This window comes from Papaver somniferum, chromosome 5, assembly GCF_003573695.1.
Source record: "Papaver somniferum cultivar HN1 chromosome 5, ASM357369v1, whole genome shotgun sequence".
Lineage (NCBI taxonomy): Eukaryota > Viridiplantae > Streptophyta > Magnoliopsida > Ranunculales > Papaveraceae > Papaver > Papaver somniferum.
The window spans coordinates 114,233,560-114,305,648 of NC_039362.1; the positions used below are offsets into that span (position 1 = coordinate 114,233,560).

General features: G+C 36.6%; 1 protein-coding gene and 1 long non-coding RNA gene across 2 annotated transcripts; one reads left to right on the forward strand and one right to left on the reverse strand.

Annotated features, from left to right (window-relative positions):
* Nucleotides 1-33,357: 33,357 nt before the first annotated feature.
* LOC113279480 lies at nucleotides 33,358-37,374 on the reverse strand. The gene is made up of 4 exons (XM_026528174.1): nucleotides 36,982-37,374; nucleotides 36,280-36,870; nucleotides 34,387-36,150; nucleotides 33,358-33,528 (listed from the first exon to the last, which is right to left on the reverse strand). Exons 1-4 carry the CDS (start codon nucleotides 37,372-37,374, stop codon nucleotides 33,358-33,360), a joined length of 2,919 nt encoding a protein of 972 aa, XP_026383959.1.
* A 30,698-nt stretch (nucleotides 37,375-68,072) lies between these two features.
* On the forward strand, nucleotides 68,073-69,840 carry LOC113277720. Its single transcript, XR_003325095.1, has 3 exons — nucleotides 68,073-68,234; nucleotides 69,207-69,273; nucleotides 69,502-69,840. It is a non-coding gene; the product is annotated as an uncharacterized LOC113277720 (long non-coding RNA).
* The last annotated feature ends 2,249 nt before the right edge of the window (nucleotides 69,841-72,089 follow it).

Below are 72,089 nucleotides of genomic sequence, written 5' to 3' on the forward strand. Positions count from 1 at the left end.
TTTCGAGAAATAGATAGGCGAGATAAACTCGGCTCGAAATACCAAATGTGTATAATCAAAGTCTATATAGCAAAACGACTTTTGTCTCAAGATAAGAGATAAATAGACTTTTGAGTGATAAATAAGTTCAAGTCTCCACATACCTTTTAGTCGATGAAGATCCACCAGTTCCTTGAGTAGTCCTTCGTCTTGTATGATGATTGCCATGGAATTCTTGAGCTCAACTACACTTTCTATCCTAGTCCGAGACCTTAGCTATAGTAGACTAGAAATCAAGACTTATAGTTTTGATCACTAACATTGACAAACATGCTTGAGATAGCAACGCATGCGAGTTCAACCGAGCATGCTCTAACAATCTCCCCCTTGGTCAATTTTAGTGACAAAACTATCAATACATATGGAATACAAAAAATAAATAAATTAACTTTTGTAGCTCCTATTCCACATGTCTATTCTTCAACATTACTCGAAATCTTCGTCACTTCCAAGTACTCCAATGATCCCAAAGGTTGTAAGTTCAGCATCATCGTTGTTGAAAATCCGTAGCTATAACAACGAAAAAACAAGAGTTCTCAATCATTGTTATACTGTGTCATAGTATCATTATACAGCGTCAAAGTTCAATTGTATCACAACTTTAACAACAATACTATGGTGATATGTATCACTCCCCCTTAGTCAATACTCCATCTCACATGGAAACCGCTCCCCCTTATATAATGATCTGAAAACCATATGTATTTGTAGTGTGAACTACATATTAATTCTCCCCCTTTTTGTCAATAAAATTGGCCAAGGTAGAAGAACGGGATCCTAATGAAATTTCCGAAAGAGACATTTCTTGACCAAAAGAAAGTAAATATCAACTTATTCAGATGAAATCATAAAGCCGAAGATAAATGCATTTATCAAGGAGTATAAAGATACAAGATAACCCCTATAATATTCCACAACCGCACTCCCCACAAAGATTTGGCAACTAAGCACAAGTTCAATTTGGAACTATCCCCCCATAAAATGTCATTCCCGAAAGAACAACAAGAGCGACCTTAATTTCGAAAGAACAGAAGGATTTATTTGGACATAACAAATCACATACAAGTATGAATTTGAATCCAAAATACTCAATTAAATCAACCACAAGAGAACGCATGATTAATTAACCGAAAATGCTCAACATAAAGTGAACTTATGGAGACTCAAAAAATCAATTAGATTAATCACAAGAGAACCCATAATTAATCTAATCGGAATACACAACCAAACTAATTAGAAAGAGTAATCAATTTAATTGTTCATGCTCGTCATAAGAAAACTTACGGAGCAACAACTAAATAACCAAACAAGATGATTAATTTAGTTGAATTTGCTCGACATAAAGTACCTCACGGAGTAACAACTAAGCCAAAACAATGACTCAGTCGATAGAGCTCAACATAAGACACCTTATGGAACAACACAGTATATACACAAAAATTGTGGATCGGAGATCGACCTAATACCGTGGAATAAATAAGGACTCATTCTATTTTCCATCACCATTTTGAGAATGACATACAATAGACATAATTCTTGAAAACAAAAGATTTTAACCTATCTTCCATCAATAATTGACATAATAGGCTTAACCTTTGTATTTGTCAAAAGTCCATTCATTCTTTTATCAATATGTGCATGTCGACATACGAAAGATTTTACTTTTGACAAGATATGGGACATTCAAGTTCACGGACGCAAACACACATATCCCGTAAAAAATTGCAATATATAAAACCATAAAAATTAATACTGCAAAAATCATCTTCCAAACAATTTAGAATTTAAACAAATAAAACTAAAAACATGAAGATGAAAATATTGGACATAGCTATGTGTAATCACAATAATGGATATTCCAAACTCTAGTTATTCTTCTAAAAAAAACAAGAAAACAGAAAATTTACTAGGAAAACTATCTCTAAGAGAACATGATTTTGAAAAACACTAAGCCCGGTCAGCAAAAAGAGATTGAACAAGGACGAGCTCATTAGTTGCTTTCTTCAGTTCGTTTTTCAGGAAATCAAGATTCCTTGTTGCAAGTCCGAGTTGTTCACGTACGACCTCAAAATCTCGAAGAAGATTTCCTACCAGTTGTGACGACATCTGAACTGGTAGTTTGTTTTCATGATCAATACCATGATAGCATGTTATGAAAACAGGATTCTTGTGAAACTCGATAGTCTTGCCCTTCTTGATTTCATCAACTTTGTTGCTTCCATCCATTGTGCACGCAGAAACAATTTAGTAGAATCTTCCGACCTTATGGAACAATGTATCAACCTACGACACATATATATAAAGAAGTTCCATAAACACCCTAGGAAAATTGACGTCTGTGTGGGTCAGGAGTTCGTGCACTTGTTTTCACACCACTTTCGTGGCCAAGGGAAGTGGAGGAGCAAAACAGAACAAATGATGAACTACACAATTCCAAGAGACTAATTGTGGAGGAAGGAAAATTAACCAAGGAATTTTTCTCAAAAGAGAATGATCATAATTTCTTTCAAGAAGGAAAAAACTGGAGCGAAACTCAACAATTTTTAATATCATCAATTACATAAAAAGATAGTATACAACCTTGACAGCATTCTCAAGACACACTTCTTGAGAACTATGAGCATCCTTCTTTATCTACCAGAAGGATGCTACATTGAGCAGTCATGGCGTATTAAGATGAGCATTTTGCTCATCATTATTGACTTCTTCATTCTCTCCTTCAAGGGGATTTAGACAAAAATCACATGACATAGTTGAAGAAGTTTTATCAAGAGGGGAACTAGGAGTACCTGAGCTAGCTGCTTTCCATGTTTTTTTGACGCCCCGTTTGAGTCTGTTTATGCTAACCTTAAGTTCTGAGACTCGATTATTGATATGTATGAAATCTGGAGCAGGAGTCTTGGATCCGCATCCTTTTTCAGGAAGAAGGAAGGAACTCAACCTTTCTTTCTTTCTTTCTCCTATGCCTTTTTCTATTTTCAGAGTTTTTCAAGAAGTCAGTTGCTCTACTGCCGCTCTTCCTTCTACTAGTGTTGGCATTTTTTGTTTTAAAAGCACAATTAAGAAAAGACTTATCACAGTATTTTTCTTGATTGTTGACAATGCCTTTTATTCCAACAATATGAGAGACAGATTTAATAACTTCTTTAGACACCCATGCAAGAATGTTGTGAAGTTTTTCATTCCTTAAACGAAAATGACATTTTCGCTCAGAATGTCCTTTATTTCCGTAGTAATAGTAGTTAAAGGAATTATACTTAGTTGTTCTCATGTGAGTAGATTTAGAAGGAGCACAATCCTTGTCCTTAGGCACATTACAAGCTGCGAACGGTTTTTCACATGAAGAATTATCAATAGCTTTAACAAAATTGAGCTTACTAGTTTTTGGAGCGTCTATTACTTTATAGCCCATACCACGTGTATCACGATGTTCTTTACATGCTCCAATCATAGAAGACAATTTTGTAGAGCTAGAATTGAACCTTCTCAGACTTTCTTCTAGTGAATTTACTTTATCAAGAGCAGTTGCAAGGTCAGTCTCCAAGGATTTTTCATAGGCAAGAAAACTGAGTTCTTTGTCATTAGAACATTTTTGTTGAGAGTCATATCTTGCTTCAGCTTCTGCAAGTCTTTCTTTCAACACAAAGAGATTTCGGAGAAGATCATCACATTCAGACCTTTTTGTGCGAACATCTTCTTCATGATCTTTAACGATAGATTGTAAGAGTCTATACCCACCATCATATCCTTTAAAGAGTTTTCTCAATTTTATGTTTTCTTGACAAAGAGGAGCCATGTATTTACTCAAGCAAGTTGTTGACTTATTTTCTTTCAAAGCTCGGTCAAACAGCCTGATATATTGAGCAACTTCCTCATCAATACTCTGTCCTTCTTCTGAATCACTGTCATTCGAAAGATCATCCAACTGTTCATCAAGAGATTTTTCCCAGTTGAATGCAGATTCAGTTAAGGGACAAGAGACAGAGTTTTTCTCAGAGGCTTCAGGACTTTGAAACTCACATGAGTGACCCTGAACTGATGTTGCCTTATCAGAGATAATATCTTCCATCCTCGGATCGCTACAAACACAGACTTGTAAGGTCTTAAAACGTGTTTACCTGCTCTGATACCAATTGAAAAAGCGGGGGTCTAACAACCACACCCAATATTTCGATTAGCAATCTGTATGGAGAAACTCCAATATACTTTCTAGAGAATCAACTAGACAGTCAGACTCAATCTAGATAAAAAAATATATCAAAGAGTTTATATCTCAATCTCTCGATTTGATTTATACTCAAGGAAATAGAAATCTGCAAGTCTTTATCAAATACTAGAGAGATAACTTGGATGGTACCAAAGACCAATATCCAAGTGTCAATCAATTTAAATCAACAACCAAAAGGTCAGATATTCTAATTGATTGAACAACGCACAACCTGTGATATTTCAATTATATAACAAAATATAATGGGGAAAAGAAATTACACAGACACCATAATTTTGTTAACGAGGAAACCGCAAATGCAGAAAAACCCCGGGACCTAGTCCAGATTGAACACACACTGTATTAAGCCGCTACAGACACTAGCCTACTCGAAAGTAACTTCGGTTTGGAATGTAGTTGAACCCCAATCAATCTCACACTGATCCAAGGTACAGTTATGCTCCTACGTCTCTGATCCCAGCAGGATACTACGCACTTGATTCCCTTAGATGATCTCACCCACAACTAAGAGTTGCTACGACCCAAAGTCGAAGACTTTAATAAACAAATCTGTATCACACAGAAAAGTCTACGGTAATAGATAAATCCGTCTCCCACGAATATACCTACGAGTTTTGTTCCGTATTTTGATAAATCAAGGTGAACAGGAACCAATTGATAAAACCAGACTTATATTCTCGAAGAACATCTCAGTATTATCAATCACCTCAGAATAGTCTTAGTCGACGCAGCGAAAAAGATATTGTGGAACCACAAACGATGAGACGAAGATGTTTGTGACTACTTTTCTATCTTGCCTATCGGAGATATAAATCTCAATCCAATCGTTACGATTGTACTCAACACGATAGAATCAACAAGATCAGATCACACAACTACGAGAAAGTAGTATCGTTCTGGCTTCACAATCCCAGTGAAGTCTTTAAGTCGTTAACCTAGTTTAGAGAAGAAACCAAAGGTTAAAGGGGAATCGACTCTAGCTTATGCAACTAGTATCGCACGTAAGGTGTGGGGATTAGGTTTCCCAGTTGCTAGATTTCTCTCATATATAGTCTTTCAAATCAGGGTTTGCAATCAATGTTAGCTTGGTAACAGAGCATTCAATATTCACCGTTAGATGAAAACCTGATTAGATTCAAGCTAATATTTCTCAACCGTTAGATCGAAAACTTAGCTTGTTATACACAAATAAAATGCACGTTTCTAGGCTTGTGTAACCGTACCCAAACATGTACATTTGTTGGTTCAACAATAGTTAACCAAATGGTTAGCCATATGAGCAATTTCATATCAACCATATTCTTCTTCACCATAACTAGTTCAAATGACTCAAATGAACTAGTTATAGAGTTGTTCAATTGCTTAGATCATATGTAACTACACAAGACACAATCGAAGTAAAAACGGTCTCGAATCGGTTCATGAACTTTATAGCCACGGTTTGCAAAAGCATTCCTTAGTTTATATAAACATTAGTTCAAGAAAAATCATCTTTAGATATAACCAACTCAAGTTCGCGGACTTGGTTAGCGGACTTAAGTTCCCGGAAGGAGTTCACAAACTCCATAAGTTTTTGTCGCGTCGAGAACTACCGCCAGTTCGCGGACTGAGTTCACGCCACTATTCCGGTTCTCTTGATCAAGAAAGTTCGCAAACTTCGGTTCAAGGAATAAGGACTTATACATATATGTCTTTCCACAACAATGCTTATATCCACCGATGGTTATATAATCCAAACTCTCATTTCAATCATTGAAACATTCTCAGAGGACGTTATATAGTTGTTATTCACAAACCATTTTTCGTCAGAGCAATTTTCAAAGTGATTGAAACATAACATGACTTTCGTCACTAGGTAAAGATGAATTTGGTTAAAGCGAAAGCTTACCAACACAGATTTCGAGAAATAGATAGGCGAGATAAACTCGGCTCGAAATACCAAATGTGTATAATCAAAGTCTATATAGCAAAACGACTTTTATCTCAAGATAGGTGATAAATAGACTTTTGAGTGATAGATAAGTTCAAGCCTCCACATACCTTTTAGTCGATGAAGATCCACAGTTCCTTGAGTAGTCCTTCATCTTGTATGATGATTGCCATGGAGTTCTTGAGCTCAACTACACTTTCTATCCTAGTCTGAGACCTTAGCTATAGTAGACTAGAAATCAAGACTTATAGTTTTGATCACTAACATTGAAAAACATTCTTGAGATAGCAACGCATGCGAGTTCGACCGAGCAATGCTCTAACAAGTATCACTTGTTTACTCCATATATTTCGCCCCTTTTTTGTCACAAAATGACAAAGAAACGAAAAAATAAAGGACGAACCGAAAAGAATCTTACAAATCTCAAAATATACTTGCAACCTATAGAGTTAAGCACGAGGGTTCGACACACCATTTCTGATAACCAATATCAAAACCGAAACTACAAAGTAATTTGTTTTGATATGTTATCAAGGAAACAATTGCCCGAAGCAATTTTCCCTAATAGTTTAGCAAACCAAAAATCAATTAAGCACCTTAGTTCCTTTGCTAAGCCGATTGCACAAATACAACCGCTTCGTTCGATAAGACCAAAATAAAGATAACTCTATTTTTCTCATCAGGCTCTATTTATCCATATAACTTAGACCTTACACTTTTAAACAAGACAAGTACTAGTATTTCTTGTTAAGGCATTCGATTAGACTTGAATAACCGAAACCTCCACTTTGATAAGTCTAACTAAGATAAACTTAGTTTCTCTTATCCGGAATCGAATTGGACTAAACTATCCACCCCGTAAACGTTTTCTTTCGTTTAGCCATAAATAATTCATACAAACCAAATAAATCAACTTGCATAATTATTCACCTCAACCGGAAGCAATTGAAACAACATAGACACTATAGCACTGCAATTGCACCGAAATTTTGTAAGCCTAAACAATTGATACCACACAATAAAGCTAGATAACAATAATTTTTCTTAACCGGAACCAAATGAATCACACACACATCCATACACACATCATGGAATAAAACATCAATTGTACCGACATTTTGTTAAGCAAAAGCAATAAATATATGAAATAAAAATCAGGCTTTTCTTAAACAGGAAAACAATTAACTAACAAGATTGTTACCTCAAATTTCGCATCCACTTCTCCAATATGTTTGCATCTTCTTCCAGGGATAATTGATATCGAAATATCATTATGTTGTCATCCTTATAAAAAACAAAAGAATAACAACAACCAACCTTTACTAGAGAAAGGTTGAAAACCTATTTTTAACTATTGCAAGAAAAAGTTGAAAACCACCGAAACACATATGTTTTTATGCTAAACCAAAACCGATTCAACATATTGTGAGTTTTTCACATATTGTTTCTATCAGAACCCCTCATGATCCTTTCACAAAACCTACCAACATGGGCTAGAACTTAATCCTGATAAATCAAAAAGTCACCCAAACCATAAGGGTTCACAACATTATGAGATCGAATATCAAGGTAATAAAAACGAAATCAAACATCCCATAAACATCCATAGCAATAATAAAGCATTCAAGCAAAGGCTATGTAAATCAAAAACCATCACAAGAAAAATTATAAATCAAATAATTTTATTCATAATAGTCGTATTCAGAATAAACTTAATACAATCATTGAAAGAAATCAAAAATTGATGTCTATTTTCTTTGATTAAGTATTACAACATATAACTTAATCTCTAGTGGTGCTCTTGTTGTTCACTGAGGTTTCTTCAGTGTTCAACCTTTTAAAGCATGTCTCAAGGATTTTGTTGGCAACCACTTTCTGTTTTCCAAGATTTTCAATTTGAAGCTTCAAATCAGCTAGCTCGCTTCTTGCTTCTTCCAGTCTATCTTTCAGACTGTCTCGATCTTGTAACAAAGAAAAGAGACTTCCTATGAGTTCTTCAAACCCATGCATAACTTCATGGATACCATCTGTGGGAAACCACTTGGTAGAATCTGAATCATCGATCGCAAAGAGACTTATTCCATCTTGAGATCTATCAGAGTTGTGAAAATCTTCCTGATTCTTCGTTTTGAGAGAAAACCAGGACAGTTTCTAACAATTCGGGCTTCCCTTTTATTACTCCTTGTAACACTTCGAGTTATATGAGACATGATTTTTAGTTCAAGACTTTTTCCAGGAAAGATTTAACTCTTTAAGAGAAGATTTTTCTTATAAAGATAAGAATATATTCGATTCACGAAAACAGGGTTTCCGAGAATAGGTTATTTTACCGAACTTCTCTTTTTATTAAAGGACACTATCCCCTATTACCGTTAAACGAAACAGTACCCACTTGTGCTCTTGTTTTTGTGTGCTTCTCTCATCCAGGGTTACGAGCACAAAGAAAAATGGATGAGTTTGCACAGTATCCCTACAACTAGGTTGTACTGGAGTAAGCCTTTTCTGGCTTACAGTGAGTATCAGAAACATAGTTCATGTTTCTCTTCGGGAATTTCTGCCCAAAATATTTTCTCCCAAGACGATGACCTTTTCTAACTCTAGAGATATGATCATGTGGAGAAATTATACTGACGTGATAATTTTCAGAGATAGATAAATCTCTCTTAATTCTATCAATGAGATTTTTATAAAATTTTCACATTCTAAGGACTTCCTTATGATTCACATCAGTGTGATTATCTGAAACAATTATCGGAAACTCCTGATTGTTTCTTTTGGCAGAGATTCTCTCTTTCCCTTTCTTATAGAGTCGTTCTTTATCAAAACAAGGATTGTTTCGATATGGGAGAGGAGGAACCTTTTTCCAGAAGCGATTATCAACTCTTTCCTCTGATTCTTTTGAGTTGATCTTATCGGGTAGTGGTATGATCTGTCTTTCTACTGAGGAATGGTCTTTCAGTTTTTTAAGACAAGAAACTTCCTTCAATATTTTTACCACCGTATGTTGAAGAAGTATAAGTTTCCTGTCAAGTGACTGAAAGTTGTATTCCTTAAGATCACGCTCATGGAATCGGTTCAAAGTTTCCTTTGCACAAGATTTCGTTTGATCATCAGTAGATCTAGATGCTGGTTTTTCATCCTCTTATGACTTGATGTAGTTAGGAAAACTACCATCATCTTGATCTGTTCCAGATGTGACTAAACCGGTTTTATCACAGTCTGAAAAAGTTGAGCAAGGACTTTTAGTTCCTCAGCATCAGAAGAAATCACAACAATATCATTAGCCAGAGTCATAGGATGTGTCTCTTTAACAAAAGTAAGAGATTTACTAAGAACTTCTAGTTTGACAGTGAGATCCATATTCTCTTTAGCTAGAATATTCAGTTGAATGTATTTATCTCTGATCTCCTGTTTAAGAAGATTTGTCTGTCTTTAATATCACTACTTTAGTAGACAGAGATTTTATAGGCTTTAGGAGTTTTACCAACTCTTTATCAGCATCTTCTTTTCCATCAGAGATGGACACAGATGTTTTGGAAACTCCTGGATCATGAGTCAAAGAAGTAGTAACATCTTCAACTTTTGAGTATTCATACTCATGCATAACGTTAACTGAATCAGACATAGATTCAGTTCTTATAGGTTGGATTGCACCAAACAAAGATTGTTAGATATTTTCGTGTTTTCCTGCTCTGATACCATATGAAAAGGCGAGGGTACCCAAATATACCTCAAGCTAAAACTTTTCCTACCTATAAGTCCTTTCTCCGAGAGTGATTGTCTAGGACTGAGTCGAGAAAATGCAACTAATCGGTTCACACTTCGTTTGATTGTCTATGGATACGAAATCGAGACAATACACTAACGAAGTATGTTTACTTGATAAAAAGGTTCGGACTTAGCCAAACACAATAGGATTGCTTATCAAGTAAATATGAATTAACGTTTGTGTAATTTACTTTAATTGTAATAAAACAATAGTAATGCGGAAAATAAAAGTAAATGACATAGCAAGATGTTTGTTAACGAGGAAACCGCAAATGCAGAAAAACCCGGGGACCTTGTCCAGAATTGAATACTCTCAGGATTAATCCGCTACACAAAATTAAACCAACTTCGTATAGTTGAGACCAAGCAACTAAACCTATAGTTCACCTAGTTCCGTCTGTATTCCCACACCTCCAACTTATGAATAAGTCACGTACTTGAAACAATTCCTTTGGTTCGTATTCCAAACAGTAAAGGAACAACAAATCTGTTTGGTACCAACTCTCTTCAACCAAGTGATGTGAGTTCGACAAAGGCTCTTCTGTTTATCTCAATAAACTCCTTCGTCGGGTTCTTAGATCTATCTTATGTTCAACTACCAAAGGTAATTGTTAAGATTTTGCAATCAATACTTTTAATCACAAAGAATTGTATTGATGCCGATCTACACAACTAACCAATCCAATCTACCACAAGGATAAACCGATTATAGTTGGATCCTCTATACCGAAACAAGTATTGTACACACTAAAGATTATGAACCCCATATCAGAAATCTTCAATGTCTTCTTGATCTTCAAATCTTCTTAGATCTTCAATAAACACCTGCACACGACAACTTGAATCTCTTGTGATCAATCACGCACAGAACGGAGTTTGTTAACAATGGATTATCGCAAGCTCATCTTTAGAACTAAAAACAGTCTAAAGATCCCTTTCGAAACTTCGATCTATTTTGAGTGAATCTTATATCATAAGAGAAGATTCTCAAGCATAAAAAAACTAGGTGCAGTCAAAGTTCAACCACCGTTAGTCAATCAAATCAACCGAAAACATAAAATAAACCGCAATTATCTAGTTTCCCACCAACGGTACTAATAGAGCTTCTCACTTCCAAAGAATACTTTAAACTGAGCGGACGTAAGAGATTTCGCCTAATTAGGCTCCTCTCCGAATAGGCGGCTTCACCAGTAACAACACAACCGAGGAAGTTTTCTGTTACGAAGGATTAGTTTGCTAGAAATACAAACTTCGAGTATTTATAGACAGGCAAGTTTGGACACCAAGGAATTCCCAAAACCGAAAATATTCTCAAGATATGCAATATATTCCAAATTCGGTTTCCAGAATTCCTGGAAATGCTCTATCCAAAATATTGACCGAAAATCTCTTTGGAAAAATTTTAACTAGTAAATGCACATTACTAATTCTCATTTTCCTAAAATAAAATTAACAACCTTAAATAAAATATTCTTAACTTATTTATCTTTCGATCCTGGGATTTTCTTCCTTTAGCTATTAAGGAATAACTTTGAACAATAAAAGATAAACATTACAACACATGTTCAAAGTATGTCGCCATCCTTACTTTGTAAGTCCTCTTTCATACTTACAACCTTAAAACAGATTTTCCACACTTCCAAACAAGTTTAGAATTGGTTCATCTCACTTTGAAGAACTATGTGATTGGTCAAGAACACTCAATCACAAATCATGGGTTTAACGGTTCTACCAAAACAAGTTTCGGTTCTACCTTCATGTGAGTACTGTGCATAGTCACACTAGCTTTCCAAAATTCGGTTGACTAGGTACTAGGATCGGTTACCCACATATATATGGTATCTAACTTATATGTGTTGCACATGTCCATAGGATCGGTTCCCCTTTTCCTAAAAACGTGTTGCACATGTACATAGGATCGGTTCCCCTTTCTTCTAAAAACTTGTTGCACCTCATACAAGGATTGATTCCCCTTTGTGATGTGTTGCACCTCTTACTAGGATCAGTTCCCCTTTACCCAGAGTCGGTCATACACAAATCACAAACTCGATCATACCATCTCATGTGATTACTTAAGATCTGTTTCACTAATAAAAGTCATACCAATACATAAGTGAGGCCTTTGTGAATAGTTTTACAAAGAACACAAACAAGTCATGAGCGGTTATACTAAATCACACATAGTGGTTGTTCACAAGATATGCAATGAATAACAATACCAATAACGCCTGGCGATTTCCTTTTTGATTCATAAACAAGTTTATGAACTTACTTCCTTAAAACACATGTAAAACATTGTTTCCTAGGATGAAATCCTCACCTCATACCCATACATGATCACAATAGCATTTAAACGATTATTTCGATGTCTTATCTACAAAGTTTAATGGTTAAGCAATAAACCTCGTATTGTATTCCTTAATACTATGTCTATCTAGAGTATTCATGCTTCCCAGTTTTGTTTTCAATATGCACGACTTGAAAGATACGTTAGGGAATGAAAAAGTTCAAGTCAAATATCACTAGCCTCAAGTGGAAGGATGATTTTGTCATTGTAGCTTCTTACTTCTTCACTTCTTCAAGTCTTCACAATACTTGTAATGTCTCATATCCTAATACTTTCAAGCTAACCTATACGAAGTTGACTCTAGTACATAATCAAGCGACTCTTAAAATGAGTTTTGATTCACGAAAATATGACAACCAAACTTGGCATACCAACGCTTGGTGGGTTCAAACGAGCAATGCTATAACAAATATAATTATCATCCAACCTTAATTTGCACTTCGGTTGAACATGTACCTTTGTGTCACAATAGAGACACCGTTTCTGATCACCCGGAGTGACTAAAGTGAGTAGGTTTAACATAATCGTTAGAAGTTTCTTCCTTCCATGAAATGCAGTAATTCCTTGATCAATGGAAGTTGTAAGCACATCTTTAGTAATAGGAAGGGATTGCAATTTAGCTTCTCAAACTGATTTCGTTAGAGAAACATGATTATAAGTACTCACGTTTTTTAACATCTCAGTTTTATCAGAGGCAATAGGTATAGTAGACTCTTCAGAACTACCCTTGCATTGAATAAAGCGCTTACTCAATAGACGTTTAATTTCTAAAGCATTCTCCTCAAGTTTGGCCTCGAGTAAATTTCTTGACAAACTTAATTTGGCTTTTTCTTCACGAAGAATCTTTAATTGAGACTCACGATCATTTACCATACCAATAAGCATATTGACTTTGTGCTTCAGCCTAATAACTTCATAGGACTGAATTATAGCTTGTCTTAGAATTACTGCATTTTCTTTGGTTGTTTCCCTTTCTACTTCAAATTCAGACTCATGAGTAAAATAAAAGGGATAACACTTATTAATATTTGCATGTTTCACGGGAACAGAATGTCCATCTATATGCAAGACAGACAAGTCTTTCTCTTTAATAGATATTATAGAAACAATACTTTTATTCCTGGTGATGTGTGTATCAGAGATAGAACTTCTTTCCATAGAGTCAAATTGCTACAAACACAGACTTATAAGGTCTTAGCATGTTTTCCTGCTCTGATACCAATTGAAAACGCGGGGGTACAAAAACCACGCCCAATATTCCGTTCGGCAATCTGTATGGAGAGTACCAACTTAAAAGCGAGACTACCAACTTAAAAGCGAGACTCAATCAAGAAATGTATCAATGGGCTTTATCTATTTCTCAATTCAATCATTAAATTAACTATATAGAAATCCATGAGACTGATTGATATGAGAATAACTCGGATGGTACCAAAGACCAATGGTCGAGTGTCAATCAAGTCATATCCAACAAACAAGGTCGAATTTATAAACTGTGATTGAATTACTCACAACCTGTGATATTTCAATTATATAAAAAAATAAAATACGGAGAAGAAATAACACAGGCACCAGAAATTTTGTTAACGAAGAAACCGCAGATGTAGAGACACCCCAAGACCTAGTCCAGATTTGAACACCACACTGTATTAAGACGATAAAGACTCTAGCCTACTACAATTTAACTTCGGAATGGAATGTAGTTGATCCCTAACCAAGTCTCACACCGATTAAGGTATAATAGCGTTCCATACGCTTCTTGAATCCCAGCAGAACTCTGCGCACTTGATTCCCTTAGATGATCCCACCCATAACTAAGAGTTTCTACGACCCAAAGTCGAAGACTTATAAACAAATATGTCTCTCACAGATATGCCTATTATGGTTTTGTTTCCCTCTTTAGATAAATCAAGGTGAACATGAAACTCAAGTAATAATACGGTCTTATACTCCCGAAGAGCAGCCTATAAATATTAGTCACCTCACAATAACCTAACTGATTAACATAAGAAATCATTGCGGAATCACAAGAGTCTGAGACGAACAACTGTTGTGATTACTTTTTACATCTTACCTATCGGACATAAATCTCGAGTAAATCTTAGAGAAGATAAAACTCAATACTATAGAAAAAGTAAGATCAGAATACACATCTATAAATAAAATAGTTAGATCTGGCTTCACGAATCTCAAATGAAGTCTTCAAGTCGTTAACCTAATAATGGTTTTGGAAAACCTAGGTTAATGAAGAACCGACTCTAGTTTGCAGCTAGGACACACGAGAGTATCGGGATTAGGTTTCCTGGATGCTAGAGTTCTCCCTTATATAGTCTTTCAAATCATGGTTGGTTACAATCAAAGCCAAGATAGCTTAGTAACAAAGCAATTTATATTCACTGTTAGATGAACTCCTGATTTAAGGTTCAAGCTAAGTCTGCTTAGAAATTAAGCAATCAATCTCCATCGTTAGATGATATTAGCTTGATGCACACAAATTAAATATACACATATTTAGATATGGATTAACCATACCTAAACATGTATAACCTGTTGGCTCAATAACAGTTAACCGAAGTTAGCCACATGAACACTTATAGTCTAGCCATATTCATCTAACACTTCTAGATCAAATATGATGATCAATTGATCATGATACATAATCAAATGAATCTTAACGTGTTTCAAGAGAGTTGTTCAAATATTCATCATCTCATAGATATATATATATATGAACTATTTGAAACATATTCGGTTTGGTTTATAACTATACAAATTACTTATACAAGAACCAATTCATGAACATAATGCCACGGTTTTCAAAACAAGTTCGCATACCTTATTTCATTAAAGTTGTTAGAGCACTGCTCGGTCGAACTCGCATGCGTTGCTATCTCAAGCATGTTTGTCAATGTTAGTGATCAAAACCATAAGTCTTGATTTCTAGTCTATTTATAGATGTCTCGGACTAGGACATAGATTGTGTAGTTGAGCCTTAGACTTCACGACGTTCATCATTTGAAGACGAAGAACTACTAAGGGGAGCTTGTGGAACTTCATCAACAAAAGGTATGTGGAGACTGAAACTCATCTATCACTTGGAAAGTCTATTTCTACTATATCTCCTATATTGAGATATAACTCGTATTACGATATAGTTTTCTATTATATACATTTGAGATTCGAGCTGAGTTTAACTCGCTTATATATTTTTCGGAATATGTGTTGGAAAGCTTTCGCTTCGCCCAAGTTCATTTTATATTCTTGATGCAAGTCAAAAGATGATCATGTGAAAATTGCGGAGTAACATCTTACATGGTTTGTGTGATACAATCATTTGGTGTAGACTTGGAATGTTTCGTTATGATTATTTCAATAACTTGAAAATTGCCTCGATGCTAATAGTGTGTGGGCTATTGTCATCCTCTAAGAAAGTTTCAATGATTGAAACAAGAGTTTAAAACACTTAACCATTATTGGATATGTCATGTTGTGTACTCTTGCACATACGTAATCCATGTCCGGGAACTATAGTATGCGTACCCGTACGCGCACCTATTGGCTTGAGAAATCCGGGAACCTAAGTATGCGTACCCGTTCGCGTACTGGCGTAAGCTTCATGTCCGAATATTTCAGCTGGAATTGGAAGTTCGCGTACCTATTTTCGTACTGGCGCAAACCAATTTTGGTCCGAGTATTTCAAGTATGCGTACCCGTTTGCATACTTAAAGCTTAAAGTTCTAAAATCGGTTATGTTCATGAACTTAAACATTTATAAAATAAGGAATGCAATCTTTGCAAACCATGGCTATGATGTTTATGAATTGATTCGAGTGAATCAAACCGATTTTGCTTTAATTTTGTTCTTGTATAATTCTATGAGAATATAGAAATTGAACAACTCTTTAACTAGTTTCATTTGAGTCATTTGAACTAGTTATGGTTAAGATGAACAACGTCGATATGAGAGTGGTCATATGGCTAGCTTCGGTTAACTATTGTTGAGCCAACATGGTGTACACGTTTACGGTGACATAAACCTAAATCAGGGTACATTTCATTTGTATGTAACAATCTAAGTTCGATCTAACGGTTGAAAGATATTAGCTTGGTTGAATCAGGTTTTTCATCTAACATTGAATATTGAATGCTTTGTTACCAAGGTAACTTGGATTGCAAACCCTGATTTTAAAACTATATAAAGGAGAACTCTAGCAACTGGGAACCTAATCCCCAGACTTGTGTGTGTTACTAGTTACATAACTAGAGTCGATTCTCCTTTAACCTTAGGTTTCTCTCGAGACACCGTAGGTTAACGACTTGAAGTCTTCATTGGGATTGTGAAGCCAGACGCAACTATTTTCTATGTAGCTGCATGATCTGATCTTGTTGTTTCTATCGTGTTGAGTACAATTGGAATAATTGGCTCGAGATTAATATCTCTGATAGGAAAGATAAAAAGTAATCACAAACATCTTCGTCTCATCGTTTGTGATTCCACAGTATCTTGTTTCGCTAGTCGATTAATATTATTGTGAGGTTATTGATAATACTAGGCTGTTCTTCGGGAATATAAGACCGGTTTATCAATTGGTTCTTGTTCACCTTGATTTATCAAAAGACGGAACAAAAACTCTGGGTTTTTCTGTGGGAGACAGATTTATTCATTCTATAGACTTTTCTGTATGAGACAGATTTATTTATCAAGTCTTCGACTTTCGATCGTAGCAACTCTTGGTTGTGGGTGAGATCAGCTAAGGGAATCAAGTGCATAGTATCTTGCTGGGATCAGAGACGTAAGGAACGCAACTATACCTTGAATCAATGTGAGATTGATTAGGGTTCAACTACAGTCCAGTCTGAAGTTCATTGGTAGTAGGCTAGTGTTTGTAGCGGCTTAATACAGTGTGGTGTTCAAAGCTGGACTAGGTCCCGGGGTTTTTCTGCATTTGCGGTTTCCTCGTTAACAAAATTCTGGTGTCTGTGTTATTTATTTTCCGCATTATATTTTTTTTTATATAATTGAAATATCACAGGTTGTGCGTTGAGATTGATTGATCCTTAAACATTGGTCTTTGGTACAGTTCAAGTTTACTCCTCCTATATTCAATCGGGCTCGCAAATTTCTATTTGCTGATTGCATATTGAATTGAGTGTTAGAGATATAAAATGTCGTATATACTTTTCTCTAGAGTGAGTCTGACTGTCTAGTTAATTCTCTAGAAAGTATATTTCAGTAAGTCCTCTCAGATTTCCAAATGAATTGTTGGGTGTGGTTGTTGTACCCCCGCATTTTCAATTGGTATTAGAGCATGCAAACACATTAAAGACCTTATAAGTATGTGTTTCCAGCAATCTGATATGGACATAAGTGTTATCTCTATAAACGTACCACCAGTCTTCGATGGCTCAAATTACTTATGGTGGAAAATTGTTATGCGTGCCTTTATTCAAGCGCGTGATTTTCAATCATGGGTTTATGTAGTTAATGGCTATGATGCTCCCGTTGTTGCAGTAGGAGATGTGACCGTTCCAAAGTATATTGGTGCATATGACCCTGCTGAGATTCTTGCTGCAAAGCAAAATTCTGACGGTTTGAACGCCAACATTCATGCCATTACCCCAAATCTTCAGCACCATGTGACTACATGCACTCGGTCTAAAGATACTTGGGATATCTTAAAAACCGTATTTGAAGGGAATACCTGTGAAAAGGAATCTAGGCTGCAAAACCTAAATTCTGATTGGGAAAACCTTTGTATGGAAGATGAAGATTCATTTGATGAATTTAATCACAAAGTGTCTGAAATTGTTAATGCATCTTTTGCATTGGGTAAGACTATTACTGAAAAGGATATTGTGATGAAAATTCTCAGACCGCTGCCATCTAGATCTGACTCTAAGAAGCATGCCATCGTTGAGGGAAATAACCTTGATACTCTTTCCAGAAATACTCTTATTGGAAATATTAAAATACTTGATCATGATCAGAACATAGTCAGAACCTCTGCATTCAATGTTGTGACCCTTGCAAATTAAGCTTCTAACTTGTCATGGGCTGATGAATGTTGTTCTAATCACCTTGATCCTAAGAGATCACTGATTACACAAAATATCAAGGATATTGTGAAGAAAAGAAAAATATCCGAGAGATTGTAATCTCTCTCTATTGCTTCTGATGATTCAGTTCAAGAGAAAGCATCTTAGTGTCCTAATGCCTTACATACTGCCGATGTATGTATAGAACTTTCAGCCTTATCAACAGAAGTTCCCATTAACTCAAATTCATGTTATGAATGCGAGTCTGACACTAAGATCCTAGATTTCATGGACAATTATGAAGAAATTCACCAGGAAAATATTCAACTGAAAGATATGTTGAAGAAACTTGAATCATCACTTCAGGTGAAAGCTCTTGAGATTGACTGTCTTAATGATGAATTCACCAGAACCCTAGTTCTAAAATAAAAAGAGATTGACTCTCTCAAGTGTGACCTGCAAAGGTTGTCCGGAAGCTCAGACAAAATTTCAGCAATGTTGTTTGGTCAAAAAGCTTTTGGAAACACAAAAGGTTTAGGGTTCAAAAGTAAGACTGTGAGCACAACTAACTCATTTGTTCCATCCGGCTCTGGAACAATTGATCTTGCTTGTTTTAATAAACAGTAGTCATCCCTACAAAGCAAAATCTCTTTTATGTTTTTCCCTTTTTGTGGAAGTACAAGTCATGTTCAGAGAAAGTGCTGGAAGTTCAAGAGAAACAACAAAAGAATTTCCAAACTTCAAAATGACATGCAAAGGATGAATCTAACACTTGAGAAACAATCAGTGACGCTTGGGCATGAGAAGAAGTCTAAAAGAATCAAATTCAGACGAGGTAAGTCTATTCATCCAACAAACCTTGAGATGTCACCTTGTGACACAAGAAGTGAACATTTTGTTCACCCCATTACTATTTAATTTATAGTAATGAACTGTATCCTTATTTTGGACTTGAGAAATAAGGATTACCGCAAGGTCGTTCAAGTCTTGTAATTGTTTATTGATTTATTTTATTTTGAGCAAGTAAATATTTTTTTTTGAGATAAATAATGGATCATGAACCGTGGAGACTTTTTCAAGTTTCTTTAGGGTTTGATATCCTAGAGTCTATTTATGTTTACTTGTGAACAATATTATCCTTTACCTTTTCTCTCTCTAAAAGATACAGTCCCATGGCTCTTATAACAAGAGGTACCACAAAAAGAGATGTTGTTGAAGCTGTCAATGTGTATTTGTGTGAGGGGATTCTGTCCTTAAGGAAAAGAAAGGTGAAGGATACGGTTGATAATCCATGTTCTTCCTCCAACTACCTATTGTCTGTTTGTCATTCTGATAATATAACTTTAGGGCTATGGTGAAAGATTTCATTGGAAAAAGAAATGATTTAAAATCTCGAATCATTTCATCTTTAGAAGATATTTCTCACTATGAACAAATGTTGTCTCTAACAAAGAACACTCTGCGTGAACTGAAAAGAGAACTTAATGAGTTAACTGATATTTATGAAGATGTGGAGGAATTGAATGATCCCATTATCAATGGTTTTTTCAATAATGAGAAGGAATTCTTTGTAGATTCCCTGAGAAAGCTCTACAATGTCTAGGAAACTTCTTATGAGAATTTTATTCTTGTTTTTTTTAAGAAGGATAACTAGGGTTTGGAATAGCCATTATTGTGAGTACACATAGCTATGTCCAACTTTTTCATCTTCAATGTTTTTAGATTTATTTATTTAAATTCTAAGTTATTTGGAAGATGATTTTTTGCAGTATTAATCTTTATGGTTTCATATATTGCAAATTGTTATGGGATATGTTGTTTACGTCCGTGAACCTTGACTGTCCAATACTCGTTCAAAAGTTATCGCTATTATGTCGGTATGAAAGTATTGAGAAAAGATAGAATGAACTTTTAAATAAAAAAGTTAAGCCTTTTATGTCATTATTTTGATGTAAGAAAGGATAATATTTTGTTTACAAATATTAACTCTATTATATGTCATTGTGCGAATAGTGATGAAAAATAGAATGAATCTTTGTTTATTCCGCAGTATTGGTCTTTCCCTGTTCCACATCTTTGTGTATATACTGTGTTGCTCCGTAAATTCTCTTATGTTGAGCATGGCCAATTGAATTGATAATTTTTGTGGCTAATTCAATTGTGATTTTTGGATACAAATTCATGTTCTCATGTGATTTTATTATGTCCAAAGAAATCTTTCTTTTCTCGTAAAAGTAAGGTCGCTCTTGTTGTTCTTTCGGGAATGACATTTTATGGGGGAGAGTTCTTTTTGAACTTGTGCTTAGTTTCCAAATCTTTGTGGGGAGTGCGGTTGTGGAATATTATAGAAGTTATCTTGTATCTTTATAAACTCCTTGATGAATGCATTTAGCTTCGGCTATATGATTGCATCTAAATAAGTTGGTATGTTATTCTCTTTTGGTCATGAAGTATCTCTATGGAAATTTCATGAGGATCCCACCAGTTTTCGTACCTTTGCCAATTTATATTGACAAAAAGGGGGAGAATTAATGTGTAGTTTCATATTACAAATACATATGGTTTACGGATCATTATGTCAGGGGGAGTGGTTTTCTTGTCGAGATGAAGTATTGACCAAGGGGGAGTGATGTATATCACCATAATATTGTTGTCAAAGTTGTGATACAATTGAACTTTGATGCTGTGTAACAATACTATGATACTGTATAACAATGATTGAGAGCATTTGTTTTCTCATTGTTATCACTACGGATCTTCAACAACTGTGATGCTGAGTTGAACACGTTTAGAATCATGGAGTACTTGGAAGTGATGAAGATTTCGATTCGTGTTGAAGATGCCAAGGAGATCAAGCATTTGGATGAGAAGCTACAAAGTGTTATTTATTTTGTAATCCATATGTATTGATAGTTTTGTCACTAAAATTGACAAAGGGGGAGATTGTTAGAGCACTGCTCGGTCGAACTCGCATGTGTTGCTATCTCAAGCATGTTTGTCAATGTTAGTGATCAAAATTATAAGTCTTGATTTCTAGTCTACTTATAGATGTCTCGGACTAGGACATAAATTATGTAGTTGAGCCTTAGACTTCACGACGTTCATCATTTGAAGACGAAGAACTAAAAAGGGGAGCTTGTGGAACTTCATCAACAAAAGGTATGTGGAGACTGAAACTCATCTATCACTTGGAAATTCTATTTCTACTAAATCTCCTATATTGACACATAGTCGTATTACGATATAGTTTTCTATTATACACATTTGAGATTTCGAGCTGAGTTTAACTAACTTACATATTTCTCCGAATATGTGTTGGCAAGCTTTCGCTTCGACCAAGTTCATCTTATATTCTTGACGCAAGTCAAAAGATGATCATGTGAAAATTGTCGAGTAATATATTACATGGTTTGTGTGATACAATCATTTGGTGTAGACTTGGAATGTTTCGTTATGATTATTTCAATAACTTGAAAATTGCTTTGATGCTAATAGTGTGTGAAAATGGCTATTGTCATCCTCTAAGAAAGTTTCAATGATTGAATAAGAGTTTCGAACACTTAACCATTATTGGATATGTCATGTTGTGTACTCTTGCACATATGTAATCCATGTCCGGGAACCATAGTATGCGTACCCATACGCGTACATGTTGGATTGAGAAATCCGGGAACCTAAGTATGCGCACCCGTTCGCGTACTGGTGTAAGGTTCATGTCCGAATATTTCTGCTGGGATTGGAAGTTCGCATACCCGTTTGCGTACTGGCGAAACCCAATTTTGGTCCAAGTATTTCAAGCATGCGTACCCGTTTGCATACTTGAAGGTTAAAGTTCTAAAATCGGTTATGTTCATGAACTTAAACATTTATAAAATAAGGAATTCAATCTTTGCAAACCATGGATATGATGTTCATGAATTGATTTGAGTGAATCAAACAGATTTTGCTTCAATTGTGTTCTTTTATAATTCTATGAGGATATAGAAATTGAAAAACTCTTTAACTAGTTTCATTTGAGTCATTTAAACTAGTTATGGTTAAGATGAACAAGGTTGATATAAGAGTCATCATATGGCTAACTTCGGTTAACTATTGTTGAGCCAACATGGTGTACACGTTTAGGTACGGTTACATAAACCTAAATGAGGGTACATTTCATTTTTATGTAACAAGCTAAGTTTGATCTAACAGTTGAAAGATATTAGCTTGGTTGAATCAGGTTTTTCATCTAACGGTGAATATTGAATGCTTTGTTACCAAGGTAACTTGGATTGCAAACCCTGATTTGAAAACTATATAAAGAAGAACTCTAGCAAATGGGAAACCTAATATCCACACTTTTGTGTGTTACTAGTTGCATAACTAGAGTCGATTCTCCTTTAACCTTAGGTTTCTCTCGAGACCCCGTAGGTTAACGAATTGAAGACTTCATTGGGATTGTGAAGCCAGACCCAACTATTTTCTCTGTAGTTGTGTGATCTGATCTTGTTGTTTCTATCGTGTTAAGTACAATTGGAATAATTAGCTCGAGATTAATATCTCTGATAGGAAAGATAAAAAGTAATCACAAACATCTTCGTCTCATCGTTTGTGATTCCATAATATCTTGTTTCGCTAGTCAATTAAGATTATTGTGAGGTGATTGATAATACTAGGCTGTTCTTTGGGAATATAAGACTGGTTTATCAGTTGGTTCCTGTTCACCTTGATTTATCAAAAGACGGAACAAAAACTCTTGGGTATTTCTGTGGGAGACAGATCTATTCATCATATAGACCTTTCTGTGTGAGATAGATTTGTTTATCAAGTCTTCAACTTTGGGTCGTAACAACTCTTGGTCGTGGGTGAGATCAGCTAAGGAAATCAAGTGTGTAGTATCCTGCTGGGATCAGAGACGTAAGGGACGCAACTGTACCTTGAATCAGTGTGAGATTGATTAGAGTTCAACTACAGTCCAGTCTGTAGTTTATTGGTAGTAGGCTAGTGTCTGTAGTGGCTTAATACAATGTGGTATTCAAAGCTGGACTAGGTCCCGGGGTTTTTCTGCATTTGCAGTTTCCTCGTTAACAAAATGCTGGTGTCTGTGTTATTTCTTTTCCGCATTATATTTTGTTATATAATTGAAGTATCACAGGTTGTGCATTGTATCGATCAATTAGGAAATCCAACCTTTGGTTGTTAATTGAGATTGATTGATCCTTAAACATTGGTCTTTGGTACCGTTCAAGTTTACTCCTCTTATATTCAATCGGTCTCGCAAATTTCTATTTGTTGATTGCAGATTGAATTGAGAGTTAGAGATATAAACTTTCATATATACTTTTCTCTAGATTGAGTCTGACTGTCTAATGGATTCTCTAGAAAGTATATTTGAGTAAGTCCTCTCAGATTGCCAAACGAATTGTTTGGTGTGGTTGTGGTACCCCCGCATTTTCAAAAGTTCCTGGGACTTTAGTTCGCAAACGAACCTGAGTTCATGAGTATGAAAAGTCATACTTACTGATTTTAGAACCTTATCACTATGTTCGCAAACAGAGTACGCGAACCACAGTTCCGGAGTTAGCCTTGTCTAGCTGTTCGCAAACAAAATACGTGAAGTACAGTTTTGGACCTTTTCATAGGTAAATCCGTTCGCAAATTAACATAGTTCAAAAACACGAGTTATGGACCTGAACTAGAGCTTCACAGTTAGTATACAACCTGTGTTATATCCAGACATCGGTAGTAGTTCCAAACTCTAAACATCCTTACAAAACAACAATGGTAATCTTACACATACCACTAGCGTCAAGTAAGTTTCAAGTAATTAATCGATCAATACGAAACTTCCCAAGTTAACATCAATGTAAGATGTTCAAGATAATTTTCACGTGCTCATCTTGACTTAATATTTAGGTTCCACCAAATAAACTGTCTACAACTAAACTCGTCAAGTAGATGATGAAGTTTAAGCTAACTCTAAAAGCTTCCAACACATATTTTGAGAAATATAAATGAGATAAGCTCGGCTCGAAATTTCAATTGTGTATAATATAAAAGTCTATATAGCTATACGACTTAGTCTCTTTAGAAGATAGACTAGAATATACTTGTGAGTGATAGATAAGTTTTAGTCTCCACATACCTTTTGTTGATGAAGTTCCTCCAAGCTCTTCACTATATCTTTTTCTTCAATTGGTGAATGCCGTGAAGTCTAAAGCTCAATTACACATTTCTATCATAATCCGAGACACAACTATAAGTAGACTAGAAATCAAGTATATAGTTTTGATCAACTGAACTTGACAAACAAGCTTGAGATAACAACGCTTCCGAGTTTGACCGAGCAGTGCTCTAACAGTAATCGATTACAATTAAGTGGATGTATCTACTAACATTGGATACATACAAACCTATGAAAAACCAATTATAAAGATAAACAATATCATGCGGAAAAGGAAAAACACAAGACACCGGAAATTTTGTTAACGAGGAAACCGTAATAGCAGAAAAACCTCGGGACCTCGTCCATATTGAGCACCACATTATATTAAGCCTCTATAGACACTAGCCTACTTCAGACTGAAATGTAGTAAAGACCGAATCCACTCTACAAACTATTCAGTTACAGTCGTGCTCCTTAGGTCTCTTGAACCTCGCAAGGTTCTACGGACTTGATTCCCTTAGATGACGTCCTTTACATCCTAAGAGTGCTTCAGCCAAAGTGAAGACTTTTGATACCAATCTTCCTCTAACATATAATCCTATTTGATTTCCGCTTAGATCAAAGATCAAGGTGCGAAAATCTGTTTGCAATAGACAAGCTAGCAAAATGACTCCCGAAGATCAGACTAGCTTCTTAACCACCTCTCAAGAAAAAGCTTCGAAAGATCAACTAAGATCAGTTTTTAGATATATATCTTGAGGAATCAAAAAATCTGAGACGAAGAGAACTTTACGATTACTATTGTTCTTGAAAGAGATTACGAAAACCTCAATCACAGAAAATCAAGATCAAGATTCACGAACTATCAAGGTAAAGATAGTCGTACGGGGATTCACGAATCCCCAAAGTGAAGTCTTTTAGTCGTAGGCCTAATAACATTTCACAGAGGAACCTAGGTCAATATAGGATGTCTCTAGAATCAACTAGGGAACAAAGTGTCATGGATTGATTTTCTCAATTGACAGAGATGCTTTATTTGTAGTTTTCAAAAACCAGGGTTAGCTTAGAATTCAAGCTAAGATAACTTGAGAATCAAGAAAACACTTTAGGTCATCTAAATTCAATAGGAGACTGAACACATAGGTTCCGTTACGGAACCGTGTACAATGACTGTTTGTTTTGGCAATTTATCCAAAGAACTGAAAGCTATTTGATGTTCATTTACACACCTAAGAAATTAATCATTATACACACACATAAATGTTTAAGTGATCAATGAAGTCTTAGAAGTGTTTAAGAGAGTTCTAGCAATGCTGAACATATTAAATAATAAGTCTTTAAGCATCTGCTAAACATTATAATACGGATAGTTGTTATAACGGTTTGCCAACCGTAAGGATTTTTTACGAGTCAGGGTGCTACGGTTCGTGAACCCGGTTCGCCAACCATACTAGACTACCGAACTCAGTTGACCACAGTTCGTGAACCGGGTTCGCCAACTACTAGTCTATTTATCCAACTTATTAAATTCAATTGACCACAATTTGCCAACAGGGTTCGTGAATTGTTCCCAACTGAACTTGTGGTTAGCGAATTGGTACCCCAACCTTCCTGTATTTCTGTATCTCAGATATCTATGGTTTTCGAACTAGGTCAACAACCTACCCTGAGTAGAAGTATCAGTAAGTTAATATTCTCTCTTATGATGTTTGAAAGATTCCCAAATGACAAAATCATTTGCATGGTCAATTTTTAATTGATCCACAAATTAATTCATAGAACCTTTGAATATCTAATTGCTAAATTATATTTCGAGATTTTTCACAAGACAAGCTTGACTAGAAACTTCTTCCTTGTAACTCTACTATTAGTCATACGGCATAGTCTCAATAGATAGGATGATGGTATAGTGAGTAAAACAGAATGGTTCAGTTTTCACATACCTGATACAGAAGTTCTCCAATGTCTTCATTGATCTTCAGTCTCCAAAGGTCATCTCTGATACTCAACTATAATTCTAACATATCCGAAACTTGACTTAGTAAACTAGAAATCAAGATACAACTTTGATCACCTAACATTGACAACTAGCTTGAGATAGCAAAACTTGTGGGTTCAACCGAGAAATACACTAACAACCCTTTTGTCAATTTTAGTGACAAAACTATTCAATACATATGGATACAATAAATAAACTTTTTCAGCTCAATCCACTATGCTTGATTTCCTTGGTTCCTCAACACACGTCTAGAATTTTTCGTACTTGAAGTTCTTCTAAGATTTCACCAACCAAATTTTCTTTTACTCCTTTGACTGTTGAGTTGCTCAAACCATCTGAAATAGTTATCTCAAATAAATATGAAGCTCTAAATTCAGAATTTGGATTCAGAGATGATATGGAGGAAGTTCAGCAAAGTGTTGGAAATTTAGAGGAGGAAGATGCTGATTTGGGCGTGGCTAGTATAGTAGCTGAAGTTAAAATCTCAAAAGAATGGGGTGCGGTTACTGATGATAGTAAAAACAATAATAGCAAGGATTTGGAGAATCCTACAAGTTCAGTTGAGCATTCAATTGAAACAAGTGTAGTGGAGGCAGAAAAGAAGACTGCTTTTCTTGACAGATTAGAGGGTATAAGGAAAAAAAAGGAAGACAATATTCTCACCAAGGAGGATCTTGAAGAGGTAGGTAATATTAAGAATGATGAGGTTCGGACTAACTTCATTAGAAGTCCAGCCTATAGAAAAGGTTATTTTAAGTAAAAGAAGGAGTTGATGGAAAGAGTTTCAACAAACAAAAAAGTTCCAACTCCTATTAAACTTGTTCCTGGTAATTATGCTTCGGATGAAGCATAAGATGATGATGTTTATGAAGATGAGTATAGGGATATTTATGGGAACTCTGATCTTATAGCATAATTTTTTCAGGTCTCCATCCTAAGAAGAGGAATTTTAGAGTGGGAAATAAGGGGTGCAAACGTTTTTAATTTCCTATAATTTCTCTTTTTGTTATTTATTTGTGTTGAAGAGATTTTTTATGAGCTTTTAGTGCTATTTTGCTGTTATTTTTTCACCCCTTTGGTTTATGGGGGTGGGGGACTTGAGCCCTCCTTGTAATTACGTTTTTTTTTAGCTTTAATAAACCATTGGACTTAGCAAAAAAAAAAAAAAATCGTAGCGACAACAACTTATGAGAGTATTCGTAAAGAGATTTTATAGAATGAGGTAAACACGCTCTACTCATTGGTCTTTCTACAGAAACATAGTATTGTTACCTTCCTCAAAATTCAATTGCACCACAATTTTGAAGCAATACTACGGTGATATGTTCTCCCCCTTAGTCAATACATACTACTTTTGCACAATAGGTAAAAACTATAGATAATAATTCACTCCCCCTTACATGATACTCCGTAAATCCATATGTAATGTAATAAGATACTACTTAATAATTCTCCCTCTTTTTGTCAACAAAATTGGAAAAGGTGAAAAAATCAGGATAATCATGAATTAATCAAAAAAGTTTCAAGACTAGAGAACACATACCAACCTTTAGTTTAGACGATTTCAACCAACAAATCTCGGTTTGCGTCAAGGAGACATAAGGCACAAGCATCTCCTACAAATCCACATCAGCACTCTCCATAAATATATTACCATTAAGCACAAGTTCAAAATAAATCTCCCCCATTTATGCCATTCCCGAAAGAACGACAGCGCGACTTTTACTCTAATCACAAGAGAAGGATTTTCATGGACTTCAAATTTATTCGCCAGTTACGAACAAAATAAATTTGTACCCAATATTTTTATGTCTCCTCGCCAGTTACGAACAAATAAGTTAAAAATAGCAATCTTAATGTTATAGAAACTAAGATACAATATTTTCGTGAGAAAAATCATCAACACAAACTATTTTCTGCGCCAGTTACGAACAGGAGAACAATTAGTGTGATATGACTCAACATAATAATTATAACTTCTCTAGACATGTACGAACATAGAGATTAAAGTTCACCACTAATTTCATGGTGGCGACACAATCAAGGAAGTAAGTCGACCCCTAAAGAACATCTTACGAAATCCTGTAGCAGTGTATTCACAAAAAGTATAATCATGGAGAGATCAAAAACTGCCATTCTCAAAATAGTTTACTCCTCTTTTGCAAGATTGAAAGAGCTTAACCTATGAGAAAATATGAGATATATGTTCTAATCACCAAAGAGTGATAATAATGAACAAATCTCACAAAATAAGCAATACAGATATATAACCATGAAGATTAATTATTACAAGTCATCTTACAAAATAAAATTTAATTAATAAATTTTAAGTATGCAAGATGATAATATTTGGAATAGCTAATGCAGCACATAAAAACAAACTCCAAAAGTAACACATAAAAACTACTCCAAAAACTAGTGTTCCTTCTTAAACGATAAGAAAAAAATTCCTACAAGGAGTTAACTAGTAAATCATGAAGGATCTAGGCATCATCTTCATCATCGTTCTCCGAATCACTCCAAGAAGCTTGACTATTCTCCAAATCATCCTTAATCTCGTGAAATTTTGTAGCAAGTAAAGACATTTGTTCACATACACATTTTACCTTGTTGTCTACTTTTTCAACCTTTTCAAGAATTTTGTGTAAAAGTTCCAAAGGAATAGGATCACAAGCACCGGTTGAGGGTGGAGAAGGACTTCTTCTTCGTTTGACATCATTACCTGTCATATTTTTAAGTGAATTCTTGAGAACGGGAATGGGAATCCCAATAAAAACACCAATTGGATCAATGTCAAAATGTTGACAAATCCTATAAAAAAAGTCAAGGAAGTCCTATAAAAAGTTTCATAGTTGCTATTTGTTGTATTATCCATCCACAAACATCAAGGACACGATCTCCCATATCAAGAAAGTACACAAATTTCGTAAATTCACGACCTCAACGATCATGCTCAATAGTAGAAGGACAAAGATATCGAATACCAATTTTTCCAAAATCTTTCAAAGCTATGGAAAGATCCTTGGTAGAAAATTTCCAATTTTTCAAACTTAGACATCTTCCACGTAGTTGATTAGAGATAGTCTCACAAGATGGCTTTTCTTAGGTCTAGGAAAGGTAAAATCTCTTATAGGAAGATTAGTAATGTTATTCAAAACTTCTCTATTCACTTCAATCACTTGTATTCCAATAATGGTTTTGAAAGAGAATTTATCAAAATTAACATCATGGACATTTGCATAAAACACTCTTGTAAGAACATCAAATCCTTCACCATGACCATCAAAGATGTCGCCAAGGTTATACTTCTCAAAACAAGATAGTTCTCTATAATGCAATTGATCCTTGACCAACTTCTTTTCAAGAAGAAAACCTCTTGAAAGAATTTTGTCATAAGCATTAAAACAATCATTATTCACAAAGGCTATTCTATAAGAAGATTAATTACTAGATTCACAAATATCCTTGTGACCATGCTTTCTAATAACTTGAGACAATTCCTTAGGATTTCTCTTATATTTTCCACTATCTCCAAGCCTAACCATGATTTACTGAAATTGTATAACTGAAGAAGGTTAACAAGAGAACTTACTTAAAATCACCTTGGATGACAACCATTTTCTCAATTGAATCTCTAGCTTCCTTTAATCATGAAATTGTAGAGAAAAACTTAACCAAGAGGTACAAGAAAGGAAGTTGGTTTTGTAACCCTAGCTTTTTATTTCTAGTCGTTCGTGAACAGTTGGAGAAGATAAGGAAGCTGGTGAACCTTATAAAGCATAGTTGGGATTGAACCGTTATCGAACCACTATGAAGTAATTTTTTTTTTTTTAAAATGTGATGGATTAGTAAACTGATACATACTCTAATTCTTATCTACAAAATACCTAAATTAGATAAATCATGATACCCCTAACGACTTTACTCATTTATGGACAATTTCATTATTATGGAGTAAAACTCAACATAAACAAAGAAAAAAAAACTATACTAAAATTATCCATAAGGTATTAATAAGCAACACAGAGCATTGAATAAATGATACGAGAGATCACAGGTAAAACCAAACACATAAAAAATTACTTATCTGATGCTTGCTCTATCTCAAGCTATATACACGATGGGGTGATTCTACTCCTTATTACAAAGAAGTTGTGTGAGCAAGAAGATGCTCATAAGTCATATCAGAATGATAGTCTTCATCTCTTGTACCTGAGGCATAATCAAAAGGGTTAGAATTCTTGATCAGGCAATTGTTTTTAATTTTAGTTCCCTGTATGAAGTGATCAACACGTTTGGTATCTTGAAAAGTAGAAGATGTCATCATCTTGACAGTTCTCCTTTTTGAGAAAGTGCAAGATTTTTTGACATGCCCGGATTGTCCACAAATGAATCACAACATGTTAGAGTAGGAACAATGCGAGGAATCATCTTTGTTCATGATCATTGTAAGCTAGTGCAAGAAAACAAGAGTGTCTTTAATATCCAAGAAAATATCTTCTTCAATAGATCTTTTTTTGTTGCATTTCTTAAAAAGATTAATAGATAATCTTTTAAGACATCGTATCCTAACACTCTTGTCGGACGTATTCTTGTCAACCGTACAAACCTGAGGAGCAAAAAAAATTCCTTTAGATTCTTCATACTCAATTCCAAGATGGAGGTCTTGAGAAAATCGCTACTTTCTAGAAGAATCGAAGATGATTTTCTAAAACGGAGTTTTTGAAGAATCCTTAAGGAACTCTGGTGTACGTAACAGGTGAACGAAAGAAACTTTCCGAAGCGATTCCCCATGGGGTACGCTTTTAAGGATCAATATAAAAACAAAGTTATTAGGTCTACAATGTTTTCCCGCTCTGATACCAATTGAAAATGCAAGGGATACCAGATACACCCAATTTCGTTCAGTATCATGTGTAGAAAAACTTAATACAATAACAAGTAGACCAACTTAATTATCCTTGAAATATGTATGTAGAGTTAATATTTCAACCTCTACTAAATCAGTATGTATACAGACACAAGGTCCGTGAACCTAATTGTTAAGCAGATTATTTGGACGATCTCAAAAATTAATATCAAAGATCAATCAGGCCGTATCCAAATAATTCAATCGGGATTCGGCCAAGTGATTAAACTTGTTATGAATCTTTCAAGATACGAATTCTACAAGAAACTAGTCTCGTAATCAATTACAATTAAGTAGATGTATCTACTAAGATTGAATACGTACAAACCTGTGTAAATCCAATTATAAAGATAAACAATATAATACGGAAAAAGAAAAATGTAACAAACCAGAAGTTTTGTTAACGAGGAAACCGCAATAGCAGAAAAACCCCGGGACTTCGTCCAAATTGTGAAAAGACGTGGGTACCAAATACACCGATAGGTTTATAAAACACCTTGATATTTATCTATTGTTTATTCTTTCTTTGCAAAGTTTTCTTGTAAATTATGTATCTTATGTTTAGTTTTGAGTTTTAGGTACTTTGGATTCATTTGGAACAAAAGAAGAAGAAAAGTCGCTTAAAAGGGCAAGAGTGTGACCTTTATCTACCTCACCAAAGTGTCTATATCTACTAGTCTGCCTTCTACCTAAAATTTAGAGAGAAATTATTTCTCATTATTTGCTTTTATTTTTCATCTCTGTCTGAAAACTATGGTGGCTTTAGCGATGCCGATTTATTTTTGTCTGAAAAGCATGGCGGCTTTAGTGATGTAGAGAAATTGAAGAGAATAAGTGGATCAGAGAAGTAAGAGACGTCTGCTGTTAGTGGAAGAATTCGGAGAAGAATAAAGATTCATTTCATATGCAAACACTATCGGGAGCATAATGGAGGATAAGGGTATGTACCTGTGGTGGTCCTATCCATTCTTGGGGTGCATATAGTCATCCCAATTTTATCACATTGGGTACATTATTTATATGTCCTTACTTTTGAAACCCAATAAATATATCCTTATACAACAAAAAATATGTCCCTACTTTTTAATAACCTTATCCATTTAAAATTAGATTACCTTAATACCCTCACCCATATAATATTTTTCTTTATTTCAAAATGGAACAAATTTCTTCCTCTACCACTTCACCACCACCACTAGCACCACCACCACCAACATTCAACTACCATTCCACCACCACCTACCAACCGTCACCACCACTAATATTCCACCACCACTCATTCACCACCACCATTACACCACCACTAGTCCGTCGCCGCCACCACCACTAGTCTGTCATCGCCGCCACCACTGGTTCAGATATTTTTATATCAATAACAATAGTTGATCCAAATAAAAATAAAACCAACAGTATAAGTTGATCCAATTTAGGGGATCAACAACGGTAGTTGATCCAAAAAAAAAGGATCAACAATGAAAGTTGATCCATGTAAATGGAGTGAGCTTGGCGTGAGTCGAACACGCATCATCTGTCGTGGAGTCAGTCATGATACCATTGCACACTACAAGTTCAACATTGGAAGGAATTTACATAATTTAAACTACAAGCATGATCATACTTATCCAAGGAAAATATTGTCAACAATAGGAGTTGAAAGGATCAACAACAGTAGTTGATCCCATAAAAAATTGGGTCAATAACAGGAGTTCATCCCATAAATGGATCAACAATCGTAGTTGATCCCATAAAAGTTTGGGTCAACAATAGGAGTTGATCCATAAATGGGATCAACAACAGTAGTTGATCCCGTAAAAATTGAAGTAACTAGGTTTACAGAAAGGACAATTGCTATACCTGGAACACCATCAACAAATGCAACCAAAATCACACCCAGTCTCCACCACAATCACACTCAAACTCCACCACCAACATCACCACAAACATCACCAATATTTATTAAAAAACACCACCAACCACAAAAACATCACCAACCCCACTGAATCTATTAGCAAAAAGACTACTACCAACACACACTAATGTAACTCCTGTACTAATGTACACACCACCACCTTCACCAGCACATGAAACTCCTACACCAGAATACATGACACCACCAGCACCATATTCCTACACAACTCAACCACCAACAATTATGTACCCCACACCACCTTGCTACTTCAAGTCACCACCACCTTTTTTTCTTTGATAAGTCAAAAATTGTATTAATAGATAATAAAATTTACAAGAGTTGTTTACAAGAAAAGAGGCATAAGCCCCAAAAACTTATAAACTATTTGAATCTATAATAAGCAACATGTGGGTATTCCACTGAAATCAAAAAATGAGGCCTTCCATCAAAATGAACTTCAACTTCATTATCAAGGAAACACCCTCTTTTTGCCATGGTATCCGCTGAAAAATTAGCCTCATGGAAAGTGTGTATGAATCTAATGGCATCATAGCTTTGACAAACTGCTGACCACCTGGGTCTTGCAAACCAAGGTAAGATGTTACTTTTAAACGCCTCAACCACACTAGCCGAGTCTGATCTGATGCAAATGCGACGAAATCCCCATCTTGTAGCCCATTCAAGTCCCACCAGAATTCCATATAATTCAGCTAAAGAGTTGGTCGTTAATCCTATACCAATGGACATAACACCAATAACGTTACAACTAGCATCCCTAGCTACCACTCCAGCTCCGGCTACACCGGGACTGCCCCATCGCAGCACAGTTGTAACTCATTGTGATATGGAGGTTGCCAAAAGCATTCCACCGGCTGAAGAATCTTCACACTCCTATGCTTCACACGAAAGTAATCCAGCAGAATAACGTCTTCAGGGCAGTTGCGCATGTGACCTTTGAGACGAATCGAATAATCTTGAATTAACTTCAAAACACGCTTGAAGAAAACACTCTAGTTCGCTTGTTTATGTTCGAAAACAGCTTTGTTTCTGACGGCCCAAAGTTCTGATCTGATCACCAGGTTTGCCAGTAGCCACAGGTCACGAATCATTCGACTCCTACTCCGAGTAGCCTTGTAAGAAATCAAAAGATTAAAGTTAGCATTAATACCAAAAACGGATGAAATCCAATTCCAAGCACGAGAAGCAAAACTGCACTGAAAAAGGATGTGTTCCAGAGTCTCTTCTGTAGTTCCACAAAGAGAACATTTGTTCGCTAGATGGATTTTAAATCTATCTCTGATAAGGTCATATGTGGCGCAAGCTTTACGTATGAACTTACAATTTTGAGCAGCTAATGTTGGATGAATCTCTTTTCTCCAAATGAGAGACGCCCCATCCAGCATACTATATTTCTGCCGAATAAAAATTTTGGCTGAGCTAACAGTGAATTGCCCTTTGTATTCCGGCATCCAAATTCGAGTATCCTCCCCTCCAACTGGATTTGGAAGCTGATTAACATCTAAACGCGCAGCAAGCAAAAGATTCAAATGAACATCAGGGATCACCCATTGGTTCTCAACCAAAACATCACTTACCAAAACAGTTCTGTGAAGTGAATGATCATTTAAAATATCTGCAACACACTTATTACCATGCCAAGCATCATAGTAAAGAGAAGTAGACCTTCCATCACCCGGCTGAACTTTAGTGTTAGAATCAACTAGTTGGTGCACCTTCCGAATACCAGGAAGAATAGAAGATTTAACACTAAATTGTTTGATACAACCATTTCTCCCAAAGAATTTAGCTCGTAAAAAACCAGCCCATTTCTTATTAGAAGTACGAATATTCCACCAAAGTTTCATGAGAAGAGTTGTATTAATAGTAGCCATACGAGGTAACCCAAGGCCCCCCTCCTCAAAAGGGCAACAGATTTTATCGAAAGAAACTACAACAGTGCGACTAACATTTGAATCTCCCGACCAAATAAAGTTCCTTATTGCTCTTTCACATTGAAGAATGAATTTCCGTGGCCAACGATAGATAGCCATGTTGTGAATAGAATAACTGGCAATAACAAATTTAACCAAAATAATACGGTCATGAAAAGATAAATGTCTTCCCTTCCAACCAGCCAACTGAGATTTAATCTTCTCAACCACATTTTCAATGTGATGATATTTAACCGAGCCTGGCATAATTTGAACTCCCAAGTAACGGTCTGGAAAAGTAGCAACACTCATCCCTAAATAATCAGCAAGATAAGTTCTTCTACTCAGAGAACCACCACCATAATTTATCTTACTCTTTTGACGACACACAGTTTGGCCAGATGCGCGTTGGTATTTACCCAATAAGTCCACCAGGTTATGTAGACTCTTTAGATTTCCCTTGGAAAAAATCATAATTTCATCAGCAAAGAAAAGATGAGTAGGAGAAATGCTACCTCTTGTAACCATAGGGGTCATTTTCTTCTCACTAAAAAACTTCGTAATATTTCTGCTAAGAATGTATTTAATCAGAACAAAAATCAAAGGAGAAAGAGGATCCCCTGGACGTAAACCTCTATTAATTTTGAAATAGCCCTCAGGATTACCATTCAGAAGAATAGAGATTTTAGCAGAATTAAGGATATTAAAAATCCAAGAACACCACTGATCGGAAAAACCATATCTACGAAAAACTTCTAACACAAATGACCAACTCACCGTGTCAAAAGCTTGAGATATATCAAGTTTAAGACCAATGTTGCCATCTTTGCGTTTTAGATGAAGCTCATTGACCATCTCAGAAGCCAAACTAATGTTCTCATGGATATTGCGTCCCTTCATAAACGCCACCTACTCTTCAGATACAAGCTTATCCAAAACACTACCAAGTCTAGTAGCTAGGATCTTAGTAAAAATTTTGAAGAAAAAATTACTAAGCCCAATCGGACGAAAATTACGAAGATTATTAGCCCCTCTTACCTTGGCCAGAAGAATGATAAGGCTAGAATTCACACCATTCGGAATATGACCAGTACCCCAACAATGAAACACATCCTTAACCAAGTCATCTTGGATAATATCCCAACAATGACGATAAAAACACCCAGAAAAGCCATCCGGACCTGAAGCACTGTCAGCTCCTAAATCAAAAACCCCTTGTTTGATTTCTTCAGGCGAAGGAATTTTGTCCATGGCAAGACTTTCCTCAGCAGTAATGGAATCATGAACAAAATCAAATAAATCCATATCATAATCCAACTTATGTCCATTAAATTTCTCCTCCACATGGTTGCGCAGCTGGTCATAATCAGAAATAGTAACTCCATTGTTATCCACTAACTCGGAAATAGTGTTTGAACTCCTTCGGATGCGAATACTATTGTGAAAGAAATTGGAGTTGCTTGATCCCTCAACAAGCCACTGATTTCTAGAATTTTGCTTAAGCATTGTGGTGTGCTGAAGCCTGGTTTCGCCAAGAGTATTCATAGCATCCTTCATAATATTAAGTTTAGCAATATCAGTTGGATCTTCATCTGAGATGCGCGCAGCAGTTTCAAATCTCAACTGATCCTGTTTTAAACGAGAGTGAATGTTGCCGAAAACCAACAAATTTCATTCCTTTATAACCCCTTTCAACCTCTTCAACTTGTACGAAAAAATAAAGTCTGGTAAACCATGCACTGGCATATTCCAACTGTCATGAACCATACGAATGAAATCTGAATGCAAAAACCACATCTTTTGCATTCTAAAAGGAGCTCTCTTAGGACGAGCAACCACAAAAGGATAACCCAACAGAGTAGAATGATTCGAGACTTCTCTAGGAAGCGCTTTATATCGCCAGTTTTCATACTTTGCCAGCCAAGCAGAATTAATAATTGCTCTATCAAGTTTACTTATAATTCTATCAGAGCCCGATTGTCTATTAGTCCAAGTGAACTTGGTACCCAGAGAATCGGCTTCGAAAAAATTGTTATCATCCATCCAGTCACTAAAATCATTGACAGCCGAGGTCCTAGGCTCCAGACCCCCCTTCTTCTCATCAAGACGCAAAATACAATTAAAGTCTCCCATGACCAGTCAGGGAGTACTTGTATCTTGCATATTAAGCTGCTGCCAAAGCCTTCTACGAGTAACTTGAACATAACTAGCATGCACAAAAGAGATATGAACTCCCTCAACCTCAATAGTAATGGATTGCTTACTCATATTAACTACAGAAGGAATTATTTCATTTAAAAAACAAACCCAAAGATTAGCAATACTGGAAACAGAAGAATTATGAATAATATCTGGAGAAAAACCTTCCATCTGAAGTCTTCTTCCAAAGTTAGACGAACACGCTACCTTTGGTTCAGCAAGACAAAAAATATTTAGCTTGAATTCCCTTATTAAATCTCCAATCTTACAATGTGTTGCCTCACGCGCAACACCGTTTATATTCCAAAACAACACCCGCATAATTAAAACTTGGGGGTTTGATTCTTATTTAGCTTAGCTGTTTTAGCATAATTTTAGGAGGGATTGAGACCTGGAGAAGAGCCCCGTCGAGCACGAATTCCTAACTGCAAATTCTCCTTAGTGTCAGACAGAGAATCCATATCCTTCAAGGAATTTATTTTTGCTTGTAGAGCAATTAACTGTCGGTACTTTGCTTGCCTAGCTGCTTCATCAATCTTTCCAAGCACCGTAGTTTCCTTGCCACTGCTATCACCCAGTATATTAAACCTATTATGAGAGATGTATTCCGAGCTTTCTTCTAGAGCATCACACAAAGGTGTAGACGAAGATGCAGCTAAAATCCTATCAGAATGTGGAATTCTAGTTCTTTCCAATTCGATATTCCCATCTGACTTAGTGTTCAGGACAGAAGTACTCATTGACCTTGCGTTACTAACTAAAACTGAATGCGACAAAATGACCTGCTTTTTTTTCTCAAACTCAGCAGAAGCCAAGCGCAATGCAGCTTCGGATTTTGCGAAGTCATCTTGCAACTGTTGTTCCAACTCAACAACGTCTCTAATGCTCACGATTTCATTAACTTCAAAGGATATTGATGGACCTTTCCCAGCTTGTGCAGGTACTTCAGGGACAACAGGAATGTTAGGAGAATTCTTTCCTTTCTTCCTTCTTCTAGCTTCTTGCCATTCATTTCCAGCATTAGGGTCCGAGCCATGTTGGGTATTTTGAGGAGGAACTGTAGCAAGCTGATTTGAGCTGCAGAGCTTTTTGTAGGGTTTTTCTGCTTCTTGCGACATTCAGAGTCTGAGTGACCAAGAATATTACATTTTGAGCAAAATTTTGGCTTTTTAAGGATCTCAAAAGGTTGCCAAAATTCTAATCCTCCAACTGTAACATGTATACCATTTGTGTCTAGCTCTGCAAAATCAATATCAATAAGTATTGATGCGAAGTGGCCATACTCGTGAGCCAGCGTTCTTTTGTCAACCACAACTGGATTACCCAAAGATTTTCCCATAGCCAAAATAGTTTTTTCAATCCAAAACTCAATTGTTAATCCCGGGAATTTAACCCATACAGTGGCTCGAGAAGTTCTCTGCTTATCTGGATCGAAACTAGGGTACCATTCCATTAGATTTAGGTTTTGTTGTGCAACAACCCATTTTTCAGCTTCTAAAATCCTTGATTTATCTTCTTCTGTTTGTAACTTGATGATAAAAAAAACCTCTATTCAGCGGTAGAAACTGAACACGATCTTCACCCAACTGCCATTGAAGCGCTAGGTTTTTCTCCACATCAGAAAAAACAAGATCGTTAAAATCCAGCCTACCTATTAGGCTAAACTTCCAAATCGCGCATCCTTCCAAGTACATCTCCTCCGGAATCACAACAGCAGGCTTACCCTCTTTTGTTGTAGGGTTCGGCAACATAGTTAAATCAACAATGGTTTTTGGTAAAGTCTTTTTCCCCTTGAGACGATCAGCATACGTTAATAACTTAACAGCTTGGGTAGGATCAGGAAGATCCCCCATCTCGAATCACCAAGAAGTGATCGAGAATAAAAAAATCTAAAAGTTTGAAAAATCCTAAAAAAATCGCCAGAGAGCCAAAAAAATTAGGAGAGAGAAAAAGTTTGGAAAACTGAGGACCCCGGTTTGTCAAGTCACCACCACCACCACCACCATAAGTCCACTAATCCCATAAGCCATAGTTTCCATAACAACAAGCAATCATTAAAAAAATAAAAATTTCTATCGGCAATTGATTCAAGTAGATGATAAAGCCATGTTGCAAATTGAAACCTAATTCTATAAAATCGACGATTAAAAGTAAGTTGAGGTAAGGTTCATCATCAACTACAATAACCCCAACCAATCTCAAAACAAAAACAGAAAATAGATTCACATACATACCTCTTCCACCACCGCGACCACTAGAACCACCACCATCATCATAAGCTCTTGAGCTTCAGTAATTCGAAGAATTTAAACCCTAAAATTACTAGAAATCAAAACCTATGATCATATCTCGATATACTTAATCTAATAATTTAATCTTTAGAAGAAGAAGGTCCTCTCTGGTGCTGATAGTTGTCGTCCGAATCCGAATCAAGTTGGCGACGGTGAAGGTGGTAGTAGTTGCAGAGGCGGTGATGGTAGTGGGGATGGCCGGAGAATGAAGAGATACAGAATAAAAAAGAAAACTGATGTGAAATGAAAGGAAAGATGAAACGAGATCTCGACTGATACAAGGGGTATTTTTGGGAATATAATCAAATGGGTTTTCTTTCGGATGATATAGGGATATAAATATTAGTTGGTAAGGATATTTTTGAAGCCCTTAAAAGTAAGGACAATCGTATAATTTCCTCAATTTTACATAACCCTAAATCTAGAATTTCTCCTTTCATTACCAATTGCTTGAGTTTCAGAGGAAACAAAAATTGGAAAATGGTTGCGCCATTAATGGTCGAGATCGACGGAGAGAAACATGTAGTTACAGCTGATGACTGATGGCATTTGAAGAACCAGAGCGAGAAATGGAGACCGTTGTTGTTGATTTGAGAGAGGGAATCGAAAGTTTATGAAGAATCAACTGATGGTTTGTGTAAATCGAAGTTTTGGAGAAGCTGTGAGGAAATTCAGTAGAAGGAATGGGTTTGAGTTTGAGTTAAATGGTTCTGTATTGGTCTCGGTTTACAGGTTAGGGTTTTGTTGAAAAGATGATGAGAAATTGGGGGTCTGCTGTTGAAGTGAAGAGATGAGAGTTCTTGGTAGTGATTTGGTAGCTCTTAAATGTCAAAGATGAATTCAAAGAGTTAGGGTTGAGCTGTCACAACAAAAGGAAATTGAAATGAAAGAGATATTGAACTGAAATGGGTTTTGTGGTGTTGGGTTTTAATGGATTTGATTGTTTATTTTGTTCCTAGGTTATGACTGAGATGGATTTGTTGATGGAAGTGGTGACTGCAAGATGAACTGAATGGTGGTGATGAATTTGGTGGTATGCTTGTGGAAATTGCAGATTGAGAAGACTAGAATAGTTGGGTTTTGATTTGTTGGATGGAATTGCTGGTTTAGATGTATATTTAGGAAAGGAAGTGCAATTGCAGAAGCTGAAGTTGTGAGAGATGGCTTGAACTGAGAAGGTGTTTGAATCTGGTGCTATATTGAAGGGTTTAGGTTGATTCAGCCGAGAGGGACTTGTGTGTTTACTGAAGTTAAAAGGATGGGTTATTGTAGCTGATGTATTAAGTTGCAGGTGATGTTGCAGTCAATGGTAATGGAGTTAGCTTAGTCTCTGGTGTTCAAATGAAGTTGATGTTGTATAGATAAATGTTACGACAGGTATTTGAGTTACAATGGAAGAATATGATGTAGCAGGAGGTTTAAGGATAATGCTGATGTTGGTTGTTTTTTGTTGCAGCTGGGATTTGAGTCGAATCTTAAGACTAGAGGATGGAACTATAGCCGACTGATTGAATTATGAGAAAAGTTGGTAAGGGTTTAAAGATGTTGATATTGATGATGAGTTAGTGGACTTGAGATGAAGGAATTTTAGATGTATGTTTAGGGTACATGGAATGACTTTGCAGGAAAGAGTTGCAGCTGCAATTGCAGGGACCTATGGACTTGAATGGAAGATGCAGATGGAATTGTGTGAAGATATAAAATAATGGTGGTTTGGTGTTGCTGTGGTTGCTAGTGAATGGCAGAGTTGTGCAGGTCGAGAGTGCAGCTGAGTAACTAGTGCAGTGGACTTGAGAAGTGCAGTTAGAGAATTGAAGTAGAGTTGGCAGGTTATTGAGGAAATGATTATAAAGATGCAAGAGAAGCTCAGCTAGGTAGTTATGTACTGCAGAATTGCAGGATGGAGCAATGATCACGCAATATTAGAGCAAGGCCGTGCAAGATGGCTTTGAACAATGACCCACTTAGACCAGTCAGCTAGCTGACTCTAGTTCTGACTCACTCATCTGATTCATGACAGCACCGATTTGACTCATTTTGACTCGGTTGACTTCTCGAGTTGACTCATTTGACCGGTGATCGGTTGACTTTTATGGTCATCTGAAGTTATTTTCCTGCTAGTTTCCGGTCAACTTTTAGTACTTCCGGAGACAGTTTTGAGTAGATTTTTTACATCGATTCTTCTCACATATGGGCTTCTGATGCGTGTCGTAACCACAACAAATTAGTGAATATTTTTCCACTCAATTACAAAGTAATATGGTGGTAGTTAAGTTCGTTCCCACGAGGAGCAAGAGGTTTTAGTTGTCTTATAATGTCACAAAGGGGGGTTTTGGTTTTAGATTTTATAAAGCAAAATAAATAAACAAAGCAATTAAAAGATAAAGGACAATCAATAAGAGAAATACGATCAAAGAATCCTTCTTCGTTGCAAAACAATGATTCAAGTTATGTTCTTTTCCACTTCTTATTAGTCACAGATTGTCACCAACCGTAGATATAGCAGCTAGATCAGTGCTAACCCTTAAATCCCTTGTATCACCGGATACGGAAGTTCTCGACTACCGGATTTTATTTACCAAACCACCTAGTAGTAGATCACTCAAGATGTAATTTAGTTAAACGCATTAAGATTTATGAATTTATTAGGTTGATATTAGTAGTTAGACTCTTAGATCAAGGTCTACTAGCTAACGTTTTTTTCACACACAATTGCTCCACGGAATTCCTCTGCAAGGTCTCGTGTTTTCTACTTATGTAAATAGTCAAGAAACGATTACTTATCCCCCAACTTTCACTAGCTTTAGATCAAATTAACAAATCAATTTAGCGTGCACTCTAAACAATCTATCAATCAATCATAAACACTCTTATTAGTAAAAACAAACGATAATCATGTGAAAACTTCAAAGTAGATTTAAAACAAAACTCAAAACATGTTAAGAACTAGGAATTCATCCCAAATCAATAAGAAAATTAGCTACTCATGCTAAGGAGTTCACACAAAGAATAAAGAAAAGAGAAGTGGTATGTGTATAAAGGTGTAAAAGTGTGTATAGATAAATAGAGAACTTCTCTATTTACAGGCTTCAATTTGCTTGCAATCCTCTTAGGAATAGACTCCCTTTCCTTTAGCAATTCAATTTCCAAGTTCAAGTCTTTATCAAATCCTCCATCTTCTTTTTCCAAATCCAAGCTCAATTCTTCATCCAATTCCAAGTCCAAGTCTCCAAACCCATGAGTTTAGAATACTCTTCACAAAATTATGCACATATTTGTCCGCCGGAAAAGTTCTCGGTATCACCGGAATCGACCGGAAAAGTCGTTGTCGATCACCTGAGATTCTTCTCTGCTGAAGGAATATTCTGTCATATATAACTGTCAAACTGATGATCTTCTATTAGTCAATTGGGTCAAGGTCTGAGTCAGTGAGTTGGATCATCATCGACTATTCCTCTGGATCTTGAGTCAGGTCACTGGAATCGGGACGTCGGCCGAGTTTCGGTTGTTTTCTGGTGTTTTCCCGGCCAACTTCAGGCCTTTCTTCTTTCCTGTAACAAATTCCTACACATACATCTATGCAGAATACTCGTTCATTCACAGTTCAATTCTTTTCTTCTGCAGCAACTCATTCATCACCAGCTTTCATCTTCATCCAACTCAATTCTGCACCACCAACACAGTGCTCGTTCTCTGATCAATAGCAGCAACAACAGCTTACTAAACCCCATTTCTGATGCTCAAAATCTTCCCATCTCCCTCGTAATCAATAATTAATGTCAGCAACATCTCGTTCAAGACTGAACTCGAAATCCTAACATTAGATCTCAAAGCAACAAACACCACCAACATATTTCTCTATCAGCAGTAACATCAGCCTGCAGTTCATCTTCGAATTCAATCAGAACCCACGAACCCATTTCAACTCGTTGCTTTGTCTCTCAATAGAATCTTTGAACTCAGTTCATCATCATCTCCATCTGAATCTCAGATCGGCAACACATACCAACAAACCCTGATCTGATTTCAAACCCATCATTTAGCAGTTCAATCTTCTCTTTACACTCTGAATTTCTTCAAATCGACAACAGCAGCTCTATCTCTTTATCCTTCTCCATGAATCGATCCCATCATCTCTGTCTCCATCGATCTCCCCAGTTCTGATTCAAATATCTCTCATAAATTCTCTCAATCTCTCGATTTCACAGCAGCAGCTGTGCTGCTTTTCTTCTTTCATTCATTCAGGTGAAGTAATGATTGAGAAGAATGAGTGTTAGGCTTGTTTGGGTGGATGGTTACACCCCAGGGATAGGGACCACCCCACTCATTAGATAAGGGCCATCCTGATTGGCAACCCCTTAACCACAGCTGACTGTCTTTAATTATTCTCCAATAGAGAGTCGCCCCTTAACCTTGATCGGGTTCCATATAGTGTTCTCCATGGAAATGATAATTATTCCCTTCTTGTTCAAATTGTGTAATTTCTTCTTCTTTTCCTGCGTGCGACTCCAGAGTAACTATAAAACTCAAAACAAGCATAAAATACATAATTCACACGAAAAATAGCAAAGAAGGCATAAACAATAGATCGTAAATAAGGTGTATTCTACACATATCAAATTCCCCCACACTTAGACTTTTCTAGTCCTCGAGAAAATCAAACTAAAACTTATAACTTCAAAGAGTTCCAGCGTCCCAAGCATCCAAAGAGCTATGAGGACATAGAGTTTCTGCATGCTAGTAATAAGAAGTTAGAAATACTAAAAAACATATTTTCATTCTTAAATGTTGAGTGAGAAATAACCACACCATAATGAGAGAACGCGTGTTTGAGAGCGATCAATAAGCATTTCGCCTCGACTTCTGCCTCACCAAAAAGGGTTTTATGAAATTGCACTCAAAAGATGTACTTTTATGGTTCTCACATGTGTGCAGGTAGGAATGAAGAGAGAATTCCTGCAACACGTTGAATGGTGGGAAGGACAACTTCCGAAATATTTTAAAACTTTTAACATTTTGAAAAACCATTTTTCTGAGGATCTCTAAGAAAGGAAATCAACCACTATTATCGAGGATGAGATACTTACTCACCTTCACATCTGATTGCAATGATGATAACACCACTCTCACGGCGTCCAATAGAAACGTCTTCCGCTCCTCGTTTTCATCTTCTTGGTCTTCGTCTTCGGCTTCAACTATTGATGATAAACTCTCGAACTTCGTAAATCCTTGACAATTTGTAACATTTTTCCTTGAATCCTTGTCGCTTGAAACTTCTTTATAGATTTTTCCTTCCCCACGACTTATTAAATAAATAAAAACCAAAATAACAAAAATTTCTCTTGTCATCATTTTTTTTTCATTTTTCATTTTATTATTATTTATTTTATTTATTTATTTTTAGAGACAAGAGAAATATTATACAAATAAAACAAACCATGGTCGTGGGAAAGTACTTTACCGCTTGATTCTTCACAACTTGTATTGTCTCGAAATCATAAACTTCAATAATTCTCACCTTTTGCTTTTCTTTGCTCTTGTAATTAAGTCTTCAACTTATATATTTAATTATGCTCATTGTATTGTAAGTCCTCAACATATATGTAAAAATCTGCTCATTGTATGTTGCTTTACTTGGATATAAATTTGCTATTTTCTTGTTCCGTTGCTTGTAAACCTTGAACGTCTTCAACTTTCCTTGTATATTTTGATGTCTGTCCTTGTTGATGATGATGATGGTGTTTCTTATGGACCCGTTTTTATCGAAAGAATGGTGCTAACTGCAAATCAAACTACAAGAAGGAAGCTTTCATCCATAGGCGTCACCCTCATGATTGGCAAAATTAGCACTCAAGAGATCAAAAATAGTGCTGAAATTGGTGTGAAGTTGGGTAGCTCATCATTCTACCCGGAATTAACGTACGGTGACACACACTCAGAAGAAAGCTCTTTAGTCGGCTACAAAGAATTTTTGGTCGGTGCCTCACATGATATAAATACGGGTAGTCTCCACTAATGATTGATCAACAACTCTAACAATGCATTTCTCCCTGCTCCTCATTTGCATCACCGACATGATTAAATCCATTATTTAACACTCTAATAAGCAAGAAATCCGAAAGTGTTCCCTAACACTTCCAAGTTCAGTTATGTCGGTCAGAATTCTCTATGTAAACATACCTAGAAATATGCTAGTGACTCTAAAATCACTACAAGTTGGAAGTTTTATGCAATTTTTTTTTAAATGCTTAACCACTCCCCCACACTTAAACCTTACATTTTCCTCAATGTAATTGAATCGTCCTAGTAAAGTCAAGGTGGGAAATCCTAACATGATATGGAACAAGAAAAATAAATAACAAAAGGATAATAAATACAAAATAAATGGGTTGCCTCCCACTTAGCGCTTGGTTTAACGTCGTCGGCCCGACTTAACTTCTTGTAAGATTCACTCCCCACATACTAATAATCTGAAAATTTGGGGATCCACCCATAGTACCTGTTTTGAAAACAATAGCTCCATACAAATGTTAGCACAAGAAAATGATAATAAAATTATCACTCGATAGAAATTTCTCCCACACTCGGAAGTGTATAAAGAGCATAGAATTTAGGAACTTCCATGGTTACCTTTTGGAAAACCTACATAGTTTTAGCATCAACTGTTTCCAATGGTGGATATCGAGAAACAAAGTCATCCAAAAATACTTTCGAAGCACATACATTCAAACCAATAAGAGGTAAAGGAGAAGAATCAATATGCAAAGGGTTAGACAAACTTTGCAAAAACTCTTGTATTACGGAATCCTCTTCATCCTTAGAAAATTCAACTGAATTACTTACCTCTTGTATATCGTGGTCCTCTATCAAACCTTGCAACCATTCTTCATCATTTTCTACCTTAACTAAAGTCTTGGCATCATTATAATCATTGGCAAGTTCAATTGGGTCTTCCACGAAATCAATCAATGTGGTTTCATTATCAAGCATCACCTCTTCAACATTCTCATCATCGGAATCGGGCCATTCACTAAAATGATTCTCGTTGGTACAAATTGTAAGATTTTCTTGTGAGTACGTTACATCCTTTACAACAATAGGTAAGTGATATCCAAACTCCTCCTTTTGAATAGGTGAAGGATCGTTATTATGATCCGGAATTGGAATGACTTCCTCATTGTTGCAAGGTATTTCAAAAGGTTCAAAATCATCATCGTAACCCATACAATAACGTCTATCATGCTCCTTTCTTAAAGCTCTTTTAGCTTCAAGAATTTCTTTATCGGAAGCTAGGACGTCATCAATCAATTGATAGAACCTTCTTTCAAGTTCCCTTAAACTAGGTTGCCTTACACCAAGGAGATCACGCATAGGTTTAGAAGCATAACTATCCTCCCCTCCTAGTGATTGTTCACTTACATACCCGTCATAAGGTTGTTGATATGTATGAGAATATCCATAAAGTGTGTATCCTAACGATGGTTGGAAGTTTCCATAATGTTGAGGTTGAAAACTGTATTGATTGTTGTAATATACTTGCTCTTGTCCACCATACATGCAAAACTGGTACCTGAAATAAAATTTCTAAAAAACAAAGTTAGAAACAAAAATAAAAATAAAACGAAAATAAAATAAAATAAAAACAACTAAAGCTGCTCCGCTGCTCCCTGGCAGCGACGCCAAAATTTGATGTGTTTCATAACCACAACAAATTAGTGAATGTTTTTCCACTCAATTAACAAGTAATATGGTGGTAGTTAAGTTCGTTCCCATGAGAAGCAAGAGGTTTTAGTTGTCTTATAATGTCACGGGGGGGGGGGGTGGTTTTAGATTTTATAAAGCAAAATAAATAAACAAAGCAATTAAAAGATAAAGGACAATCAATAAGAGAAATACGATCAAGGAATCCTTCTTCATTGCAAAATAATGATTCAAGTTATGTTCTTTTCCACTTCTTATTAGTCACAGATTGTCACCAACCGTAGATATAGCAGCTAGATCAGTGGTAACCCCTAAATTCCTTGTATCACCGGATACGGAAATTCTCGACTACCAGATTTTATTTACCAAACCACCTAGTAGTAGATCACTCAAGATGTAATTTAGTTAAACGCATTAAGATTTATGAATTTATTAGGTTGATATTAGTAGTTAGACTCTTAGATCAAGGTCTACTTGCTAACGCTGTTTTCACACACAATTGCTCCATGGAATCCCTCTGCAAGGTCTCGTATTTTCTACTTATGTAAATAGTCAAGAAACGATTACTTATCCCCTAACTTTCACTAGTTTTAGATCAAGTTAACAAATCAATTTAGCGTGCACTCTAAACAATCTATCAATCAATCATAAACACTCTTATTAGCAAAAACAAACGATAATCATGTGAAAACTTCAAAGTAGATTTAAAACAAAACTCAAAACATGTTAAGAACTAGGAATTCATCCCCAATCAATAAGAAAATTAGCTACTCATGCTAAGGAGTTCACACAAAGAATAAAGAAAATATAAGTGGTGTGTGGATAAAGGTGTAAAAGTGTGTATAGATAAGTAGAGAACTTCTCTATTTATAGGCTTCAATTTGCTTGCAATCCTCTTAGGAATAGTGACGAGGTGTCAACTCGCAAATAATAATTTCTACTTCTCTTTACACTAGCAAGTAATATAATGAAAACAGTTCGTCCCAAGGGAGGTGTGTTAAGCAAAAGTTGTTATGCAAATACTCTTAGCAAGATTGTTTTGTTATAGAAATTCTGAAAATTGTAAAGTTGTATTCAATTATGAGATGGAATTGATTAAGGAATCATTCTCGACCACGAAACATAAACCAAATCGATATATAGCACGTTCTTCGCATTATCTTGTTACTAACAACCCTTGGATAATTAGTACGCTCAACTATCCCGTTATTATCTCCTAAGCTCACCGGATACGGAAACGCTCGACTACCGGATTCTACTTTCCAAGTTTCCTAGAGGTACGCTTATTAGGTGTGACTTAAACAAATGCCCTAAGTTTTATGAGATAAGATTGTTCCTAGTGATAAAATCAAAGGCTTGAATCACCTACTAGTGTCAATTTCTACATATGGGTACTTAACAAAGTCCCATCATTAATACCCACATATTACTACTTGTGTTTAATTCTCTAGACAATTACGGGTCGAAGAAAATCTAAACTAGCAATAAGATTGTGACATAACTATTTAATTTCGAACTTAAACAATTAAGGAACAATCCATAAGCATTATTAGCATGGTAGAAATCAAACAATAACTAAATTTGCGAGAAAACGAGCTATTGCATATCAATCATGAGTTCATATTTCGGGCTTTGAAATCACCCTTAATCAAAAATAGTTTTAGTTACTCATAGTTTTGGAGTTCATCATCAATAACTGAAATAAAGAATATAAAAGATAAAAACGAAATCAAACCCTAATTGCGACTCTCTTTCAAAAACTCCAAGTAGAATACGTGATATCTCAAAGTTGTAAAAATCCTCCCTTTTATGTTTCTTCTTAGGTCAAGTCTTCAAAGGTCCAATGGACAAGAGCCCACCAAGCCCATGTATGAGAAAAACCCATGTGGAAAATACACCTAAAAAATATGTTGTTGAAGTCCCAAAGGTTGGCCGGAAATCGGCTGGAGAAGTCGTCGGGAACGTCACCAGAAAGTAGCTCAGGTGACCGGCAAAGTCCACCCGGTCACCGGTCAAATGAGTCAGGTCGGTCAACTCAGTCAAGATCACCGAGTCAGGTGAGTCTGTCTTAAATGAATGACTAGGCTGAGTTGGGTTCTTGGCCAAATCCTGAGCTGCTACAGTTTTGCATAGGCCGTAGTTGGTGTTGCACCATGATTATGCATCATTACTTCTCAGCCAGCCATTTACCTGTAACTCATTTCCTAACATACATTTATTCATTCATCTTCTCTGCCAGGCCATCTTCTCAGGACTACAGCTCTTGTTCATACCAACAGCAACACTGCACCATTACCAACTCACTGGCAACTTCTCAATTCACCAACCGATACTGCAACATCTTGCGATGCTCTTCCCTGTTCCTCAGAACTCAATATGGCATGAACAACTTCATTATTTTAAGAACCAACAACAACTCTTTATTGTGCTTCTTCTATTCAACATTCAAGTACCACACATAGCTAGACTGCAACCTCCTACGCTCCACAGCTCCCATAGCATCATCTTTCATTACTACTGCCACCACCAGTTACAGCTTCCTCTCAAGTCTTTCGTCTTCGCCATTTCTTATTCTGCAGCACCTGTCCCTGCACTTCTCCATTTGAGTCGTAACTGCAATGCTTACTTTCTCGCAGTTCCATTCAAACATAACCAGCAACAATCTTCCCTATAGAAGGATCATTCACTCGTTCTCGAGCTCATGACAGATCCACCTTCTCAGCACCTGCAATTCAGTTCATAACTGCAACATTAGCACCAACAATTCTACCTGCAGTATCATTCATATTCAATACCACCAACAACTTGAACTGCAGCTCCAATCTTTCCTTGTACACCCACAGCATCAACACAAATCCATTTCAGCCATACAAACTTCCTTGGCTTCACTGCAAAAAAACGCCACCAGTCTCGAACCATTCTATAACAGTAACTCCATCGCATGCTCAGCTTAAGCCATTCACTAACAGGAACTATAACCTGCAATTCCAGTTCCATCCATCACTGCACAACAACATTTCTAGCCATAACAATCACCACCTGACACAGTTAATCCATCTTAATCTTGTCCACCGCTTCCTTAAGCTTCTATGTAACAACAACAACACCAAGTCCACCTGCAATCTCCTACACTTTCCACCATCTGAACATCTTCACAATTTGACTCTCAAATCTCCTCTGCTACAGTGACAACCAACTCTATCTCAACAGTATCAACCAAACCCACCAGAAACTTACTCATTTCTGAATTCTTCACAAACCCCTTCTTTGTATTTAATTTTTGTACTGCTTCAATCTACCACCAGCACTCAACTCCACCTGAAATTACCATCTCCTGGACCTAACATTCATCTAAACCCTTCTGCTTATCTTCAAATTCCAAATCCAGGTCAAGAAAACCATTAGTTCATCTTCAATTTCTCCTTCTCAAATTCAATCTCTACAGCAGCAGCTCAGCTTACTGAATGATCAGCATCAGCTGGATCTGCACCACAGACCCATCCTATCCTTCAGCTCAAAGCAACAGCAAAAAGTTTAGACCAAACCCTAGCTTTTGTAGCTTCCACCTTCTCAAATCCACAACAATTTCGAACCAAAACTGACATCTGATTCAACCCATCTGTTAATTCTTCATAAACTATCTGATTCCTTCTCTCAACTTAACACAACAATCTCCATTGATTTTTCAGTCTCAAATCCCCTTTCTGAATCTCGATCTCCACAGCAACATATCTTCTTTCACTGAGTTGGATCATGCAAATTCTTCAAACCCTGGTAATCAAATCGATCTCAAGCATCAGCAGAAACAATTAATGGTTCCCACTCGAATTGATTCAAACTCTCACTTCTTTTCTTCCCGTCTCTTTGCGCAACCATTTTTACTTCTCCCAATTTCAGGTAGAGTCCAATGATGATAAGAGAAAAGACATATCTCTTGAATTTAGGTCTAGGTAATGAGTGAATTTGCTACAGGCGCCCAACAAATGATACATCCCACCAACAGTGATATTTGGCTTGTCAGTTTCAGCAAACTTACTGCATATTTTGCCTCTTTGATCAACTGTCAATTGTGAGGAACTGATAGCTCATTCTTCGCTTGCAACTTGATCTTTTTGCTCCCTTTTTACTCCAAATGAACGCCTTATTCTTCGAATTCTTCCACCAACAGCAGCTCGTCTCTTACTTCTCAGACCTACTTTTTCTCTTCAATTTCTCTTCATCACTAAAGCTGTCGTACTTTTCAGACAGAGAACTTGCATCACTAAAGCCGACATACTTTTCAGACAGAGATAAAGAAATAAAAGCAAATACTGAGAAATAATTTGCCTCCAACAGCAGCTGCACTTGAAATGACACTTTTTCCCTGTTTCTTCTCCTTTTATTCGAAATGACTCCAAAGTACCTAAACACTCAAAAGCAAACATAAGATATATAATTTACAAGAAAACTTAGCATAGAAAGCGTAAACAATAGATAAATATCATGTGTTTTAGACACCTATCAAATTCCCCCACACTTAGACTTTTCTAGTCCTCGAGCAAATCAAACAAAAGAATTCTAAAACATACATGCAACTCCGTGTCGTCGAGGCTACGGTTAATTTTAGCATAAATAACAAGCCTTTGAACCCCTAGGTGACCCTAGTGGACGAGTTTTAGTCTCGTGAAGGTTTACAAGAGGTGTACCTACAAAACCTTTTATTCCAAATTCCAACTACCTGCGAAGAGTCTATGAACGAATCCAAAATGACTACAGGAGGAGGTACCTTGATGCGAATCCAATTCATATATAAATAAATAAAGATCTACTTAGAAAGTTGAACAAACCACAATACTCGGAATCTAACTAACTACAATCACACATGGATAGATTAAGAAGGTGGACATAGAAATAGATGGTTGCGATGTTGACTAAAGTGAACGGTGTTTCGCATATCTGTCTGAAGGTCACTGCCAAGATGAACCTATCACCTAATGGATTGAGATACTGGTCTGAATTCTAATATCAACTCAGCTGGCATATACAAGGGAACCACCAGTGGATTTATTAATTGAACAATGATAAATTATTTTATTTTTCTTTTTTCACTTTTTTTTCTTTTTTTTTTTAATTGACAACATGATTAGATCTTTTGGATTCAAGCGCATGCTTCTTGTCAGCAGATTACATGGTAATTCCCATGGATCCTGCGTTCCACGCTTGCTTAGGCGACGGAGACAGGGAGAACACACACATATTGCATCAAAATGTCAATCTTTTTTTTTTGTATATACACTCCGGTTGGTTTAATTGGTCTGGTCTTTTTTTTTTAGTAACTCAATCACTCTATTTCATCCTAGCAGTAATAAAAATTCGATGTTAGTGACCCACCAAATCACTTAGAGAAACAAAAAGATTGCAAAAATAAAAACAGAAGGTGATATGGTGACATTCCGAGATATGGTAACAACTATCATATTATTTCTAACACATGAGCTCTGTCCTTTTAGTTAATGGGTTCCTCAACTCCTGCAATCAAGATGGTTCCATCCACTTATATTGGTAGTGTCATCCTAAAGGCACATGTTTCTAGATTTCGGAGTTTATAAAGAATTTTTTTTTCTATTTTTCTATTTTTTTTTAACTAAAGGCAACAAACTCTAAAAACATATAAATGCTCCCCCACACTTAAACTTTACATTGTCCTTAATGTAAAATTTAGTCATTCTAAGTAAAGTTCAAGGTGCGAAATTCCGCAAATGATATGCAAAACAAGAAAATAAAGATAAAATGCTTAAAAATAAAAAGATAAAGATACAAAACCGGTGGGTTTCCTCCCACTTAGCGCTTGGTTTAAAATCTCCATCCCGACTTTCATCTCCAATTACTCCTCCAGGGGGAGTGGATCACTCAATGTGACCATATCCTGATTCTCCGTCACAAATTGCTCATAGTATGGTTTCAAACGATGGTCGTTGACCTTGGAAACCAGTCCTGTTTTGGGACTAATAATTTCAACTGCACCATGCGCAAACACATTAGTAACAACAAATGGTCCAACCCATCTGGATCTAAGTTTACCCGGAAACAATTTAAGACGAGAATGGAATAAAAGAACTTTCTTCCCTACTTCAAAACTCTTTCGGGAAATCATTTTATCATGGAAAGCCTTGGTATTTTCTTTGTAAATGCGTGAACTTTCATATGCATCATTACGTATCTCTTCTAACTCATTGAGTTGAAGTTTCCTATGTTCACCAGCTGCATCTAATTCCATATTACATACCTTGATAGCCCAATAAGCTTTGTGTTCAAGTTCGACGGGAAGATGGAAAGGTGTAACATAGACAAGCCTAAAAGGAGACATACCGATGGGTGTCTTGTAAGCTGTTCTATATGCCCAGAAAGCGTCATTGAGTCTATAACTCCAATCCTTCCTTGTAACGTTCACCGTTTTCTCTAGGATGGACTTAATCTTCCGGTTGGAAATTTCATCTTGACCACTCGTTTGTGGATGGTACGGTGTGCCAACTTTATGAGAAATATTATACTTCTTTAGAAGAGCGTGAAAGGATCTCTTGAAGTGCGACACTCCATCACTAATCACCACTCAAGGTGTACCAAATCTAGAAAAGATATGTTCCTTCACAAACTCACAAACAACTTGAGAATCATTAGTAGGGGTGGCTTTAGCTTCCACCCACTTAGAAACATAATCTACAACAAGAAGTATATAAAATTTCCCATTGGAATTCACAAAAGGCCCCATAAAATCGATACCCCAAACATCAAAAATCTCAACAGCGAGAATTGGTGTTTGCGGCATTTGGTTTCTAGCACCTAGATTGCCTGTACTTTGACACCTACTATCACAAGCCTTGCAAAATAAATATGCATCCTTAAACAATGTAGGCCAATAAAAACCACTTTCGAGAACCTTGAGGGTGTCCTCTTGGCTCCGAAATGGCCACCACAAGCATATGAGTGACAAAAATTCAGAATTGATTGGAACTCGGATTCGAGTACGCACCTGCGGATCATTTGATCGGAGCAATGCTTCCACAAATAAGGTTCATCCCATATATATTGCTTGGAAATCTTCTTGAGCTTGTGTTTTTGAAATGTAGACATGGAACTAGGTACTTGTGCCGTCACCAAGAAGTTAACAATATCAGCGTACCATGGATTTGTGCCAACAACCGCAAACAGTTGCTCATCCGTGAAACTATCATGTAAAGAATCGCTTCTTCGGACACAACCAATCTGCTTAGATGATCCGCTACGGTATTCTCACTGCCCTTCTTGTCCTTGATTTGCAAGTTGAACTCTTGAAGAAGAAGAATCCACCTTATGAGCCTTGGCTTACCATCCTTCTTTGTGAGCAAGTATCGAAGTATAGCATGGTCGGAGAAAACCACCACCTTTGTACCCACCAAGTAAGATCTAAACTTCTCTAGTGCAAATACTATGGCCAAGAGCTCATTTTCAGTAGTGGAGTAGTTGATTTGTGCTCCGTTGAGAGTTCTAGAAGCATAATAAATGGCATATGGAACTTTACCATCTCGTTGTCCCAACACGGCTCCAACAGCATAATCACTTGCATCGCACATCAACTCAAATGGCTTGCTTAAATCCGGTGGTTTGATGATTGGTGCGGTAGTCAACAACTCTTTCAAGGTGTCAAAAGCTTCCTTGCATTCCTTGTCACAATCAAAGGCCACATCTTTCTGCAAAAGTCTACACAAGGGCATTGCAATCTTGGAGAAATCCTTGATGAATCTCCTATAAAAACCTGCATGACCAAGAAAAGAGCGAACCTCCCTCACAGTTGTGGGGTATTGTAAGTTTCAAATCAAATCTATCTTAGCCTTGTCCACTTCTAACCCCTTAGAGGATATAACATGGCCTAGTACAATCCCATGGTTCACACCATAAGTGGCACTTTTCCCAATTAAGCACAAGATTAGTTTCTACGCATCGGAGAAACCTAGGAAACCTAGCTAAGATAGGAAATACACCTCCTTAAGAATTGTGTTCGTGCATCAAACCCCGGACGAAGTGGATTGCCAAACTCTGGCCAAATTTCCAAAGTCACGGCCTAAGTCTTGGATGGAAAAAAGTCGCATGAACATCCAAGTGGGCTTGCGTCTAATACTGAATAGTCCAGTCCTAGTCTTCATAAGCTTGTCCTGTAAGTTGTTCTTAGATTGTCAGTCCCGTAGATTTGACAACATGCTCTTTCTCTCGGCACCATCAGCTGTCATTCGCTCTCAATCACAGTGCCGACAACCTTCAGTTCTTCTCTGTCAATGGACAACTCCATATCTTCCTTTTTCTCTCATGAATTCTGTCAGCATCAATAATCGAGAAAGCCCATCTTCTCTCTCGAACTCCAACTCCATAACTACCAATGGAAGCAACCTTCACAGTTCTCTCGAGCTTTGACACTGGCAGCATTTCATCTTTCATCATAAACTCGTCATAAACTCGACTTCCTCTCACACTTCGTTCGATTGGAACTTTGATAATAGCAGCAACACCACCGTACTGCCAAGTTCATATCTTCATCCTCCCGGCTTCCATGGCAGACTCGAGCTCGTCTCACTTTACCTACAGCAGCGTCGTCTCATCGGCTATCACCATTATTATCATACTCGAACATGGAATTCTAAATATTTTCTCGAACAACATCATCCTTAGTTCTTCTCTGTCGGTACTCGAGCTCCATTTACAATGCCAGCAAATCTCGAGATCCTTTATGGCTTTATCCAGTCTTCATTATTGGTGGTGATGATAATCAATCCTGACATAAGCTTCCTCCATCATCATCTCCATTTCTTCCTCATCATTACTGCCGATATTGGCAGCAGATCACATTCACCTCAGTTCCTTCATGTTCGTCACGATCCGTCAATGGCAGTCAACAACAACAATCAACAACTCAACCCTTACAGCGCATGGTCTTCTCCATCCACTTCATTTCAAACACCGGCCATTCTTCTCGTCACTTTCTACAAACAGTCTGTGTGCAGTTTGCTGGTGATGCACATATGGGAATCGATGTTGATCTCCAAGGCCATTGTATCTCCTTCCCTGCAATATGTACCACACACAAACCATTCTTTCATTCATAATCTCAGAACTGTTCTTCATTCATTCAATATCTTCAATGGCAGTGAACTCGTCTTCTTCACTGGCTTCTCTTGGCAGCAGAAACGAATTCAAAACCGAACCAAACTCTCCAAAATCGAATACCCAATCTTCATTTCCTTTTCAACTTCAATTTCTCTGTCTTAACCCTTCATTAATCTCCTCCATTGATCAATGATAAATCGATGGCATCATCTTAAGTTTTTTCCCTGTATTTTTTCGGTGAAACTTGGTTTTCAAAATCAAATAGATTCGACCCGACCTCTGTGTCCATCTTGGCGTCAAATACTTGCCTAGTCCTTTGAAACAACACCCATGAGACCAAGGCTAACCGTTGGCAAGACTTTGGCAGTGGCTCTTGTTCTTTGTTCAGTGTAAAGGAAACTGGACTTGGGTGTTTAGTGTACTCGACCTTGTTTTAAATGAGGTGGACCTGTGTAAACTGAGAGGGTACCCATAGTAATGGTTTCCCATGCAATGATAATTCCGTCTCTCTTTTGGAAAATTGGACGATTTCTTGTTCTTTTCGGGAATAAGCTCAAAAATTACCATAAAATATAAAAGAAAGCTAATAATACAATTTCACACGAAAACTAGCTAAGAAAGCATAATCAATCGATACTTAGAGAGGTGTTTTTAGAAACCTATCAAACCTCAAGGTGGTTTAGGCCCGTGTAAGAGAGCTCCACTGAGGCCCACTCATGATCTAAATGATGATGGTACGTTGGATTCTTCCTCGAGACTTTTTCAAACTTTTTTTCACGCGCCTCATATTGGATCATCCATTGGTGATTCGAGATGGGTGATTCTTCTGATCCTAATCAATCTACTAAGACGTTAACATATGCTGAACGCCTAAAGGGCAAGAAGGTTTTACCAAAAACCATTGTTGATTTATCTACGTTACCAAACCCTACAAAAAAGAGGGTAAACATTCTATTGTTATTCCTAAGGATTTATACTTGGAGGGATGTGCGATCTGGAGGTTTAGCCTCATAGGCAGACTGGATTTTAAGGAACTAGTCTTCTCTGATGCGAAAAAGAATTTGTTGTTACAATGGCAGATGGGTGAAGATTGTGTTCAATTTGTACCGTTGAATAGGGCTTTCTTCATCATCAAGTTACGGTCACAAGATGATAAAACAAAGATTTTAGTGGCTGAAAAATGGATTGTGGCACAACAACAGCTGACTTTAATGGAATGGTACCCTAGTTTTGATCCTGATAAAAAATGTTCGTCTCAAATTCCCTGGATTACCTATGGAGTTTTGGATTGAAAAAACTCTTTTGGCCATGGGTAAAACCCTAGGTACTCCTATTGTTGTCGACCAGGGAACTTTAACTCATGAGTATGGGCACTTTGCTTTTATTTTGATTGATATTGATTTTGCTGAATTAGATACTGTTGGTATTCATGTCGCTGTTGGAGGTTTAGAATTTTGGCAGCCTTTTGAAATACTAAATAGGCCGAAGTTCTGTTCTAAGTGCAATATTATTGGGCACTCTGATGCTGAGTGTCGCAAGAAGAATAAGAATTCAGCTATAGTTAACAGTACGCAGCAGCTGGTTTTAGTTCCTAACTCGAACGCTCAAAACAATCCTGAAGTTGGCAAAGAGTGGCACGAAGCTAAACTAAAGTAGAAAGGCAAGAAATCTCCCACTATTCCGGTTGTCCCTGAGATATCAAACGTTGCTGGTTCATCCTCAGTTGAGATTCCATATGTGAGCATTTCTGACGCTGTTGTGAAGGAACAACAGTTGCAAGATGAGTTTGCAGAATCTGAAACTGCATTGCGTTTGGCTACTGCAATTTTTGAGAAAAAAAAACAGGCCATATTAGCGCATTCACTATTAGTAAGTAAGGCAAGGTCGTTGAGTACCTCGGCTCTGAACGCTAAGACAGGTGAGAATGTCGAATTGGCAAGAACTGGACTTCTACATCCTGTTAGGATTCCTACTACATCTGTGTCTACACCCATGTGTGATGCTCTTGAAGAAAGTTCTGAATATATCTCTCACAATAAGTTCCATATCCTTGGTAACTGTAGTGATAAAGGAACTATGGTGCTTGGAAAAGTTGATGAACACGCCAAACAAGCCAAACACAGCCAACTTATTGCTGTGTAAGCTAGAATAAATTCTTTAAAAGATGCGGAATCCTTATCTGACACAGAAGATATCTCGGAGCTGGGTATTCGTGCTAGAAGGGGTACTTCACCAGGTATCAATTCCTCCTCAAATTCTGTTAAACAAGCTAAGTTATCCAAGCATCAAAACCCTGTAGTTTAATATGCGGGTTTCATTTTGGAATACAAATGGTGTTGCGCGAGAGGCAGCACAATCTAAGCTAAAAGAGTTAATAAGGGAATTCAATCCAGATGTTTTTTGTCTTGCTGAACCGAAAGTTGCTTGCTCAGTTAATTTTGGTAGAAGACTAATTACAGAAGGTTATTCCTCAGTTGTTATTTATAATTCTTCCAATTCTAGTATTGCGAATCTCTGGATTTGTTACATGAATGGGTTGGATATTTCTGTTGTAAATTCAAGTAAATAGGCTATTACAATTGCGGTGGATGGTGTTCATATTTCTTTTGTCCATGCTAGTTATGTTCAAACTACTAGAAGAAGGCTTTGGAAGCAACTGGATATGCAAGATTCAATAACTCCTTGGTTGGTCATATGAGATTTTAATTGTATTTTGCGTTTGGATGAAAAGAAAGGTGGATTGGAAACAAGATCTTCAGTCATTGATGAATTTAGTGATTGGATGGATGACAACAATCTTTTTGAAGCTGATTCCTTGGGTAGCAAATTCACATGGTCCAATAGACAATTTGGTAATAGTCGTATCATCAGTAAGTTGGATCGTGCAATTATTAATGCGCTCTTGGCTAGCTAAGTTTGAGAATTGGCGGCGTAAATCTCTTCCTAAAGTTTCCGACCATTCTACTCTTCTTGGTTATCCTTTTAAGGTTCATAGACCTCGTCGATCTCCTTTCAGGGTTCAGAAGATGTGGTTCTTACATGAAGATTTTCTTCGTATGGTTAGTGAAAGTTGGAATGCTCCATCTTATGGGTCTCCAGATTTTATATACCCTTACAAATTGAAGCGGCTGAAGATTGCGACGAAGGATTGGAATCTCAGAATCTTTGGTAATGTTCATTCTCGTTTGAAACAAGACCAACTTCGTTTCGAGACTGCTGCTCTTATTTCTGATGAAGATCCAAGTAATATTGCTAATTTGAATGCAATGAAAGACGCCATGGATACCTTAAGTGAGACCCGCTTACAATAGGTGACTATGCTCAAGCAAAAATCTCATAACAATTGGTTGGTGGAGTGGTCGAGTAACTCCAGTTTTTTTCATAATAGTATTCGCATTAGAAGAAGCTCTAACACAATTTCGGAGCTAGTTGACCCGAATGGTACTAATATATCTGATTATGAACAATTGCGGGATCATGTTGTTCATTACTACGAAGATAAATTCAACGGCCAGGTGTTGGATATAGATAGTGACTTATTTGATTTTGAGCATGATTCCATATCTGTTGAGGAGAGCCAAGCCATGGACAAGATTCCTTCTCCAGAAGAAATAAAGCAAGCTGTATTTGATTTGGGGGCGGATAGTGCACCAGGGACGGATGGATTCTCTGGGTGTTTCTATCGTCATTGCTGGGATATTATTCAAGAAGATTTAACCAAGGACATTGTTCACTGTTGGAATTCTGGTCATATTCCAAATGGTGTTAATTCTTCTTTAATCATTTTGCTTGCTAAGGTAAGGGGTGCTAATACTCTTCGCAATTTCAGACCAATAGGTCTTAGTAATTTTTTCTTCAAAATTTTTACTAACATTCTAGCTACTAGACTTGGTAGTGTTTTAGATAAACTTGTGTCTGAAGAGCGGGTTGCTTTTATGAAAGGGAGAAATATTCATGAAAATATTAGTCTGGCGTCAGAGATGGTTAATGAGCTTCACTTGAAGCGCAAGTATGGCAACATTGGTCTCAAGCTAGATATATCTCAAGCTTTTGACACGGTAAGTTGGTCTTTTGTGCTAGAAGTCTTTCGTAAATATGGCTTTTCTGAGAAGTGGTGTGCCTGGATTCTTAATATCTTGCAATCTGCTAGAATCTCTATTCTTTTGAATGGCAGTCCGGAGGGTTATTTCAAAATTAATAGAGGTTTGCATCAAGGAGATCCCCTTTCTCCATTGATTTTCGCCTTGATTGATGACATCCTTAGCAGAAATATTACGAAGCTTTTCCGTGATAAAAAGATGACTCCTACGGTTACACGAGGTGATGTTTCTCCTACTCACCTTTTCTTTGCTGACGACATTATGATATTTTGTAAAGGTAATTCAAAAAGTCTGCATAATCTTGTGGATTTATTGGGTAAGTACCAGCGTGCTTCGGGTCAGACTGTTTGTCGTCAAAAAAGTAAGATTTATTATGGTGGTGGTTCTTCGAGTTGGTGTACCTATCTTTCTAATTATTTGGGGATGAGCGTAGCCACTTTTCCGGATCGCTATTTGGGTGTTCAAATTAAGCCAGGTACAGTTCGTTATCGCCATATTTGCAATGTTGTTGAAAAGATTAAAAATCAGCTTGCTGGTTGGAGGGGGAGATTATTAGCTTTTCATGATCGCATTATTCTTGTTAAATATGTTATTGCCATTTATTCCATTCATAATATGGCAATGTATAAGTGGTCTCGCAAATTCATCCTTCAATGTGAGAGGCAACTCGGAACTTCATTTGGTCTGGTGATTCTAATGTTAGTCGAGCTGTGGTAGTGGATTATGATAAAATTTGTTGCCCTTATGAGGAGGGGGGTCTCGGATTAACTCGTATGACTACTATGAATAAGGCACTTCTTATGAAGCTATGGTGGAAGATTCGTAATTCTAAAAAGAAATGGGCTCTTTATCTTAAGGCTAAGTTTTTTGGTCGTAATGGGCGCATTAATATTACGGGTGTGAAATCTTCCATTTTACCTGGCGTGCGTAGTGTGTATAATCTGGTGGAGAAAAATACTAAAGTCTTGTTAGGAGATGGTAGGGATACTTCTCTTTATTATGACATTTGGTACGCTGATTTTAGTATTGCAGAGGCTCTTAATGATTACACGCTTGATACCAATGTGCGTGTTAGCGATGTGCTGACTGATGGCCGGTGAGATATCCCAGATATGCATTTACAATGCATACTTGCTGCGGGCCTGGAGATTCACAAACTGCCAACGCCATCTGGAGGTGAAGATAGCAGAGTCTGGATGCCAGAATTTTCAGGTGATTTTAGTGTCAGTTCTGCCACTTCTCTGATTCGTCAGAGATATCCCAATATGGAGGGAGCGGCGCTTCTTTGGAGGAAATAAATCCATCCAGTTATGGCAGCTCAGAATTGGAAATTCATCCATGGTGTTTGTGTTACGTACGATTTAATCAAGAGCATATTCAAAATTGAACTTGCTAATAAGTGTTGCCTTTGTGGAATTGATGAGGAAACGCTAGTTCATGTGCTGTATGAGTGCAGCCTTGCACAAGAGCATGGAATTGGCTTTCTGATATTTTTAATTTACAGCCTAATGCTAATCTTGTTGTTTTTTATAAAGCATCCAAGGGAAGGAGTCCAATAGTCCGTGACCTTTGGCTTGTAGCAAATCTGGTGCTAAAGTCTGAATTGTGGCAGTTGCGGAATAAGGGTGTTGTTGAGCATAAGAAGCCAAACAAGAGCGTGTTTTATAAACGAGTTTTGAAGTTGATTCAGGACTATTCAACTCGGCTCAAGAGGCATATGAAGAACTGCGCTGAGGATATTGTGCTTTTGAACTACTTCCGTGTTCAACATAGCAGTGTTCACAGGCAGCAACCAGTGGAGTGTTTTTGGCAGCCACCTGATGCTAACGAGCTCCAAATTTGTTGTGATGGTGCGGCGAGAGGAAATCCAGGCATTGCTGGTGCTGGAGTGGTGGCTAGAGACGCTCAATGTTCAGTGCTTGGAGCTATGAGTATTGGTCTTGGTGTTACGACGAATACTTGGCAGAATTATATGGCATTCTTGTTGGATTGGAGTGGGCTATGCAGTGGGGTTTTGATCGTGTTTGTGTGAGGTCAGATTCTTATGGCGTTGTAGAAGCTTTCAAAAACAATTCTATTCCTTGGTTTGCAAAGACTAGATGGATGGTGATTTGTAGGCATTATATGTTTGTAAGGTTCATTCACACCTTTATGGAGGCGCATTTTTCAGCAGATAAAATGGCTAAGCGTGGATGTTTTCTGGCTAATAAAGTGGGAATGCATTTTAATGGAAGACCACATTTTCTAAAATCAGTTGAATACCGAAATGTTTCTTATTTTCGTTTTAAATAGTTTACAAGTTTTTGGGGTTGCTGTGACCTCTTTTCTTGTAAATTTTGTTATCTATTAATACAAATTTTTGACTTATCAAAAAAAATATTGTAAGAATTTGCATTCATGTTATGCAACTCAGTTGAACTAGCTGTGTGTTTGCCATTTGTTTTAAAATGAAACTAGAATGCTTGCATCATAGATTTTGACCTTGCTCAACTATCATAATCATCCAGTTGTTTTTATTAAGAATTATCTTTAAGCTGTCCCATTTTGAGTTGTTTTGTCAAGAATTACTTCAGATAAAAAAAAAATCCTAGATTTGTTTCCTTTTGTACTTGATGCAGTGGTTTAATGTGTGAACATTTTCTGCCCTTTCATACTGCTATACTTGAACATTTGGCTACTACTTGATAATTAAAATTTTAAAGTGTATTTTTTTTCCAGGAGCCCCGTTGATACGGTTAGGCAATTGATACATATCATGTTTTATAATTACCAGTTTTGATGCAGAGATACCGGAAGGAACGTAGTTCTATTTGTGTCGAGACGTCTTACGTGTACGCAAGTGAATGCAATACATGAATGACCAGAAAGACCATTACAGTCGTTGGAATGTTGTCGCTATGGAGTTTGTACTTAAGGAATCTGCCTAAAGTTTGGCAAGGAAATGACAGTGGTAGTATGATCGTTAATTGAGTAATTAAGTCCACCCAAGGCCCAACATCAATAAATTTGGGAAGGAAAGTAAGCTAGTTTAGTGTAGTCAATATCGGCCGTATCGGCCGATATATCGGCGAAATTTCGGATATCGCTCTGGGAGCGATACGGTAAACATTATATCGGCGATACGATATTTCTCCGATAATATCCGCCGATACGAAATTTCCACGAAAAACCGATATTCGTTAAATTAGTCTTTTTTCGTAAAGATTAAGGGTATTTTTGGTTTTTGAAAGACTGGAAGCGATAAATCCCTAAAACTCGATGTTCACTTCAGCCGAAAAACAGAAGTGAAAGGTGAAGAGAGCTTAAGTGGAAGGAACAGATCGTGAAAATTCAACAAATCATGTTATTTTTTCTCAATTATCATCAGTGAGAATCCAATCTAAGGAAGGAACTTTTGGTTATTGATCTTCTTCATCTAAATTTCAGAGATTATTGGTTAACAGAAGGTTAGAGTTTTGAATCTTGTGATAGTTACTCTCATTTTTTGCTTTGATTGTGATTTTTGTTGTGAAATTCTAGATAGGAAAGGCCATCTTGTTAGATGTTATGATTGCAAAGGACATTTTACATACAAGAACAAGTTCTTAAAAAAAAAATTTGGGTATTTTAGCCATCAATTTGTTTTTCTCTTTTATCTTTAAAGGTGGGTTTTATAGATGATACAAATAGGATCAAAATAGTATTACCATTTAGTTATTGTTTAGCTTCATATGATCCTGAATGAATAGGCGAAAGACCTGGATTAGATTGATGCAACTGTTTATGATAATGATCTGTAGTTATTGATTTAAATTGTTTTGTTTCTGTTTTAGGTTGTGATTATGGATTCTTCTAGTGCATCCAATGCAAACACCACAAACTCAACATGTGGTTCACTGCCTTCTTCTACGCAAACTAGAGATCCAACATGGGAATGGGGTGAACGCCAAGACCCAGCAAATCCAAATACAATTACTTGTTTATTATGTAAGAAATTAATCCGTGATGGTGGAATCACAAGGCTTAAGAAGCATCTCACAGGGAAGACAGGGAATACTACATCATGTCCAAAAGCAACCATTGAGATTATGAACAAAATTAATCTGGAGTTTGCTGTAAAGAGGACCAGAAAAGCTCATATGGCTAATATTGACTTAGCGTATCAGCGTGCAAACAGCTCAGATGAAGGCTCTGATGCTGATACAGATGTTGAGGAACAAGAAGTTGAAACTGATGGCAATGTGGGCAGTGGTAGTGCTAGTGCTAGTCAACTACTTGTTCAGAATCAGACAAAGAGAAAGCGAATAAGCCAAAGTGATACAAGAGGCCCTATTGATTTATATATGAGGACAGACCACCAGAAAACTTAGAAGGCCACGCTGAAAGAAACTGTGCAGCGAAAGAGAAGTTACTGAAGACGGCATGGAAAAGCATATCAGCTTGGATGACTGAGAACTCAACAGCATTTAATACCGTTCGTTTCCCAAGTTTCCAACGAATGATATTTGGAATTGGTGATTATGGGAAAGCTATCCCCCCCCCCATCTTACCATCAGTTTCGTACCAATCTTTTCAAGGAACAATTAGATGAAATGAAGAAGTTCGTTGATACATTTAGGGAACATTGGAAAAGGTTTGGATGTTCTATCATGTCAGATGGTTGGACGGATGGGAAAAACGACATCTTATTAACTTTTTAGTGAATTGTTCTAAAGGTTCAGTTTTTTTGAAGTCTGTGGATGCCTCAAATAGAACCAATGATTCTGATTTCATACGCAAGCTTGTAAAGGAGGTAATTGCTGATGTTGGTGAAGAAAATGTAGTTCAGTTCATTACGGATAATGGTTCAAACTTCAAAAATGCAGGGAAGGATTTAATGCTGGAATACCCACATATGTTTTGGACTCCTTGTGGTGCTCATTGTGTTCAGTTGATGCTAGAAGAACTTGGTACCAGGCTTCCACGAATCAAGACAGCCGTCATTCTAGGTAAGAGACTGGTTACATATATTTATGCTCATTTTCAAGTATTGAGATTAATGAGGGATTTGACTAAATCAGACTTACATAAGTCTACAAAAACTAGATTTTCAACTCAATACTACACACTAGAGAGTATTCAAAAGTATAAAAATCCTCTGCAAATGGTGTTTGTGAATGATAGGTGGGAAAAAACTAGGTTTGCAAGAGAAACTGTTGGAGTAAATGCACTTAAGATTGTTACAAATAGTAAATTTTGGGAAGATGTTAATTACTCTTGTAGGGTGCTAAAGCCTTTAGTTAAGGTAGTAAGGTTAGTGGATATCGAACGCAAACCTAAAATGCCTTCTTTTTATGAGGCAATGAGAATAGCAAGGGATCAACTTGAGAAGAATCTCAGTGAAGATAATGATACTTGGGATATAGTTAAGGTTGTTTTTGATAAAAGATGGAAGAAAAACTTTAATCATCCGCTACATTGTGCCGCTTATTATTTAAATCCTTCCATAATCTATAAGATTCCAGCTCATCTCATGGATAATGATCCAAAGTACATAGAAATCAAAAGGGGACTTCATGCAGCTATGAAAAGGATTATAACCAATGAAGATGAACTTGAGCTAGCAACAACTGAATTGAGACGATATAGTGATGCTTATGGTATCCTGGGAACTCCTGTATGCAAAAAAAGAAGAGACAAAGATCAACCTCGTAAGTTTGCCTGTTCTGTAAGTTTGATTACGTTTGTGTTAGATAGGTTTGTATTGATTAACTACTTTGTCCGTCTTTATGACAAATGATTGGTGGATTACATATGGAGGAATGGATGTTCCAAACCTACAAAAATTTGCAATCAGGGTATTGATTCTTATTTTTTCTGCTTCCCCATGTGAGAGAAACTGGAGCACATTTCAAAATGTGAGTCTTCCTTCTGTTTTCTTATCACAACAAACAATAATGCATGAAACAATTAGTTTACCTATTTATTTTTTCGTATTTCAGTTGCACTCTAAGAAGCGGAATCGCATAAAAAAACAGAAATTGAATGATAGTGTCTTTATCCAATATAACAAGAAATTGCAGCGTCGTTATAAAGAAATTTCAGAATATAACGATGATGAGACAGCTCATGATCCTATTTTTCTTGATGACCATGATGAAAATGATGAATGGTTGGATCCACGGAACTTGGTAGACTTGGATGTAGAAGGTGATAATGTAACTTTGGATGATTTGCAAGATATTCTTGGTGAAGAAAGTCGGCCAGTTGGTAGTAGAGGTGCATGTAGCTCTCGAAGTAAGTCTACTTACCCAACCGACTATGAGTATGATGGATATGATACTGATCAATTGATGTTAGACACTGATTATGGACTACTTGATGGAGCTAATGGAGTTACTGAAGATGATGATATCTATAGTGGCGCGTATGATTTTGAATAAGATTGTAATATCCATTTTAGGTAGTAAACTTTAAAGTTGTTGAAGTTACTCTCATTTTTTTAGTTTGAATTTTGAACTTGCTTAATTACTATTGTAGGAAGTAAACTTTAAAGTTGTTGAAGTTACTCTCATGTTTTTAGTTTGAACTTGTTTATTTATCATTTTAGGTAGTGAACTTTAAAGTTATTGAAGTTACTCTTGTGTTTTTGATAAAATTGATGGTAGCTATAAAATTATAGTCTCTAAATTTGGAACCGAAATTATACCGATATTTGAACGATAATATCCCCGATATAAAGTCGTACCAGTGTATCGGTCCTGGACGAGATAAACCGATATCCGATATTAACTACATTGAGCTAGTTCCATGCTACATTGATCCTTTTGGAATTCTGAAGGTTGGCGAAGTCGCATATCGATTAGCTTTGCCACAACGGTTAATACACGTATATAACGTATTCTATGTATCTATACTACAGAGACACAACGCAGACCCATCTCATGCAATCAAGTGGGAAGACTTGCAGCCGAATGATGATATATTCCTTACGTGGGGAAACCATTATGGATTGTCGGTCTACGGAGGAACACGTCCTTAAGAGTAAAACCATTAGGTTGATGAAATTTGTATGGAGACATCACCCCCTAGAAGACTCAACTTAGGAGTTCGATCCTGACGTGCACAACTACCCGACGCTACTTAAAGGTAACCTTCTTACCTTCTTCGTTTATTTTTGAATTTGGGAACCAAATTCATTTTTAGAGGTTGATAGTTTTAGCGGAGAGTTAGAATTGTGTATTGTGCACGTGCAATCCTAGAAGTGGATACGTATAACCATGGTGAGTGCTTAAATTTTTTGTGGGTGTTTATAAATAATTAGATCATCCCTTAGTAGTATTAGGGTGCTTGATTAGTAGAAGAATGTGAAAGTTCTGAAAACCTTCAGCATGGTTGACACGTAACTGGGCATGCGCTAAGAGGGTTTTTGTCTTGGTTTTTCAACACAAGGATAAACCTTTGCTAGAAGACATACTTCGTATTTTTCTTTGCTCCACCCGTACCTTCTTTTCTCCCCATTTCTACTGCTGCTTCACCACCACCACAAGCGAGGAAGAAGACTTCCGAAATGGAATACAAGGCGGAACCCATCATCCATTTTTGGATTGAAGGTTCGACCACGGTATAGGTAGGGGTTTCTTTCATTTTGAACTATGGGTTCTGATGGTTTTAATGATTATTTGATTTACATTTCCCTATGATATTTCGTGATTGCTTTGAATCAATGAATGGGTATTCACAAATTTTGATTTAGTTTATTTTTGGTTAGTTTTGAAATTAACTCGTTTTGTCGTAGTTTCCGAGAGTGAATTTTGAATTTTCTTTCCATACCTATATTAATGTTTTATATGACTTGGTTCTAAAGTATGATCATTTACAGTATGGGTTGATTTTTGATTGAGTATGTAGAATGCTTATTAACCGAGAATTTAACAATCGTTGTCCCAAAATCGCTTTGATGATTTTGTAAACGGTATTAGTTTGAAATCTCATATTTTCTCTGTATTAATCTTTGCATGTTGAACCGCGTATAAATTTTGATTGTTATAAATAAGTTTATAAAGACTAGGCATATTGTTTCTGCCTACGATCGATTTTTATTTCCAAATTCAATTTCTGGACTGAGTTTCTAAACTGACCCTTTAACTGTTTGAGAAAATGACCCAATGAGCTTTAATATTTGAAAACTCCACCTACAACAAAAATTTGAAAGTTTTAACAAAATAATGAAACCAAAATGTACCAAGCACTTGCTTTACTGTTGTCTTGTTTCATGGATCGATGTTCATCGAGCATATAAACCCTTGTTAAGTAAACACCTGTTCATTTTTCTTTTGCTTGCCCTTTTTGTAAATTCATACCTAAATGTTGATGTTTCATCTGGTCCCACTCCATGCTTAGTTTTCCTTTTTGATATGTGTCTTTGGTATGATCTTATTGATTGAATTTTTAAATAAAAAGAGATAAACTTTATAGTTTCAATGTCACCTATATATACCAACTGTCACCTTTATAGAGATAAACATGGAATGCTGTTAACCCAGATACTTCTAAATCTTCTCTTGACAATACTTATTCAACTAGTGTTGAATCTTTTCAGATATTCCTCCAGAGACTTTACCTTCTCAAGCGCAGCCGCAAGTTCAGTTTTCAAGGATTTTTCTTTGGTAAGAAACTGATGTTCTTTGTCCTTGAACCATTTACGTTGAGATTCATATCTTCCTTCAGTTTCGTCAAGCCTTTCTTTTAACACACCGAGGTTACGAAGAAGATTATCGCATTCAGTTTTTTTTGAGCGAAACTCTTCTTCATGATCTTTAACGTTATATTGTAATAGTTTGTATCCACCATCATAACCCTTGAAGAGTTTTCTGAATTTTCCGTTTTCTTGACAGAGAGGACCCATGAATTTTCTCAAAGAAGCAGTTGTCTTTGTTTCTTTTAATTCACGATTAAACAACATGATGTATTGAGAAACTTCCTCATCAACGCTCTGTTCTTCTTCTGAATCACTGTCATCTGAAAGATCATCCAACTGTTTATCAAGAGATTTTTTCTAGTTGAATGCAGATTTGGCAGAAGGAGACGAGGAGGAGTTTTTCTCAAAGGTTTCAAATCTCTGAAGCTTATCTGAATAACTCTGAACTGATGTTGCGTTATCAGAGATAGTACTCTTGTCCATAGAGTCAGATCGCTACAAACACAGACTTATGAGGTCTTAAACGTGTTTGCCTGCTCTGATACCAATTGAAAAAGCGGGGTTCTAACAACACCACCCAATATTTCGCTTAACAATCTGTATGGACTAACTCCGAAATACTTTGCTAGATAATCAACTAGACAGTCACACTCAATCTAGATAAAAGTATCTCAAGGAGTTAATATCTCTCTCTTGATTTGATTTTTACTCAAGCTAAAAACAATAGCGAGTCTTTATCAAATACAAGGAATACTTGGACGGTACCAAAGACCAATGTCCAAGGATAATTCAATATCAATCAACAACCAAAGGTTGATTTCCAATTGATGATCACGAACGCACAACCTGTATTATTTCAATTATATAAAATATAATGCAGAAAAGAAATAACACAGACACCAGAAATTTTGTTAACGAGCAAACCGCAAATGCAGAAAAACCCCGGACCTAGTCCAGATTGAATACACACTGTATTAAGCCGCTACACACACTAGCCTACTGCAAGCTAACTTCGGACTGGACTATAGTTGAACCCCAATCAGTCTCCCATCGATCCAAGGTACAGTCGTACTCCTACGCCTCTGATCCCAGCAGGATACTGCGCACTTGATTCCCTTAGCTGATCTCACCCACAACCAAGAGTTGCTGCAACCAAAAATCACAGACTTGATAATAAACAGATCTGTCTCACACAGAAAAGTCTATCAAAGAATAAATCTGTCTCCCACCCTAGGTTTTGTTCCGTCTTTTGATATAAAATCAAGGTGAACAGGAACTAATTGATAATCCGGTCTTATATTCCCAAAGAACAACCTAGATTAATCAATCACATCTATACAATACTTCCTGACTACACAAGAGGATTGTCTAGGAATCACAAACAATGAGACGAAGATGTTTGTGACTTCTTTATCTTGCCTATCAGAGAACTCTCACGATATCAAGCCAATCAATCGATTTCACTCGTATGATAGAAGATGCATGATCAGATCACACAACTACGATAAAGTAGTATCGGTCTGGATTCACAATCCCAATGAAGTCTTTAAGTCGTTAACCTGATTTTAGAGAAGAAACTCAAAGGTTAATGGAGATCGACTCTAGCGGGCGCACACAGACGTTTGGGTATTAGTTTTGCACAATGCTAGATGTCTCCTTTATATAGCCTTCAAATCAGGGTTTTGCATTAGTTACAAAGCAATCCTTATTCACCGTTAGATGAAAACCTGATTTAGATTCAAGCTAATATTTCTCAACCGTTAGATCGAAGTCACACACATTTGGTTAGACGTTTACTGGGTTCGTAAAAACCATGCCCAAACGTGTACGTGTATGTTGGTTCAACATAGTAACCCAAAAGGTTAACCATATGAGCATTTCATATTAACTTTGTTCTTCTTCACCATAACTAGTTCAATCGACTCAAATGAACTAGTTAAAGAGTTGTTCAATTGGTATGAGATCTTATGTAACTACACAAGACACAATTGAAACAAAGATGATTCGATTCGATTGAATCGGCTCATGAACATTATAGCCACGGTTTGCATAAAACATTCCTTAGTAATTTAATGTTTCATGTTCAGAGCACATCTTGAGATCATAACCTCTTAAGTTCACAAACAAGTTCGCGGACTTAAGTTAATCGGTTGAGTTTTCCAAACTCAGCAGAAATTCTCGGAAAGAGAACTTCCGCCAGTTCGCGGACTTAGCACACAAACGAGTTTTGGAAAATCCAGCAGAAATTATCGGCCGAGAACTTCCGACAGTTCGCGAACTTGGCAAGCCAATTCCACAATCCTCCCGATTTCTCTTGATAAACAAAGTTCGAAAACTTCGGTTCAAGGAATACATGGTTATGTAATCTAAACTCTCATTTCAATCATTGAGACATTCTCAGAGGACGCTATGTAGCCGTTATTCACAGACCGATTCACGTCAGAGCAATTCTCAAAGTGATTGAAACTTTTCACGACTTTCGTCACTAGGTGAAGATAAACTTGATCAAAGCGAAACGTTTTACCAACACACGATTTCGAGATAAAAGATAAGCAATGAATGCTCAGCTCGAAATGTCAAATGTGTATGATCTAGTTTATATAGCATAAGACTTTTGTCTCATAAGAAGTAGGAGATAGAAGAGATAGACTTTTGAGTGATAGATAAGTTCAAGTCTCCACATACCTTTTTGTTGATGAAGTTCCACGGTTCCTTGTATAGATCTTCATCGTTGTATGATGAATCGCCATAAAGTCCTTGAGCTCAACTACACTTTTCTATCCT

What these genes read in the sequence shown, in the direction of transcription:
- LOC113279480 (XM_026528174.1), bottom strand. Translation starts at nt 37,374, where the DNA reads ATGGGAGACTTTAATTGTATTTTGCGTCTTGATGAGAAGAAGGGGGGT. An exon ending in ATGACAGTTGGAATATGCCA is followed by an intron (nt 36,871 to 36,981) that starts GTGCATGGTTTA and finishes CGTTTAAAACAG; the next exon opens with GATCAGTTGAGATTTGAAAC. An exon ending in TTATCATTCTTCTGGCCAAG is followed by an intron (nt 36,151 to 36,279) that starts GTAAGAGGGGCT and finishes TCTGAAGAGTAG; the next exon opens with GTGGCGTTTATGAAGGGACG.